This window comes from Rhipicephalus sanguineus, unplaced genomic scaffold, assembly GCF_013339695.2.
Source record: "Rhipicephalus sanguineus isolate Rsan-2018 unplaced genomic scaffold, BIME_Rsan_1.4 Seq612, whole genome shotgun sequence".
Lineage (NCBI taxonomy): Eukaryota > Metazoa > Arthropoda > Arachnida > Ixodida > Ixodidae > Rhipicephalus > Rhipicephalus sanguineus.
Genome location: NW_023615626.1, coordinates 46,508 through 118,596, shown reverse-complemented (window position 1 = coordinate 118,596; position 72,089 = coordinate 46,508). Strand labels below are relative to the sequence as shown.

The window sequence follows — 72,089 nt, the reverse complement described above, 5'->3', positions numbered from 1 at the left end:
TACATAAGAAATAAGCTTTGTATAAAAATCAACTACAGCAGAAGAAAGAACGAGATTACAAAGAGCAGCTGCAAAAGCTTCATTATTTAGTATGCTAACTGTGGTAGCAGTTCATTCCACTCTGAAACTGTTTTGAGCAAAAAAGTGCCTTTGAGAACTCAAAATTAGTGTACAAAATCTGTTTGGGTCATAGAAATGACACACAGTGTTGTCCCTTCTTATTTTGATTCTTTGTGCAACGACTAACGATTTGTTGTTTCCAGCCATTGACAAGTTCAGGTTGGGAAAGGTTCAAAAGGTCATCATCTGAGCCGACACTACGAACGGTATTTACGGATAAATGTGGGGTGATTGTGACAGGAATGTTGCCGAAGGACACAAGATTGGGAAGAGTTTCGTACTGATTTTTGTCTCTGAGTTCGAGGAGCAGATAGATCACCGTTGGCCATTTTTGGGCGCCTTGTAACCTGGGCCTAGTTTTTCAATTAGGCTTTTTGTTACCAGAAATGGTAGGATCGTTCTCGCTTTTTTTAACAGACTGTTCCCTGCGAATAACGAGCTACTTGGGAAAACTCTTGCATCTTGGAAAAGAGTTGGAGTGATGCTTCGGTTTGTAACCTTTTCAGGTTACGATCAGGACAGAGGACACACTTAACATAGCAGGTGTCTCAGATTTCGGCAGCGGTGCCAGCCGCCCACCACGGAGCCTAACAAGGGAGTGGGGCAGGAAATGTCGGACAAATCATGCCAACACCGCTGCTATAACCTAACATGGAGTAACAAAGATTGGGAACCCATACAAGGTTAACTCTTGCCGCCAGGAAATGTGAAAGTAAACGGAAGCGAGAAGACGGGACAGCAAAGATCTAAAGTAAGAGAGAAAGACGAAGATGTGGGAAGAGAGACGGGAAAAGGAGACTGCCAATTTCCCCTGGGTGGGTCAGACCAAGGGTGCAGTCTATGTGAAGCTGGGGCCAAAGGAGTGCCTTGAACGTTGATTGTTCAAATAGCGTTCCATAAACCTTGTAGTGCTTGTTTCGTGCCAAGAAAATGCTTATTTTTAAAGAAAATCACATTTTAGTGGTTTGCATAGCATTAGCGCACTTGCCCAACTTTGCCCACTTTTACTGCTTGCCAGCCAACACTGCAGTTTCTGCTCTGAAGGGCACATTACAAGCCTTGCCCAAATTGCTGTTGATCTCGTAATCCTCTGCACGAAAGTGCAGTGAGCACACACACAGATTTCATGGTTGTTTAGCACATTGTGACAGAGGCACGGCACTAGGCCACATTGGTGTAGGGGTTTATTTGGGGCACCCACTGGAAAGTCACGTCGGTTTCTTTGCTGCAGCTGCTGTTGCAAAAGCGGCGCACACCATTCAGGTACCCGGCAACATTTCGTTAACGCAGTGACTATTCTGTGGTCCAGACCACAGAATAGAGTGCAGCTTTATTCTGTGGACCAGACCACAGAATAGAGTGCAGCTTTATTCTGTGGACCACACAATAAACTTGCACGCTGTGGGCTGTGCAGAAATGTTCTGTAGCCCAAGCAGCCCACCCCTCTTGACGACGGTTGCTGCGCACCAGACCACAGAATAGAGTCCCAATCTATTTTGTGGACCAGGCCACAGGGTAAACTGCAGCTTTGTTCTGTGAACTAGACCGCAAAATAAAGTGCTTTATTTTGTGGACCACACCAAAGAGACTTGTGCTGTGGACCGTGCGCACCAGACATCGCTAGAGCCCAAACAGCCCACTTCTCTTGACGACGGGTTTCTCTCACAAAGTGGTAGGGTTTATTCTGTGGTCTAATTCACAGAATAAGCACTTCGCCCTCCTCTCTAGGCTACAGCTTCTCTCGCGAATCGCAATATTCGCTCACAGCTTTGTGAATAAGTCCTGACTAAGGAGGCCATTTCCGGGCATAGTAGGCGAGATGGAAGACGCTTATGCGTGAAAGGTTCGAAATACAAAGGCGAAGCCCACCTTTGGCATGCTTGCTGGTCTGACATGCCAAAGCAGGTAAACTTGTCGTGAATTGAAGCAGCAAAAAGAAGGCGTATAATAACAAATGACAGCGGTTCTAAAAAATTCTGGACCTGATCTATCGAGTGCGGAACACTTAAGTCACTTTCACCACAGTACATTTGTGTCATGCAAAAAGAAAATGTGCACTAAGATCTGCACGGGAGACTCAAATTTTGAGCGATCCCCCCGATTGTGCGAACACAGCCACAGATCTCCTTAAGAACAGCGTCAACGCCACCGCGAGAAGGGAATCAAGGACAAAGGGCGACACTACTAAAATACTCTGGCCCTGATCTCTCGCGTCGGGACGCACTTCAGTCACTTTTACCGCAGTGCATTAATGTCGTGCAAAAAAGTGCACTGAGATTGGCAAAGGGTTACTTTAGCTGTTTCTGTAAAGTTTTCAGACGTTGACGATCATACAAGTACTTGTAATTATACGGCGCGTGCAAGTGTATCTAATTAAGTGACAAAGTGTGCTGTGTCCAGTGACAACTAGTAGGTTCTCGTCAATCTTATTGCGCTTCTTCTTTTGCTTGACACAGGTGTACTGCGGCGAAAGTGGCTTAAGCGTTGCATACTCGATGGATCAAGGCCAGAAAATTTTATACACGCTGTCATTTGTTATTGTTTTCTTTTCGCGGTGGCGTTAGCGTTCTTTTACGGGTGATTTATGGCCATGCCCATTCAGAAGGATTGCTCAAAATTCGAGTCTCCCATGCAAATGTTAGTGCACTTTTTCACATGACACAAACATACTGTGGTGAAAGTGACTTTAGTGTTCCGCACGCGATATATCAGGTTTACGAAATTTTAGAGCCGCTGTCATTTGTTATCATTATACGCCTTCGTTTTGCTGCTTCCGTTCACAATAACAAGTTTATCTGCGGCTGATATCAATACTGGCATATGTCAAAACATTGGAATCTTTCACGCATACGCGTCTTCAATAGTGATTCACAAAACGGCGAGCACATATTGAGATTCGCGAGAGAAGCTGTCGTCAAGGGAGCTCGAGCGTTGGCAAATTGAAGTCTTCATGGGCTGGGTTCAGTTCCTTCTGAGGGCATTAACAGTGCCTGTTCTATGGACCAGACCACAGAATGAACCCTCGCAATTTGTGACAGAAAATCGTCGTCAAGATAGGTGGGCTGCTTGGTCTACAGAACATTTCTGCACAGCCCACAGCGCGCAAGTTTATTGTGTGGTCCACAGAATAAAGCTGCACTCTATTCTGTGGTCTGGTCCACAGAATAAAGCTTCACTCTATTCTGTGGTCTGGACCACAGAATAGTCACTGCGTTTCGTTAAAGCGAATTTCATGAGTGTGCAAAGCACACGCAACAGTATGCGATAACGAAACTATTACTGAGACGCAACCGCGCGAGCGGAGAGCAGCCCGGCGAAAACGGAACCTTAAAACCACCCGTGCCGTTCTCCTTGGTAATGGCACATTCTTTTTTCCATGAATGAACTAAGCGCACAAGCAGCATTTTATTACGTCTTGCAATGTACAGAATGTTATTTTTTGGTTACAAGTAGTTTAAATACTAGTGATTAATTGTACTCTGGACCCTTGACATCATTGGGCTCATTTCAAAATGTCCCACTGGTGGCGCGTATCGTGTCCTATATTTACCTCAATTTCTCAATTAGTAGAGCACTATTGTTGATAATACTGACGTTTTAGGTGCTCTCAAAGATTCACCTTTCACTCTGACATAAATTGTCATTTGCCTTTAGTGTCCCTTTAAAGGTCTAAGCACCCGGTGTTGGCTCAGCCCGCAGGGTCCCCTTTTCCCTGGACACAGCACAGCCACGCACCCCCCCATTGGCTCAGGTCCGTGGTGACGCCTACAGAAGCAGGCGCCCCTGCTATATTTTGTATATTTATGCTGTGTAAATGGAAATGTGTGGTCGCCAGCAGAGGCGACATAGATTTGTAGCAGATATATTTTGCAGGAAACTAAACTTCGCCCTGACGAGGGCAATTTCAACAACAATTAGCTGCTGTTGGCTGAGCAGACGCTGCACACTTGCCCTTTGCCACTGTGCAGCTACAAAGAGAGTCCTCAGTCACCCAGATCTTCTTAAAGATGCTGCATACAGCATGGAACCCACGAATACATGTACAGTGCACGGGGAACTCAAGGCGGTGCCAAGGGGAGAGTGGAACACCCGTGTTTTTTCTCCACATGCAGCGACAGCACCCGGCACCGCAGCGTCCCTCCACAATGCCATTGCTGTTTATTGCAGGCGGTCTGTCAAGGACTTTTCCCAAGTTGCCGAGCCACTAACTTTTCTTACTAAAGCGGGTGCAGAGGTCAAGTGGGAAACGCCGCAAGTGGAAGCATTACACGAACTGAAGCAATGCTTCCAGTCACCACTAATACTTGCACACTTTGACGAAGACACCGATACAGAAATCCACACCAACACAAGCCGCCTAGGAAGTGGTGACGTGCTTGTGCAAACGACAAACGGACTAGAAAGAGTCATCGCTGACGCAAGCCTGTCACTCTCAAAGTCAGAAACAAATTATTACACAATGGAAAAAAGAGCGTCTAGCCATCATTTGGGCTATGTCAAATTTTTGACCCTACCAATATGGCAGGACCTCTAAGGTTGTAAGTGACCATCACGCCTTGCGGTAGTTTGCAAACTTAAAAGACTCTTCAGGCAGTGTCTCATGCTCAAGTCTCAAATTCCAGAACTCGACATCACCGTTGGTGAACGAGTATTAACGAAAGCACTCTGATGCCAACTGCCTGTCCCGTGCCCCTATTGACCCGCCATGACGAAGTGATATGGATGACGACAGCTTCCCTAGAACTGTGAGCGTGGACGACTCTGCCAAACAGCAATGGACTGACCCATAACTGATTAGCTTGGAAGGCAAAACAACAGTGGTCCCTAAAGGCAAGGAAAGGGTTAGAATAACAGAGAGCTGAGCTAGTTGGTAAGTATTCATTCTAAGAAGACAGGGCGTGCAAACACGGACACAAGAAAGAAGTCAGGACACCGCAAACGCCGACTAACAACTGAATAGATGCACAACAGCGGAAAAGAAAGAAGGCAGGAAAACTTATCTGCACATGCCCATGCAGTAGGCGAACCTTTCAATCCGGCATGCATGGGGGCCTATGCGAAAGATAACTTAAGGCATTTGATTTCATCTTTATGCAGATTAATCGACAGTTGGCTCATGCATGCGCTACCACTATTCTCGATATGCCATGCCTCAATCATCGGACGCGTTTCTTCATTCCTATGTCGGTACAAAACTGCGCATTCATTGAATTTTGGCGTTCACTTACAATTTCAACAATGTAACAATAGATTAGAAGGTGAGCCTCTGGTGAGTGATCTTTGATGTTCCAACAATCTCTGGTTAATGCAGCGGCCCATCTGTCCTATGTAGGAGCGGCTGCAGCTGAAAGGAACCTCATACACCACACTTGTATGGCAATCAGTGAATTTGTTTGTGTGTTTTACAAAACAAATATCGGTTCGCTTTTTGTCTTTTACTCGCTCATTCTTCCTCTGCACAGCGGCACATATCTTACCTAGCTTATTGGCAGCCGTGAAAACAACATTAATGCCGTATCTAGTACAGTAGAACCCCGCTGATACGTTTTTGAAGGGACCGTACGAAATAAACGTAAGAGACGGGAAACGTAAGAGCCGAAAAACAGGAAAAACGGCAAAATATTTAGTGGTACAGAATTTTGTTTCAATTCTTACGTGCAGCACGAAAATTGGCGCGCTCAGCCGCGATCTAGCTCGATGGATAGAAACGCGGAGCTTAGGACGGCCTCATCCACAGAAATGTAATCAACGTATGTGATTTTTTTAACACCAACAGCTGTAGGCATGAAAGAACTAAGCACACGCAATCACGACCGGCGCGGCGAGTCCGACCGCGAACCGCACGCACGACCATGCGAGCTCCAGCCAGCTCGAACTCCTCCCGTTCTCCGACAAATAACGATGATGATGAGTCTACGCCAACGCGATGCCAGAAGTGAATGCCAATCTCGAAGGCCTTGCTTTCGCAAGCAATTACGTCATACACGCCATGTTTGTGCAATACAAATCTCAAAGGCTATGCTTTTGTCAATAGTAAATGCCAATCTCGAAGGCCTTGCTTTCGCGAGCAGTTACGTCATAGACGCCATCTTTGCAATTTGAATCTCGAAGGCCATGCTTTTGTTTGCATCAATTGAAAGATTCTGTTGCTTGCGCCTCTCATGCGGCTAATATTACGGTCAAACGAGGCCAAGCTGCGTGAAAATGCACCGTGGCCGCTCTCTTTGGTAGTCACTCGGTCGGCTCAGAGCGCACTTCGCGACGTATCATACGGGAACGGTCCGACAGTTACGACGTAACAGCGGGGTTCCCAATACATTGTATCCTATGGGAGCTATGCCGGGACCGGCGGAAAACGACGTAACAGCCGGGAAAACGCAGCAGTGAGGAACGTAACAGCGGGGTTCTACTGTACTTCCTACTTTCTTTAGCCTGTGAGATACGCAACGAATGTACGGTATTCCTACGACACGTTTCTTCCTATCGCTTTCTGCAACCATGCTCGGACTTAACATAATGGATTTCTTTAAATGCTCAGCGACGGTGGCCACTGCATCACGGGGATAACTTACATCTAAAAGACCCGTAAGCTGTGCGTTAAAGCTATCACTCATTTTGTGCTCACACGACTTGGTGAGGGCAGACTTAAGGCAAGACATGGACGATACCATTTTTTACAACCTTCGAGTGCTTCGATCAGGCCCGTAGCCGGGGGGGTGCAGCCAGGCACCCCCCCCCCTCCCGAAATTTTAATGACACATGGTGTTTTATCGAAAATAAATCATGAAAATAGCCGTTATTCTCAAACAGTCAAGGCTTTCAGGAAGTGGGGCCACACCCCCCCCCCCCCCTCCCCAAAAAAAAAATTCCTGGCTACGGGCCTGGCTTCGATGAAAAATTTTTCTGCTCCCTCTGCTGAAATTCCTCTGTTTCCCTAACGCTTTCGTTCGTAGTGGTGTGAGTAATACTCAAAGCACAAAGGAAATTCATTATTTCAGATAAGAAGGACAAGTGTACCAGGTTACGCTAACATGAAAACATCTCGTGCAGGGTGTGAATGTCGTGAAAACGGATAGATTGGGCTGCACTCAAAGCCCACTCAACTTCTGCTCGCAAGCACAAGTAGTTTCACCTGTTCAAGACATTCATTCATGCAAAGAAAAATAAGAAAAAACATTAGCCTGCGTGCTATCCCTCCATCAAAATGTTTCCCGGCCGCGGCGGCCACATTTCGATGGGGGCAAAACGCAATGAACAGCTGTGTACTTAGATGTAGGTGCATGTAAAGAACTGCGGGTGGTCGAAATTAGTCAGGAGCCCTCCACTGCGGCATCCCTAATAAATTTTGGTTCTGCAAGTAATTGGTGTGCGTATTTTTCTATTTTCGTGACAACGAAATTCTCACGAGAACGAAAAAATTGTTTCCCCGGCGATTTCGTTATTGAAGGGTTCAACTGTAAGTCGCTCAGTTGTTAGCGTTGGGCCTCATCTGCATCTTTTGCCGTCTGTATCGTTTTCTTGCCCTTATCTGCAAACAACCACCAAGTCAGGGATGACATCACCAGGTGCTGCCAATAGCAGCAGGCCATTAAAAGGAGTTGGTGTCAAGCCTGCTCAGCCTGTTGTGGCATTCCCTTCCACAGCCTCCATGCACACTGTGCTTTTTGGAGGCTATGCTATCACTTGCACAATTGCAGCACCTCGCCTGTAGCCGTGCCATGTGATACTTAAAATGGCTGTAATATGCTATGTGGTTATTTTTAAAGAACTAATATAATACAAATGTAAACTGCATAATATATACCAATGAGCCTGACTATATCAAACTCAGGTAATTCAAACTGTCCTTCATATCGCATACCTGCCAACCTCACAGCATGAAAATTCGGGAGACCGCAGCAAGGGGGGGGGGGGTTCTTTTTGTATAGCGGAAATTACTGAGACTGGAGACTGACATCAGAAAGGAATAAGGATGTTTGTTTTGAGCTGCTTGAACCAAACTTCTTTACTTGTGAAGGCACCAAGGCAGTTCACAGGCGCACGTGGTACAGAATCCGTACTTGTCACCTTTCCGCGAAGTCACAAAGCACAGAAACCCAGCTGTGTACGAGTCCAAAAGCACTTGCAAGTACTTTTATTTTGACGCCGTCATCGACCTTCTAACTGAACTCTGGAAATACGCAACCCTCACGGCAGACGGCGCAGCGTACAAAATGCGGGGGCCAAGATGGAGACGCAAAAGTTCTGGTTAGGCTTAACGGAAACGACTGCCGCAAATGAACTGAACAGTGGCCGGAGCGGCAAGATTGCGACACGCGGCGCTGCTTCTCCCAAGCACGCCGATATCGAGAGTGCAAAGCACCATAGGGGCCGCTTACTTACCGCCGGTCTGCCGGCCACCCCTCCTTTGGAAAATGGAATGTGCTCGACAGTCTCGCTATCAGAGCGCTCGTGCAGCGCCGCGGCTCTGGCCGCCGTGTACTTTTGACTATCTTTTTCTGTTGAGACTGTACCTTTTCCCTCGCCTTTCGGTACGGTGGCGAGCGCTTCTCACGGCCAGCCGGGCAGCCTTCGCCCAAATGCGCAGTGCCTAGAATGTTCTCACTGTTCTCACTCAGTGGTACTTTATGATATGGTTACAATGAAATAGAAGTGTATATAGTGGCGAGTGCTCTTCCGCAGCACCGCCACAGCAGGAAAGGCTGACGTACGCGCATGATTTAAAAAAAAAAAAAGAGAGAAAAACCGGCCTCTGCTGTGGTGGCCACTTTTCGGGAGATTCGAGATGACATTCGTACAATCGGGAGATTAGGTCCAAATTCGGGAGTCTCCTGGACAATTCGGGAGAGTTGGCAGGTATGATATCGGATTATTTTCGATCACGGCAATGTTTTTGAACATGTCCATACACAAGAAAATCTACAGTTACATCAAACAAAAAAAGCTGGAACACTTCATACAAGTACGACAGGAGACGCCCAGGGGCTGTTAGATGGTCGAATAACATCGCGTCGAAGCATGTCGTCGACTTGCTCGTTGATTACGCGGCGTTCTGTGGGAGATACGCGATATGGACGTTGCCGCAGTGGTGGTTGGGCGCCAGTGTCGATGCGATGCGTAACGGTGGACGTGCGGCCGAGAGAAGTTTGAGCAATATCGAAAGAAGCGCGAAATTCTTCCAAGAGGTCTAGAAGCTGGGAACGCTGGTCCGGCGTAAGGTTGTCAGCAATGGAAGAAGCAAATACATCAGCGGGCGATGAACCAGACGTGGTAACAGAACTGAGCGTGCCGGAACTGGGGCAGTGCGTGCCATCTGGTTCGTCCATAACTTGTGCGTCTTCGAGGGGTTCCACGCTGCCGAGACATTCTCCTCGCACCAACGTAACACTGTACGGAGATGGGTTGATAACAAAAATTGACGTGCTGCCCTGAGTGACTAGCACGGTTGCGAAGGGCACCAGCAAGCCTTTCCTGGTGCAAACACGGTCGGATGGCGAGAGGAGGGCGACGGTGTCGGAGAGACTGGCGCAGTAGACGGACACGGCCGTTGACGAGTATGCAGGCAGTTTGGTGTCGTCTTTGACGAGTACCTTGCTCACAGACGATGGACTGTCAGCTGGCGTCAGATCAGAGAATGGTGAGAGCTCTATTTCGGCGGGTGCGCAATGAATCACGGCGTCGTGGTGGGAGAGAAAATCCCATCCTAGGATGACGTCGTGAGAGCATGCTGGAATTATAATCAATTCGACGGCGTACAGAGCATCCTTAATCATGACGCGGGCTGTGCACACCGCTGTAGGGTGAATACTTTGGGCGCTTGCTGTACGGAGGGAGAGCCCGGGAAGTGGCGTCGTCACTTTTCGCAGTAGTCGGCTAAGTTTGGCGTCAATAACGGATACGGCGGCTCCAGTGTCAATAAAGGCAGATGCGCGCACACCGTCCACAAACACGTCTAACACGTTTGATGGGCTTCGCTGAGGGCTTTCGCAGTTCGATAGCGTCGCAGCCCTTGCCTCGTGGACTGCGACGACTAGTTTTCCTGGTCACGTGTGACCGGCCGTGGCCGCATCGGTGACAGTGATCGGCGTCGTGGTGACGGCGAACGGTGGGTAGCAGGAGCTGGGCGAGACGACGGTGACATAGGCGGCGGTGAATCGTAATACGGGCGGCTTGACTGGCTGGGGATGGCTGAGGAGGCTACACGAGGCGGCTGCACGCGATTGCAATAGCGGGCGACATGACCGGCGCAACCACACGCGAAGCAGATCGGGCGGTTGTCAGAAGTGCGCCATCGGTTCGCCGGGGTAGGTCCCATCCATGGAGCAGGACGCGGTGGACGAGCCGTCTGCTGATACGACTGCATGATGGGCTGCATCGGTGGCCTAGGTATGGCGTCGGCAAACGCAGCCGGCCCACTCGCTTCGAAGGCTTGAGGTCTGGCGACGGCTTCGGCGTAAGTAAGTGGGGCAGCCACAGGAATCGCTTGGGGTGGCCTGGCTACAACCTGCGCGTAACTGAGCAGCGCAGGTGCCGGAGGGGGCTGGTGGTATTCCGGCATGACCTCCGCGATTTCCTGCTGAATAGCACGGCGTAAGGGAGCCAGCAGCGTGGTCGACGGCTGTTCAACATGCTGCGGGCAAGGGAAGGCCAGTAGGGAGAACTGGCGGGCAATTTCCTCGCGCACGAATGACTTGATCTCGGCGAGGAAGGCGGACTGATCAGAAATGGCCGACAAGCCTGCGAGATCGGCGTCGCGTGATGGAGGTCGACGGGTCAGCAGTCGCTGCCGGCGCAGCTCCTCGTAGCTTTGGCAGAGCGTAATCACCTCGGCCACAGTACGAGGGTTCTTGGCGAGCAGCATAGTGAAGGCATCGTCGTCGATGCCTTTCAGAACGTGGCGGATCTTGTCAGACTCAGGCATGGCCGCGTCAGCCTTCTTGCACAAGTCCAGGACGTCTTCAATGTAGCTCGTAAAGGACTCACCGGTCTGCTGAGCTCGTTCACGTAAACGTTGTTCGGCTTGCAGTTTACGAACGGCAGGGCGGCCAAACACATCGATGATGGCGGTCTTGAAAGCAGACCACGTGGGGAACTCGGTAGTGTGGTTGTTGTACCACAGGCCCGCCACACCCGCGAGGTAGAAAACCAGGTTGCTGAGTTTGCCTGCCTCGTCCCATTTGTTTGGTACGCTCACACGCTCGTACATCGCAAGCCAGTCCTCAACATCGGTCCCATCCGCGCCGGTGAAGATAGGAGGGTCGCGGATGCGGGGGACACCGGGGCATGCGGTCGTTGTGGAAGGAGACGTTTGCTGAGCAGCGTCTTGAGGCATGGTAGTTGGTAGGGTACGGGATCTCAGCTCCAGGGGCATCGAATAGGAGCACAGCACTCTCCACCAATTTGTTGAGGCGTTTATTGGACGGTAGTCGGCGACGATATGCAATGGCGACAGTCAAGGCACAAACACGGACTCAAGAGCGCGAGCGCGAAGAGCCAAAGGCGACGACCCACTAGAAGGCTATGGAGAGTGCAACCCATTACTCAATAAAGGCTTCGCTACACACTGAACATCGGCCAACGTTAAAAGCTCCAAGAGGTTGGCTTTCTTTCATAACAAGTGGGCTTTTAACGGCGAAGTGGTTTAGCAAATCATTTCTTGCCCGACGAAACAAAAAACTACGATCACCAGAAATGGGTATGTGCATAAACGAGTATGTGCCACCAAAATTGGGTAAATCCCACTATTCACCACTGGTCTACTAAAAGTGAAGAAGGCAACAGTTAGCCCAACAAATGTGCCACAAAAATTGGGTAAATCCCACTACTCCCCAGTGATGAGAAAGCACGCGTCTGTGACATATCCCTCGCTCTAAACTCTTTCTATGACACATTTGAAACACAGGCGGAACTCGTGCATGTTGAAGATTTGTGGCAAACACTTAAAGAAGAAATGCTGGAACTGTGCGAAAAGCATGTGCCATCATGGGTTCTCACTGCTAGGCGCAGCAAAAGTAAACCATGATATTCACGTGACGTGAAATGTAGGGCCAGGCAGCGTGCGCGTTTACTCTGTTTATAAGAAAACCCTTCGGTTACGTATTAGAGATGAACTCAAGCAAAAAACAGTAGATATTGTCACGGGGTCCACTGGTGGCGGCGTTATCCCTCGACAAAGCTGGAACATTCGCGTGCGGCGCGCAATCTTAATGGAATGTTCTAAAACAATCGCGAAGCTTCTTACACATCGCGGCACGGCCTGCGCAGCGCGTTGCCCACAGTCTTTGTGGGTGAAGCTTCAACTCATGAAAAATAAGACACGTGGCAATGCCCCCCTCTGAAAAAGCATCGTCCCGATGCTTAAAAATAGCACATGAGTACATTATTATATGAACTAACAGACAATAAAGCCAAGGAAAGTATAGGGGGTGTTATCTGTAGTATTTAGAATATAAATGTGAAGAAAGTAAAGTGGACGAAAAGATAACTTGCCGCCGGCAGGGACCGAACCTGCGACCTTCGAATAACGCGTCCAATGCTCTACCACTGAGCTACGGCGGCGGTCATCCTCCCGTCCACTTTATGGGGTATATATGTGCATTTAAACCTTGGAGTGTTAGTCAGCGCCAATCGCAGCCATGGCGGCGAGTGTGGAACACTCTTTTTCTGCCTTTCTGGCGTCATGTAGCACGTGATCTTTTTACGAGCTGGCAGCTGACCAATAATCCCTCGCATACTACCTGAAGGCATCAAGTCTGCCAGAACGAGACCCTTGCTATGAATGAAGGAAAGAAGATGACTCTTAAGGGCTCGTTTTCTTTGTTAGACACAATATTAATGAGAACTAACAGACAATAAAGCCAAGGAAAGTATAGGGGGTGTTATCTGTAGTATTTAGAATATAAATGTGAAGAAAGTAAAGTGGACGAAAAGATAACTTGCCGCCGGCAGGGACCGAAGTTATCTTTTCGTCCACTTTACTTTCTTCACATTTATATTCTAAATACTACAGATAACACCCCCTATACTTTCCTTGGCTTTATTGTCTGTTAGTTCTCATTAATATTGTGTCTAACAAAGAAAACGAGCCCTTAAGAGTCATCTTTTTTCCTTCAAACATGAATACATGCAATACTAAAGAAAACTAATAAAGCAAGCAAACATTAGAGTCCTCAGGTGCGTTAACGAGCAAGGTATGGTTTAAGGCGCACCACATGCACAACCTCTGGTCGAGCTCGGCGCCTCCGAGAGTTTGTGATGACGTCGGGGTCAACCTCGTAGTCAAGTGCGCTGAGACGTCAAAGTACCCTGCACGGTCCAAAGAATTGTCGAAGAAGGTTCTCGCTCAGTCTGCGTCGTCGTATCGGCGTCCAGACCCAGACACGGTCACCGGGCTGGTACTCTACGAAGCGTTGTCGAAGATTGTAGCGACGGCTGTCAGTGTGCTGCTGGGTCTTGATGCGCAGGTGGGCGAGCTGTCGAGCTTCTTCGGCACGCTGTAAGTAAGCGGCGGCGTCAAGATTTTCTTCGTCGGTGACGTTGGGTAGCATGGCGTCGAGCGTCGTCGCCGGGCTCCTTCCATAGACCAACTTGTACGGCGTCATCTGCGTCGTTTCTTGGACTGCCGTGTTGTAAGCAAAGGTCATGTACAGAAGGACGGCGTCCCACGTCTTGTGCTCAATGTCAACGTACATGGCCAGCATGTCGGCGATGGTCTTATTTAGACGCTCGGTGAGGCCATTTGTCTGCAGGTGGTAGGCGGTGGTGCGGCGGTGGCTCGTCTCACTGTATTTGAAGATCGCCCGAGTTAGGTCCGCAGTAAAGGCGGTACCTCTGTCTGTGATGCGGACCTCTGGAGCGCCATGACGCAAGACAATGTTCTCCACGAACAGCTTTGCTACCTTGGCAGCACTGCCTTTGGGCAAGGCCTTTGTCTCGGCGTAGTGGGTAAGGTAGTCAGTTGCTACGACGATCCACTTGTTGCCGGAAGTCGACATCGGGAACGGCCCCAGTAGGTCCCTCCCGACTTGCTGGAACGGCCGGTGAGGTGGTTCGATTGGCTGCAGAAGTCCCGCTGGCCTAGTCGGCGGTGTCTTCCGTCGCTGGCAATCTCGGCAAGTCTTAACGTAGTGGGCGACATCGGCAGCAAGGCGTGGCCGGTAGTATTTTTCCTGTATTCTGGCGAGCGTGCATGAAACACCGAGGTGTCCCGCCGTTGGGTCGCCGTGTATTGCCTGGAGGACTTCTGGTCGCAATGATTAGGGCACGACAAGAAGGTAGTCTGTTGGAAGTGGCGAGAAGTTCTTCTTCAGGAGAACGCCGTTCCGTAAGAAAAACGATGGCAGTCCTCACTTGACTACCTTCGGAACAACGGCAGTCTTGCACTCGAGGTACTCCATAAGGCCCCCCAGTTCCGCGTCAGCTCGTTGCCTTTCCGCGAAGTCGTCGGCACTTATAGTTCCGAGGAAGCAGTCATCGTCGTCGTCTTGCGGCGGCACGTCGACGGGGGCACGAGACGGGCAGTCGGCGTCAGAGTGTTTTCGTCCGGACTTGTACACGACGGTAATGTCGAATTCTTGAAGCCTCAGACTCCATCGTGTGAGACAACCTGAAGGGTCCTTCAAGTTAGCTAGCCAACATAAGGCGTGATGGTCACTGACAACTTTGAAGGGCCTGCCATAGAGGTAGGGGCGAAACTTCGACGTAGCCCAGATGATGGTAAGGCATTCCCTTTCTGTTGTGGAATAGTTGGCTTCTGCCTTAGATAGTGACCGGCTAGCATAACTGATAACCCTTTCAAGCCAGTCAGTCTTTTCCACAAGGACGGCACCGAGTCCTAAGCTGCTTGCGTCAGTGTGTATTTCCGTATCGGCGCAATCGTCAAAATGCGCAAGTATGGGTGGCATCTGCAGGCCTCGTTTAAGTTCTTGAAATGCTTGCACTTGCGTCGTTTCCCCCCTGAATTCCACGTTAGTCTTCGTGAGAAGCGTCAGTGGTTCGGCGATCCATGAAAAGTTTTTGACGAAGCGTCTGTAATAGGTGCATAAGCCGAGAAATCGGCACACGGCCTTCTTGTCAGTGGGTGGCACGAAGTTGGCGATGGCAGCTGTTTTCCGCAGGTCTGGGCAAACTCCAGACTTGCTGATTACATGACCCAGGAACAAGAGTTCGTCGTAGGCGAATCGGCACTTTTCTGGCTTCAGGGTCAGTCCAGAGGTCTTGATTGCTTGAAGTACTGCCTCAAGCCGCCGGAGATGCTCGTCGAAGGTCGAGGAAAACACAACAACGTCGTCCAAATACACAAGGCACGTCTGCCACTTCAATCCAGCCAGCACGGTGTCCATGACGCGCTGGAACGTCGCAGGTGCCGACCAAAGACTGAAAGGCATGACCTTGAACTCCAAACAGGCCGTCGGGTGTTCTAAAAGCGGTCTTTTCTCGGTCTCTTTCGTCTACTTCGATCTGCCAATAGCCGGTCTTGAGGTCCATCGACGAAAAGTATGTCACGTTGTGAAGTCGATCCAGGGTGTCGTCTATCCGTGGGAGGGGGTACACGTCCGTCGATCAACTGAAGGCGGTCAAGCGCGTCGGCTTTAATACAGGCGCTATCGAACTTTCCAGCGATATCCCTGGTGACGGCGTTATCTCTCGACAAAGCTGGAACATTCGCGTGCCGTGCGCAATCTTAAAGGGACACTAAAGGCAAATCTTAAGTCGACGTTGATTGTTGAAATAGCGGTCCAGAAACCTCGTAGTGCTACTTTTATGCCAAGGAAGTGCTTATTTTGAAATAAAATCACGTTTTAGTGATCTGCATCGTGTTAGCGCACTTCAAATCACCCACCTGAAATCACTTTCATACGTCACTGCTGCCGTGCCCAACGTTGCCCGCCTTTACTGCGCGGCCGCCGACACTAGTAGCAGCAGAGCGAAAGTAGCGGGACCCACAGCAGCAACAACGGCGATCGAAGCCATCGAAGCTTGCCGCAATCGCCGCAATGGATGTGGACGGAGAACTTGACGACGAGACATTGGCTCTCGACGCTGGGCTCCAGTTCAGCGACTAAGCCACTTCGAGCGTAAGGGTTCATTCCGCGGCACCCAGTGAAAAGACACATCGGTTTCCTTGCTGCAGCACTGGCGCTGTGCACCATTCAGGCATCCGGCAACATCACATGCATGCGGCATTTTGTTGAACTTTCTGTTTCAGAGACTATCACGAGCGTGCAAAACACATGTGGCAGTAAGCGATACTGAAACTACCACTGAAACGCGACCACGTGAGCGAAGCAGGGCACCGGGCGAAGCGCAGTTCGGCGAAAACGGAACCTTTGAACCACACGTGCCATTCCCCATGAATCAAATGGAAACCAACAAAGAGCATTTTATTACATGTTTTGATGCACGGAAGGTTCTTTTTTTAGTGCTGCTAGTCTGATTACTAGTTACTTATTGTAGGCAGACTCTCATACGTCATCGGGATCACTTCGAAAATGTCCCACTCATGGTGCTCATCATGTGATACATTTAGCTTAATTTCTCAGTAAGTAGGGCACTGCTGTTGATAATATTGCCGTTTTAGACGTTGTCATACATTGAGCTTTCACTCTGACATAAACTGTTATTTGCCTAACGGAACATTCTAAAACAATCGCAAAGCTTCTTACACATCGCGGCGCGGCCTGTGCAGCGCGTTGTCCACAGTCTTTGTGGGTGAAGCTTCTACTCATGAAAAATAAGACACGCGGCAATATGAAAGCGACGGAAGGAAGGAACTGTGGAAATTCTTTAAGACAAACAGCAAAGATATCTTATAGATTCCGGCCCTTGACAGCAACGGCACCACCATGCATAATTACCGTAAAAACCCGCGTATAGCCCGGGGTTTTTTTCTAGATTTTAGGGTGCGAAATTTCGGCCCCATACTATATGCGGGTCCCAAGAATTTTCGGCCCAAATTCAGTTTCGGTTTCGGCATAGCGCGGTGCTATCATCATCATCAGCTGTCTGCGCGCTTCTGCGCTAGGTAGTGTTAGCGGCGTTAGTCTTAACTGGTCAGTTGGTCAGTGGCCTTTGCTTCAACTTGGTGCCCATAACGACGGCCTCGATTTTGCTCCTGTGATTTTACGCCATGTCAGGACCGCGCAGGCAGTACTCTGCTGCTTTTAAAAGAAAAGTTATCGCTGCTGCCGAAACCATCGGCAACTGTGCCGCGGAGCGGCAGTACGGAGTCAACGAGCGGAGCATTCGCGGTTGGCGGAAGCAGAAGGAAGCCCTCTTTGCATGCAGCGGCCAGCGAAAAAGTTTCCGCGGACCAAAAAATGGAGCATTTCCTGACGTGGAACGAGAACTCACAGACTTTGTGCGGGAGCAGCGAGCTGCACATCTCGCTGTCAACATCGAGCTGCTACAAGCGAAGGCAAGGGAGATCGCTCGAGACAAAGGCATTCAGCCGGAGGATTTCAAAGCGAGCAAGCATTGGGTGTCTCGCTTCATGCGCCGCGCTGGGTTCTCCCTACGTCGGCGTACGTCGATCTCCCAGAAGCTACCAGAGAGCTACGAAGAGCACACGTGGCTTTTCAAAGGTACATAATTGCGTTGCGAAAGGCAGTCCCCTTTCAGCTGGGCCAGATCGGCAACGCGGATCAGACGCCGGTCTACCTGGATATGCCCTCGGCGCTGACGGTGCATCAAAAAGGCTCCAGGCAAGTTATCGTGCGGTCGACTGGAAACGAAAAAACGCGGGTGACTGTAATGTTATCCTGCACGGCTGACGGTCGCAAGCTGCCACCCTACGTGGTGTTCAAACGAAAGACGCTGCCGAAGGGGGAGAAGTTCCCGAAAAATGTCGTCGTCCGCTGCCAGGACAAGGGGTGGATGGACGAATCGTTAGTCCTTGACTGGATAAAGTCCGTGTGGTGTCGACGGCCCGGAGCACTGCTGGGGCTCCCTTCGATGCTTGTGCTCGACGCGTTTCGGTGTCACCTGGCCGACTCCGTAAAGCGACTGCTGCGCGACTCCCGCACCGAGCTCGTCGTCATCCCGGGAGGGATGACATCACAGCTGCAGCCGCTTGATGTGTGCCTTAATAAGCCATTTAAGGACCATGTCAAGCGCCTGTACGTGGAGTGGATGAGGTCCGGAGAACCAGAAGTGACCCCTGCCGGACGGCTGAAACGGGCCTCGCCAGCGATGCTCTGCTCGTGGATAGTCGAGGCTTGGGCCTGCATTCCAGAGGCGCTCATTTGCCGCGCCTTCAAAAAGTGCTCCATCTCCAACGCGCTTGATGGCACTGAGGATGATGTGCTGTGGGAGAACATTTCCGACAAGGGAGCTTCGGAAGAGAGTGCGTCCGACGACGACGATGAATGAAATGTCAATAAATGCATTTTTTCCATTTTCCTCGGACTATATTCGGGTGAAAACTTTTTTTCTCACGTTTGCTATCCCCGAATTACACCCCGGACTATATGCGGGTCCGAGCTATATGCGGGTTTTTACGGTATGTCAAAAAAGCTGAATGCTTTATCTCATTTTTCAGTTCAATGTACACTCCTCGGGTTAACGTGACTGACACTTTCGTACGGCCCACTAAGGTGGTGGCGGAATAAATGAGCGATATTGTGATTGACCAGCATGGAATAGAGACTATTATCAAATCAATAAATGCCTCTAAAGCCACTGGGCCTGACGGTTTGTCACGTGCATTGCTTTCTTTGTGCCTGCGCCAACTATATAAATACTTGTGCGTCATTTTAAATAAGTCTTTAGAAGAGTCTTCATTACCCAATGACTGGAGACTTGCTAACGTGGTGCCTGTTCACAAGAGTGGACCGCAATGTAATTTTTTAAACTATAGGCCCATTTCACTTACAAATGTTGCATACAAAATACTTGAACATGTTGTATTTACCAATGTTATGACTCATATGAACATGCATTCCTTACTTAATCCTCAGCAACACGGCTTTCGTAGTCGTTTTTCCTGTACAACACAATTACTTGAATTGACACATGACTTATCCTTGCTTAAGATAAGGGTTTCTCTGTTGACTGCTTGTTCCTAGATTTTAAAAGCCTTTGACGTTGTACCCCACTCTTTATTAATCGAAAATGTGCCACAAAAATTGGGTAAATCCCACTACTCGCCACTGGTCCACTAAGAACGAAGAAGGTGACAGTTAGCCCAACAACAAATGGTTGCGGAGCGATGGCAGCGAGCTAAAGATCCCGACTACATACGAGAGAATCCTCGGTAACGGGAAAAGCAATGGAGGCTGCGAGAAGACCCCGAAGCAATGGAAGCCCTAGGCGAACAACGAGGCACCCGTAGATGTAGGGGAGTTTCTCTCTCTAGAGATCGGGCAACCGTGTCGTGTCCGTGACTGTCTGTGGTTTAACTCGAATTTCTCTGCGCTGAGAATCAACGTAGAAACAACCTAGCATCACCTAGCTGATCATGGTCGAAGGCATCATCATCACTGGTCATGTGACACATTCCCGCCAAAAGTGGCGCCACGGGTCATGTGATCTGTCACCGCCAAAACAATCACGTGGTCTGTCGTACCACCTGCCTGTACTCCGCCTCTGATCATGCCACCTCCAGCAGTAGTCAATTGGAGAGCGTCTTGCCACCTCAAGCCAAGTTCAACTTCGCTACACAGCCAAGTTCAAGCCAAGCTCAACCTCGCTACAGCCAAGTTCTGCCTAGATACAGCAATAAATAAGCATGAGACCGATCAGCTTCGCTGTGTATAGAGCTTTGCGCGGCTTAGTGCAAGCTTTTTTTTCTCGCACAAGAAGACTTTCCCTTACATATTTGGGAGCACTTAAGATGGCGCTGTGAGACGCAACTACCACGTGCTTTCTCCCACAGCTCCTTGTCATCGCACCCGTGATGCAGGGGTCGCTTCTCCGCTGCCTTTGTTACACGATGGCTGCCGTAAAACGGACAAGCCTAGAATGCTGGGGATAATCAACACAACCGAGTGTGGAGAAAGGAGTCTGGCACTTCACAGCATTCGAAGAAGCATGCTGTGTACGATACTGAATAACAAGGCCAGTGTTATGGCCAAGGAGGACTAAGCACTTCCAGAGCCAATGAGAACGCACAGCTGTATGAAGATGCTGAGGCACTGTTTACATCGATTGCATATCTTCCTGCATATAACTACAAACTGTGGAAGAATAAAAAAACTAAAGAGAAAAATTCCCACATATTGCTGTGAAGCTGTTTCCCTTGCATTATCATGAATGCCAGAATGAGTGCCAAAATTTGCACTGAAAATGCCGTAAGTTCTTTAACGTCTTTAAAAGCTTTATATTGAATTATACAACATATGGAATTATTTCCTTTTTTTGCATGTTTAATATAAGTGGGTTTGACTGTAATCACTTAATGACGATAGTTGCACTCGGTGATGTCATGATGCAATGCTGCCATCAGTGCAAGGACGCTTGAAGTACACGGGTGCCTTCATTTTGGGACGCACAGGAATCAAACCCACGCCCTAATGCTTTGCAGTGCAACACAATGGCTGCTAGGTATGGAAGTGCCAGTCTTACCCTGTCTGTGTGTATTCCTGCATGATGTAGGCGACCTTCTGCACCAGTTGAGCAGTTGGGATGGGCTCACTGTACATCAGCTCATACTGCTGGGCCAACTTGCGTGCTCGGCGCACCAGCAACCTGCAAAATGGCTGGGGTCACTTTGCAAAGTGCACCACAATGCAGTAAAAGCCACTTATGGCAACACCAGTTCTATTGGATCAACCGCTTACTAGAATGTTCCCATGCCACATTTTCGTTTATAACAATAAAATCTGACTCCTACATGCCTGCACAAGAAAAAAAGAAAGTCACAGTTTTGCTCGAAAGGTGAAACACTGGTAGCGATAGCAATGCATCTCATCATCCTCAGCACTCTGTCCAATGCAGAACACTTAGTATAAGGTGCAGGCTTGAAGAGTACATCGCAGCATGTGCTCACGTTACTTATGTCCGTGACAATGCTAGAGCTCATAAGCAAGGACATGAGTCACGAGTGGGCCTCTGCATGCTACTCCTTTCTCAGGCACGTCAGTATCCAACATGTGCCATTGTGATTAAAGAAAGTTTGTAACCAACAGAGTTGACTCAATGCATAAGTGCTCAGAAAGAACAAAACAAAAAAAAATAAAATGCCATTGGCTAAGGACTAATGTTCACAGTACGAAAGATTACAAGGACCTCTTGTTGGTGTATCTTCACAAACAGCATAAACTGCGCGAACTGAGAACCACATAGGACAGACAAAAGGTCTGCACTTGTCCTTGTATCTGGCGGATGTGGAAGAAACAGCACGAACACAGGACGAAGGAAGGTGACATGAGAATAAGCGCCGACTGCCAACCGAAACTTTTTTTGAAGAACCAGGTATATATAGATACAGGTGCTACTGACGGAGGTGCCGGGGCGGCGTACTGAAGAAGAGCAGAACCGCAATGTAGCAGTCATTCCCTACGTACATGGGGTGTCACATAGGGTCAAGAAGGCGACAGGACGTGTGGTGTTCTCAGTGCCCTTGAAGCTGGGTGGCATGCGCCACCGTGTCAACGAGAAGCGAGGAAGCAGAGCAACCTGTTCAAAGAAACACGCCAAGCCCTTCATCGAATGCGCCACATGTGTTGTGCATGAAATCCCATGTTCCTATGGCAGGGTATACGTGGGATAGAAAAGGCGGTACATCAGCGAGAGGCTTCAGGAACACTCCAATTCATTAAAGGGTGGTGTAGGAAGTAATCTTGCCACGCATTGTGCCAGGCATGGGTGCACCCCCCCCCCCTGTCCGATGTCACCATGTTAAAACGTTATCATTAAAGGCACGCGAGAGAGATTTTTGAGGCCTTTGCTATCTACCAAAGGGGCGAGCAATGTGTAAGCATCCCATTGCTTGATCTGTTCGACAAGGAAATCCGCAATGCGAAGTCACACACGTGATTCAAATTGTAACCTTATCTTTGTTCATGCTTTCCTGTATCTATATATACCTGGTTTCTTCAATAAAACTTTCAGTAGGCAGTAGGCGCCCAGCGTGATCCCCTTCCTTCGTCCTGTGTTCGCAGTTTTTTCCACTTTAAAGTTTCCACTTTAAAACAATAAGCCCTTCTAAACTATATTTGTTCTACTTCGGGTTTTGGTATTTGTTCTACCCCTCCTGTGTGTCTTGTCAAAAATAATAATAATAATAATAATGCACTCGTCCTCGCGTCAAGCTTGTGCAGTGTACACTGTCAGTGGGGCAGAGTTGCTACACTTTCTCTGGCCGTGGCCGCCTTTCGAGATGCATCTTTTGAAAGGAAGCAAGAAAGGAGCTACAACCGCACCAGATATCAAATGCAACTTCCAGCAGCAGTCTGGCAGTCCACCAAAACGACGAGTGACTCGGCCCAGGCTGGTGATAGTGCTAATGTTTGAACTTATGAACAGGCTGTTTCACATTTAGGGGAAAATTCGCACCACTTTGCAACGTGTTCCGTGTTTTCCCCTAAGTGTGAAACAGCCTGTACAGGTGGCCTCTCTTTAATGTGTTAATTAGTGGCGGCCCCATCTAGGTTTGTACGGAGTTGTTTGGGTTCAGGTTGGTCTCCTCAAGCTATGGTTTGGTTACCGCCCGCCGAGCACCAAGAACCAAAGTTGGTTACTGAACTCTGGCAGCGCGGAGTTCGGTTAGCAGCAGCGGCAGAAGCCACCATCCGACGCAGGAATGCGCTCCGAAATTAATAGCCCTACCGCGAAAGCGTACCTGTAGTCGGGCCCCATGCCGCTGTAGACCATGCCGATGTGGTTGGTGATCATCTCGACTTTGTGAATGCTGTGCTCCTCGTAAAGGATGGACTTGTGCTTCTTCTCCGTGGCCAGCACCACGCCATTGGACGCCTTGATGCCCACCGAGGGTGCACCGGCAGCCACAGCAGCCAGCGCGTACTCGATCTGCACCAGCTTTCCCGAGGGGCTGCACATGACGCAGCACAAACCAACCGAGTTGTGCGGTTTAGCCTCCCATCGTCGAGGAGATTACTTACCTGAATGTGGTCAGAGAAAAGCTGTACCGCTCAGACGACATCGCCAGCTATTTCGAAAGCAAGCACTAATTAAAAATGTTTATAAGCACCGCTTAATTCATACGTCAGCCCGCTGCACTTTCTCACGGTCTCCACTCCGCTCCGCCACAGAACACCCATACACTTAGAGAAGGGAAACTGTACCTTTGACAGTGCAACGGAAATAAGGGTAGCGGTGGCGTTGTGAACTAAAGTAGCCGACCAAGAGATGCCGTTGTACAACAGGAAACGATGGGCTCAAAGAACAGCAAACCCTGCCGGGACGCGCATTTACAAAGGCGAGCGGATAAACCCCCCCACAATGCACCGCGCCACGGCGCTCTCTGGGGCTATGCATTTTGGCCAGCCTAATTGTGTCGGGCGGCGGCGAGTCCCCGTATTTTCGTATCAGCGGAAACAGCGACCGCGGCTGTGCCAGCTGTGCTGCTGGTGCGGCTGCGCAGTGCTGGGACGACGCGAGTCCCGCAACCATAGCAAACGCCTTACGATGAATCGGATACTCGTGAAGAGACAGCAAGGGCTTCGCGAGACGCTGTGCGCACACTTCTCGCTACCGAAAGCCGTCTCGTTCAGGACGCATTGAAGCGGACACAGCCTGCAGCGAAGAACAACACGACGGACATTGCTCTACTCCACTCGGTAAGTTTTTGTTGCTGCTCAGCATGAAGCTATAAAAAGCGCGTTTCTGATACTACTGTCAGTATATCTAAGGCTACGAACGTTGCTCGGGCAGCAAGCGCATCTTCCACTAGCTAGCGACGATGCATGCGTGCGACCATAAAAGCCTGCGCGCAAACTTTATCGTGCTGCCGCTTCCAAATTTGCGAAGATAAAAGAAAAGCACGCAGCCCTAAAGCACTGCCTTTAGTGGAATAAATTTAAGAGGACAGAATTGAACTTAATTGGGAGCTCTTCGAGGATATGCTTTTTTTTTTTTTTTTTTTCATGGCTTCACCGCAATACGGCTCTGTGTTCCGCGGTGAAGGCAAGTGAGACTCGCACTTATCCGCACTCGTTTGTGGTTTCACCTTTCTTTCCTCCCGCTGTATATTGTGTGATCAGGAAATATTGTGCAACCCTCCTCTATGAAATTGTCGAGTGCACTCAATAGGCTCTACTCTCCATGATGTCTACACTTTGACGTTTCATCACAATAAAAATACGTATTAGGGCAAGGCTTACTCGAATCACTTCCGCCACTGTAGTAACCACTATACCCATGCAAAATAAAAAAAATACATACGAGATAACAGTTTATTAACATGAAAAGTGTCCCTTGAAGTAAGAACAAGCAAAAAAGATTTTTGGTAATTATTGGTATATCACAAGCATAAACATGTTTATATATATATACACACACACACACACACACACACACACAGATATTAATGCTTGTTGAAGCAAGGTAAATAACTTGTAAATGTGTGCAGAGCAAACATGACAGAAAATTCTGTAGTGCTGTGAAGTTTGGAAGACAACCGGAAAGGCGCGACCGCACTCTGGCAAAGTCTGATAACTGGTGTACGAATATTCGAGTTTCGAATTCGATTTGACTTTCGAATAGCAAGTATTCAACGTTTTGAATAATTCAACACGACGAATATCTAAGACGCTACAAAGGCCAATAGTGCAATTAGATTAGGGTGGGATGGCAAAAAGTAACAATAACGTTGCTAAACTTCATTAAATTTTCACCTGCCGTTAAAACCTTCATCGATATGCTGGTTCAAAAGTGAGCGCATGTTCATTTTAAGAACGATTATACCGTTTCCATGGCTCATGGTCAGGGAACATTCTGTGAGACCCGAATTGCTGGCACTCAAAAATAACCAGCACACTGAGCTCAGATCTTATAGTCAAGAGGTTCACAAATACTTCAATGAGCCCCTAATTGCAGGAAAGGATGATACTTTAGCTGACTGCAAAGAGCACGAAGCTGCACTTTATCAAGGTATCGCCATAATCGATTTGCGATACCTTCCCAACCCTGCTACTGAGGTGCCCAGTAAGTGCACGTTTTCAACTGCAGGAAACACTGTAACATCAGGGCAAGAAAGCCTGAAGCCAGGTCATGTGAAACTGCTTGTGTCATGACAATTCGTAGTCTTTTGGTAGTAGTCACTCACCACGTTATGTGCTCGAAGACATGAGCAGATTTTATTTCGTTGTTCTTTCTTTCAATTTCAAGTAAAGCTTTCTGTATTCGATATTTGACATTTTCAGCCACTATTCGGCACTGTTAGGTTCAAAATGAAATTTCACTATTTGCACACTCCTACTGAAACAAGAGACCTCAGAGAAACTCGTCATCAAGACAAAGGAAGCAGAGAGTACAGCAAAGGGGTGGGAAAGGGAAGTGAGGGAGAGGAGTGATGTGAAGGTGAGGAGGTGGGAGAGGGTACAGCATAGCCGTGTATAGTACAGTGTATAAAGGGGATGGGAAAGGGAAGTGTCGTGTCGCTTGTGTCGTGTTCTCTCTTTGTCTCCGTCAGTGCGTGCTGTCCGGTAACGAGGGAAGTGATGTCGGGGGTGAGAAGGCGGGAAAGGAAAGGGAGAGTTTAGCATAGTTTAGTGAAGGTGAGTGGAGGAGGAAGATGAGTTGGAGGTTGCAGACAAGGCCACCATGTAGCTCCACTGTTTCCGAAGCCATCGCAACACTGATGCGTAGCTGCCCCAATCTTTTTTTTGAAGACACGGGGTAAGGTAAATTTCTTTTATTATTGAAATGTGTTCTTCCTCTTTTTTTTTTTTTGCTTTTGTGAAATAAGGCCGTCCTTAATAATGTCCAGTGCCCCACACATTTTACCGCATTTTGATTGAGCCAAAACCACAATGTTTTCGAGACCAGCTGACGAGCAGCCGCGCCCTCTTAGGTCGTGTAGAAGCTGAGCTTTCTGCCTCAAACGAATTTTTCAAAAACCAAAACTGGGTAGTTTCTCTGAGCTTAGCAGGTTTTAAAAAAATCACTTTAGCTACCTAAAGGCACATGGTGCAGTTTTCTTAACACTCGCAGCATTTACCGAGTCCACTTGCCTTGTGTGTGCGAGACGTGGTTCTGCGCACGTATCTTGAGTTTAGTTGCACCTTTGTTGATTTAGTTGCAGTGGGAAAAGATATGCTCGTGTTGACAAAACCACCGTTTGGAGAGCGTAGTATAATTGGAAATCGACACGGTTCAGCTACTAACAGAATGAGACCGGGAACACTCGTGCAAGTAAGCTAAAAACGGTGTCGCCACAAGGACAAAATGTTACCTGTAGTGACAATGGCTATCCTTTGATTGATGTGGAGCTCATACAAACCGTGATTACGAGTATCTGTGTCTGCACAGAATGCGGAGGAACGATCGCACTCGTAGACAACACAATGGATTATGTTCTTTGGAATGGAAACCCTCAGAATGCCCACCTTTGAAACCATTCTAACTTTGAAAAAGGCCAGCATGGCCTGAGTAAATGTTCTGAAGGCCGTTCACACATCAAGCCGCAACATTGTGATATGGTTGGGTGAGATTGACCACCGTCGATAGTATGTTGCCAAAAGAGACAGAAGATGACAGAACAAGCTAGGGAACCAAGAAAACAAGAAGCAAAAGGTTTATTCATGTGATCACTAATATGGCTCATTGCTATTAAATTGCTAAGTACACATTCATTTTGAAAAATTATGAAATAAACTTGCTTTTTGTCTTTAAGTCTCTGTATCTCAAGAATCAATTGTGTGCCTCATTATCAGAACAACTTTAAAGGACAGAAGGCTGATTTTTTAACAGAATAAAGTGAACACCAGTGCAAAGCTGCTGAGCTAGAATGTTGTACATATGCAAATAGCTTTCATTTTTTGGCAGCTTTATTAAAAAATAACAGAAAAATATTGCCTTGCTTAAAAATTTGCAAAAATGTCAACACTTGAAATGCAATTGTAATTCTAGCTGCATTACAAGAGATGCTCATAAATGAAATTAATCAAATGAATGCTTTACATATACTGTAAAATTCTGAGCAAGCACGGTGAAAGATAATTGGACAATGTGGAGGGGGGTCCTCGTTTGATCGCAGACCAAAATTCGATGTGGTGGTGGAGAAGAACACCCATCTGTGCTTCTAATGAAATGCTTTATTCAATACCCCACAGGGGCGCCTGCGCAAGCAGGCGTTTGGTGAATGGCGTCACTACGGACCCAAGCCAACAGGGGGGTTTCGACCCCCTCCCACGCCTCGCCATGCTTGGCTTTGCTGTGTCCGAGGAAAAGGGGATCCTGGGTGTTGAGCCGACGCAGGGTGATTGGACCTGTAAGGCCCCCCGGCAGAGGCAACACACCCCTTTGGCCCCAGCTTCACGTAGACGGCACCCCTGGGCTGACCCACCCAGAGGAAATCGGCAGTTGTCTTTTCCTATCTCTGTCTCCACATTTTCGTCTTTCTCTCTCACTTTTGATCTTTCCTGTCCTCTTCTCTCTTCAATTTACTTCCGTGTTTCATGGTGGCAAGGGTTAACCTGGTGTGAATATCCAACCATGAGTAGTTAGATGAGGTTATAGTAACAGCGTACGGCTGGCATCGTGCACGCTTGTTGACAAGTCCAGCCGTGTCCCCTTGTTGGGCTCCATGGTGGGCGGTTGGCGCTGTTGCCAAACACTTTCATCTTTTTATGGCTTCTCAAGCATCCACTATTTTTGATCAGTCTCGGAAAAGAGGCCACACCGAGGCAACTTTTCATTTCAACACACAATCCAAAGTATCCTTCCAAAAGTACCATGTCATCCAAAGCGAAGGCACACCAGTACGAAAGCTATCTCCATTTTTGGTGGCCAAGTGCCTGAAAGAAAGAAATTCGACCCAAGTACAAAGTTTCGAAAATGTCAAGCGGTCACCTGCTCCTAGAGCTAGCCGAAAAAGAACAAGTATCAAAGCTCTCCGAACTCGCCCGCATTGGTGACACTACCGTAACAATTTCTGTCCACAGATCCCTTAACACCAGCAGGGGAGGAATATCTGAAGAAGATTTCTTAGGCCTAAGTGACAAGGAGCTCCTCGAGGGGTTTCAGGATCAAGACGTCATAAAGGTACAGAGAATCGTCATCCACCGCAACGATCAGGAAGTCCCCACAAAACACGTCGTACTTTCCTTTGGAACGAGCGAAATGCCCACCTCCCTCGAGGCAGGCTACGTGAAAATAAACATCAGGCCCTATATTCCTAATCCTAGACGGTGTTTTAAATGCCAAAGATTCGGTCACGCATCCCACTCATGCAGGGGAAAAGAAACATGCGCAAAATGCAGTGAAAACGACTACACAGCCATAAACTGCGCATCATTGCCACTTTGTGTGAACTGTAAGGGGGATCACCCAGCATACTCCCGCTCATGCCCATCCTGGAAAAAAGAAAAAGAAGTAATTGCTCTCACCGTCAAAAAAAGATCTCGTTTTATGAAGCGCGGAAACGGTTGTCGTACCTTTTCTGCAAAAGTTACACTGATGTGACGCAGTCGGGGGCACCATCACAGAGGCCTCAGACATCCTCCGGGTCCACACAGAGTGGTCCAGTTGTGACTCCTTCCGCCCCCGTCATGGAAGCAGCGTCTGCTGCTCCATCCACCTCAAAGGGCCCTCAGACTCCGGTCTCCCTGGGCCCTAAAATCACTCGAATGCCAAGGCCCGAGATCCACGTCTCAGCGCCGAACTCTCGATCTTCCAGCGCCTCTGACAGGGCGATGGAGATCGACTGATAGTGTCATCGACACCGAAGGACATGCGCTCCCTGGAGCGCGCCAACTGGACAAGGTCCCAATAACCACGCAAAGCAAGCGATAATCATAATGATTATCGCATTTGTCTGTAGTTTAAGTTCTTAATAATGCTAATAATATGTGTATGTGGTTTGTACGTGTGTGTCAGGTAGCGCAGTTGTCCCTTTTGTCTTAATAATGTCACCTATCATCTTTTAATTTAATCGAACAATCCCCACAGGTATATTTGCTTAATTTTATTCCATCATGGCTTTTATCATACATTGGAACTGTAGAGGATTAATGCATAATTTAGGTGACTCAAAGGACATCATCAATAAGTTCTCACCAGTGGCTTTCTGCCTCCAAGAGACAAACCTAGGTGCAAAACATGCTCAATTTCTCAAGGGCTATACAGTTGCCCGAAAGGGCCGTGAACGCTGTAGCCGTCTGTCAGGAGGAGTAGCTATTGTTTTCCAGGGTGGCACTCCTACCAGAGATGTCCAACTCAGTACATCTTTCGAGGCCATAGCAGTCACCATTTTATCGTACAAAACTATTACCATTGGTACACTTTATATCCCACCCCACACCCATTTTACCACTAAAAACCTAGAAAATGTAGTAGAACAGTTACCAAAGCCATTTGTTTTAGTAGGGGATTTTAATGCTCATTGTACTCTTTGGGGTAGTGACAAAGCCGATCAAAGAGGGCAGGTCGTTGAAGATTTTGTCTTGTCAAACGATATCTGCCTTTAAAACACTGGTGCTTTGACCTACTTTTCAGCAACCTCACGCACTTTTAGTTGTTTAGATCTTGCTTTGTGCTCACCATGTCTTTTTAACGATCTTAAATGGGAGGTCCTCGACACGTCATATGGTAGTGATCACCAACCTGCCATCATCAAACTCATGTCATCCCACCAAACTTTATCTAGCAAGCCACGCTGGTGGAAATTGATGCTCGCGAACTGGCCGCTTTTTACAGAAAATGCAAAGCTTGAAGAAATTTTCTCATCGGAACTTTCTGTTCAGGAAGTTAACAAAAAGTTCATCGAAATTATAATCTCAGCGGCAGAAAAGGCGATACCGCAGTCATCCGGCTTTGTGCACATTAAACTAAATCCTTGGTGGACAAGCGAGTGCACAGAGGCAAAAAACCAACAAAATAAGTCCTGGGGAATGCTATGAAGATACCCCACCTACACCAACATCATAAGCTTCAAACAGGCAAAAGCCAAAGCACGATTTATTCATAGGCAGGCGGAAAAGGATTCGTGGCAGAAATATATATCATCAATTAATAGTTCGGTCACACCAAAATGTATCTGGGACCAGGTGAGGAAGTTTAGAGGAGAAGACTCATCGTACACAATACCACTTCTTACAAGTCCAGACACAAACAGCACTACAAGACCAGGCCAACCTATTAGGCGAACACTTTTACGAGGTATCATCTTCAGGGAATTACACAAACGCTTTCCTCAAATACAAAGAAACGTCTGAAAGACACAGACTGCCGACACAGACTGGGGGCGTGGAACTGGTGCGGATATGACTGCACCGCTTACGCTTACGCTGTTCTTTCTGCAGGTACTGCTCCGATCAACCACAAGCAAACCAGTTTTCGAACTACAGCCTGATGACTTATCAGCTCAGTTTTTGCCGGACGGTGAACCTTTGTTCAACTGCTCGACATGGGAATCAAGCGACATTGACCAAAACGACGGAAATCAACGAGTGTGCCTCGCAGCTGAAATTGGCCGCTGCCGGTCAACCATCCGTGGACTGATCGCACAGACGACTGCAGCCTACAAATAGCACAGATCTTCACTCGGCGCTTGGGGCATGGAACCGGTGCAGATATGACTGCACTGCTAACGCTTACGCTGTTATTTCTGCAGGTTAGTAAGCACTCTTATCGTGGTTACTTAGTATATTCCCTGCCGGTTCCACCCCCAGTGGCATTTTCAAGTGTCTCTAGTCATTCGCTACGCGATGTTCGTCTGTACCGAAAACGACGTCATTTTGTGCTCTTTCGCCGCATTGCATTCTATTTGCTTTTGTTGCTTTTGTGTGGGGACGTAGAATTAAACCCGGGTCCTTCCGACATACTCCTGCAACAGCTCCTAAGTGGTCAGCAGGAGATAAAAGACAAACTTAGTGCCATTGAGAAGTCACAAGCTGAAACCAAATCAGCAATGGCTAGCCTTACTTGCACGCATAACGAAACTAGAATCGACCATAGGTAAGATGGACGAAATAAAAAGTTCAGTTTTACAGTGTAAAAAAACCTGTGAAAATCAGGATACGAGAATGCACTCTCTTGAACAAAAAGTGGATGATATTGAAAACCGTAGCAGGCGGTGTAATTTAATCTTTTTTGGTATTGAGGACACAGACAAGAGTGAATCATATGACATAGTTAAAAAGAAATTGCTAGAGATATGTTCTTCCACTGTGACATGCGATAATATTACAATCGAAAGGGCACATCGCTCAGGCAAGTTCACTGGAAACCGACCTCGACCAGTTAACGCTAGTTTTGCTTTATTCAAAGATAAGCAAGCTGTTTTGTCAAATGCGAAAAAACTAAAGGGCTCCAAGATAAGCATATCGGAAGAGTTTTCTGCTGCTGTTAGGCTAAAAAGAAAGCGTTTACTGGAATACAGTAAGGCAAATAAAAAGGAAAATGATAAAATATGCCTTAAATTCGACTCCCTGTACTTAAACGGTCTCAGGTATATATGTGGGTATTTGTAAGAAGGTTGTGCAGCATGGCACGATGAGCAGGATTTGTTACATAAAACAAGTCAAAAAATACTGTGCGTGTAACACATGTGTGGTGTATTGCATCCCTTTAAGTTGTGACAAGTTTTACGTTGGACAGTCGGGTCGATGTGTCAATGTTAGGTTGAGGGAGCATGAAAATCATCTACCCATAGGTACGGGTGGTAACTTGCCGCTGCACTGCAAGTTGTGTGGTTGTTCGCCTCTGTTTGATAAGGTGACAATTTTAGGTAAAGCTAAGACGCAGCGAGAACGGGAGATTATTGAGGCATTCCATATCTGGAAACTTGGTCCAGACAAATGCGTTAGTGCAGCTTCGGTTTATCTTACCAGGAAGGAATTTTTGTTTCTAGCACAGAGGTGTTCTGCTTAGATTAGCTGTTTGTGCTTTTTGGGTTTGGGTTGATTGGTTTTTGTTTGTCAGTTGCGCATGCGTCGTACGGTCTGGGGGGGGGGAAGGTTTTTCCGAAATAAACGCCAGTTGTTAGTGCCACGTCTCTGCGCTCTGTCTGTGTTTTCTGCCGCTCTGCTTTTTCCGTTTTTCGACGTTTTGTGGCTTCTTTTGTAGTTAACTAAGTATGTACCAACTTGCCCAACAAGCAACTCTCCTGAATATATATTTGATGAATCGCTAGACCAAGTAAGGCGTGCTGACTGACTACGGTCGACAAATAGGTCACTGCTTTCAGTATTGATTGTGAACTGTCGGAGCATTAGGAGTAAAACGGACAAGTTTGCTGCCCTTCTAGACATGACTCAGCCTTCTGTGGTGCTGGGAACAGAATCCTGGCTTGATGGAACCATTAGTGATACGGAAATCTTTCCTGAAAAATATATTTCTTATCGGAGGGATCGTAAATGTCGTGGAGGTGGTGTCTAATAGATGAAGCGATTAACTCTAGGGTACTGTAAATGGAAGTTAGCCACAGCCAGGCTGTCTGGGCTCTGATTAGACTTTCAAACGGCAAAACTGTCTCTCTGTGTTCGTTTTATTGTCCACCAAGTAGTACAGCTAATGTTTTGTATGAACTAATCGATGCGGTTGAAACTGTCAAAACGGACTACGTGATAATAGGAGGCGACTTTAACCTCCCAGAGGTCAATTGGGCTCATCACGGGCCCACATCGAGCGGGCAGAGTGAATTAACCAGAGCGATTATTGAACTATGCGGCACTTATGACTTAACATAGATGGTCTTGCAGCCAACCCGGGGAAACATTATATTAGATCTCATGCTCACAAACACCCCCACAGCTGTGAATTCTTCTCTGGTACTTCCAGGCATTAGTGATCATGCTGTTGTTCACTGCGAGTTAAATTTACAGTATGCAAAAATCGCAAATTGCACTAGACGACGGATCTATAGTTATCAGAAAGCCCGTAAAAGTGATATTGAAAGTTCTTTGGATGCATATTACGATGTTTTTGAAACTTTAGCGGAAACCAAAAATGGGGGAGATGAATTATGGAACATGTTTAAGCTAAAACTTCTCGAATTATGCGACCGATATGTGCCGTCATGGATAATGACGCCACGGCGCAGCAGATCTAAGCCGTGGTGCACAAAGGAATTGCGTAGCTTAGCCAGAAAACAAGCAACCGCTTACACTGCATACAGAAAAACACCTTCATCGCACTTGCGCAAAAGACTTGAGGTAATAACCAAGCACATGAAAAGTGTGTTAAGCATACAGAAAAAGAAGTTCTTCGGGTCTTTTGGAATAGGAATACAAAGAAGTCCTAAAAAAACTCTGGCAGCTAGTCAAACTGAATGGCAAAGATAGTGTCTATTCCTCCACTTGAACTAGACGGAAACTTACTTCATAGTGACATTACAAAAGCCACACATCTTAACCAATATTTTAGCTCTGTCTTTGCTGGCCGCTCAAGCGGCGGTGCCATTTCAGCACAAACCTGTGTGAGTGGAGAGCAAATGGAAGATATTGTTTTTGATCAGCGGAGCATCCAGAAATTGTTAGAGAAATTATGTGCCTCAAAGGCCGCTGGTCCGGACGGCCTACAATCTGTTTACTTTCTATGTGCACACGTTCTGTATCAAAATACTTGTTTGTTATCTTCTCAAAGTCACTGAGTGAAGTGTCTTGCCGGATGATTGGAAACTTGCTTATGTTGTGCTAGTGCACAAGTCTGGCCCGCGCAGCATTGCGTCAAACTACCGGCCGATCTCACTCACTTGCATCAGCTGTAAAATTCTAAAACACATCCACTTTACAAACATTATGAATCGCCTGAAAAAATTACTCCTTATTATCGCCTCAGCAACATGGATTTCGACCTGGGTTTTCTTGTGTTACACAGTTGACTAAATTCACACATGATTTGGCTAGTGCACTGGATAACGGGTATACTGTTGACTGTTTGTACTTGGATTTCCGTAAAGCGTTTGATTTAGTATCTCACTCATTACTGATTCAGAAGCTGTGCTGGTACAACATAAACTCTACTGTTATTGAATGGATCAAAGCATATTTGAACTTCAGATGGCAGATCAGTCAGACTGCGTATTATACAGAGTATTATACAGAGTTTTAAATGGAATGCAGTCCGATCAAGTGGATGTTACTTCAGGTGTGCCGCAAGGGTCAGTGCTGGGGCCGCTTCTTTTTCTTATGTACATGAATGACATCTGTTGTGGTATTTCGTCCAGACTCCGAATGTTCGCAGATGACTGTGTATTATACAGAGTTATTCATACCGTAGATGATCACACTGGGGCCGCGGCGGCTGCATTTTCGATGGAGGCGAAAATGTTTGAGGCCCGTGTACTTAGATTTAGGTGCACATTAAAGAACCCCAGGTGGTCGAAATTTTCGGAGCCCTCCACTACGGCGTCTCTCATAATCATATAGTGGTTTTGGGACGTTAAACCCCAAACGTTATTAGATGATCACACTGTGCTACAGAACGATTTGGATTTGATTAGCACCTGGTGTAATATTTGACATTTGCGACGCACTGTTTTAACACGAAGACACACGAAAAACGACAGGTAGTACACAGACGAGCGCGAATTTAGTACAACCGCTGAAGGGGCGACCAGAACAAAGAAGCCCGATGTACTTGAAATAACAGCTAGAAGGGCCATGGTAGGGGCTAGTTGGTTGTACATATTTGACACTTGCGACGCGCTGTCTTCGTGTTAAAACAGCGCGTCGCAAGTGTCAAATATGTACAATCAACTAGCCCCTACCATGGCCCTTCTAGCTGGTGTAATACCTGGCGCATGGACATAAACGTGAAAAAATCTGTTTATATGTGCTTCACTAGAAAAAAGTGCTGTAATGATTTTAGTTACACTATTAATGCAGAAAAACTGGCAAAAGTGTTCGACCATAACTATCTTGGTGTTTATTTTACAGCAGAATTATCCTGGCGTCGCCATATCGAGTATGTCACGTGCAAGGCTTCAAGTGTTCTAGGTTTTCTTAGAAGAAATGCAAGAAATTTACCTATTGCCGCAAAAGAGCTCTTGTATAAAGCCAATGTTAGACCAATACATGAATACGCTTGTTGCGTTTGGGACCCTTGGCAGCAAGTAGACATTCAAAGGATTGAAAGAATTCAAAATTTAGCTGTGAGATTTGTTCATGCTGATTATACCCGCCACTTTAGCGTGACCAGTGCAAAGGAAAGCCTTGGATGGGAGTCACTGCAGCAGCGTAGGCAATACATAAGGTTAAAATTTTTTCATAGTATATTCCTAACAACACTGGTATTAACCGGGATTTTTACATGCACAATCCTGATTACGTCTAACCCCGTCTTGATCATGCCTACAAGATAAAGGAGATAAGATGTAGGACGAACTATTTCCTGATGGCGTTTTTCCCCAGAACAATTCACGAGTGGAACAAACTGCCTCACGACATTGCCACTGTTATCTCCCCTGAAGTATTTGCTTCCTCTTTACAGAGCTCGTATTGTAAATAGTCCTCGTGATCCCCTGAGGGGTATTTGCTAGGGGTGTGCGAATAGTGAAATTTTACCTCGAATCGAACTGAATCGAATAGTGCCGAATAGTGGCCAAAAATATCGAATACCGAATCGAATATCGAATACTAAAGATTTTATTCAAAATTTAAAGAAAGAACAGAGAAATTAAATTCTGCTCATGTCCTTGAGCACACACAGTGGTCAGTGACTGTTACCGCAAGGCTACAAATTGTCATGCAGAAACACAAGTTGCTCCACATGACCTGGCTTCAGGCTCTCTCGCCGCGATGTCACGGTGTTTCCCGCAGTCGAAAACATGCGCTCACTTGGCACCTCCGTAGCAGGGATGGGTAGGTATCGCAAAGCAATCTTGGCGATTCCTGGATACAGTAAAGCTCCATGCACTTTCCAATATTTCAGAGGGTCATTCTTCCTTGGGATCAGTGGCTAAGTGAAATATTTTTGAACTTCTTGACTATAAGGTGTGAGCTCATTGTGCTGGTTCTTTTCTGACACCAGCTGTTCGACAGTCTCCCAGACTGTTCCCTGGCCTTCTTTGCTTGCGGCATGACTTGTCGATGGCTTCGGATTTTGAAAGTGCTGCGATGGAGAGTTCATGCGAGCGTGTCGAGCAGTAATTTCGGCTACCAGCAGCTCAGCAGCCTGTGACTGACTGCATGAACTTGTGCAGAAAATAGATTTAAACCTCAGATCGCATAGTGTCGCGAGCATCAGTTCCTTTCGTTCTGTATAAAGAGGGAACCGTGATTCCAAGCTCTTCAACAAGTTCTTAGCAAACAAAGCTGCTTCGTTTTCAATGTTACCGTGCCTTTTAAGGACCTGTTCTGTCCCGTAAAGAAATGGCACAATAGATGATATAGTTCCATACTTCTGGCCGCTAAGATCTGTAGTCGCATCTGCAATAGGCTGCAGGATCTGCACTAAGCTTGCAGCAACATTCCACTCACTTGGGGACAGGCAGCTCACACTTGTTTCTGATGTTGCTATTTCGAGTGAGACAGCGTCTCTTAGCTGCACCAAGCGGCTCAGCATTGCGTGTTCACTATTCCAACGCGTGTCCACATCTTGAGTGAGACCTATACTTGGCAGCTCCATGCGCTTCTGGCAGTCCTTGAGCCGGCGAGTTGCCTGAGCGCTGTGTTTATAGTGCCCCACTAACGCTCGTGCCTTCTTGCACAGTGATGAAACCACCGGCGTTTCTTCTTTTGCGTCCTTTATTGCCAGTTGCAACGTGTGTCCCAGGCACTGAAGTGGGATCCATTCCATCTGACGCACGGCGGCACGGATATTCCGACCATTGTCTGTCACCACATACACAGGCACAGTGCCGAGGTCAAGAGACCACTCCTTGACGATTTCGGTCAAGCAGGCTTGAATATTCACAGCTGTGTGGCTTTCTTGCAGGTAACAACACGCCAGGGTGAAGGCCTTGACTGCGAAATCTTGGGTCATATAGTGGCAGGTCAAGGAGATGTATCCTTGATTTGCCCTGGATGTGCACATGTCGGTTGTGAATGCGAGCGACTCTAATCCTTTTGTTATGTCCGACGCGATTTGTGTCTTGAGTGAGTCAACTGTGCGTCGGTACAGCTCAGGAATTACTGTTCTTGAAAACGTAGTTCTGTGCGGGATCTTGTACTGAGGCTGGAGGTGGCGGATCAAGTCCTGAAATCCTTTATTCTCCACGAACTCGTACGGCTGGAGGTCTCGAGCGATCATGCTCGCAATGGAAATCGTCGTTTCCTTTTTCGCGCTTTCGGACAGCGCACCTTTCGCTTTAGTCAGATCCAGCAATGTTTGCTGGCTTTTCTCCTTAGGCTTCGGTTTTTCCTTAGTCAACTTCTGGAGTTCCAAATACTGCATGTGATGCTTGCTCCTCAGATGATTCACGAGCGGGCTTGTAGTGCTTGACGGTGTCCTCAGAGTCGAGCCGCACTTCTTGCAAATAGCAGAGCACGGAGTTGCCTTGTCGAAAAAATTCCAAATGAAACTTCTTTTTTTGCCACGGCAATCCATGTTGCAGAACGCGGCACATAAACGCTTGATGACTAAAGGTGTGCTGCTGACAGCTGCAGTCACAAACGAGCGCTTAACCGCACACAAGCTACTGCCTTCAAACGACAGCGCGTTATCACGACGCCAACGGATTGTCTCGACAGAACGTGCGCACCGAAAAAAAAAACAACAATTACCAAAAGGTGCCGAGAGCACGCCCCCTCACCCTCTCCGCAGCTGAGGAGAAACAAACATTTTATAAGAACAGCAAACTGAGGTTCTCGTGGCTAGAGCCCCTTTTTCAGGGCCCCACTGGCTCGAGCAACTCGCTTGGCCTGGTAGCCGCTGAGACAGCTAACTCCCGCGCAATGTCTGGAAAGATCCAGAAATCAACTCGGCTACCACGGGCGCGTCTGCCCGTCGACGCCGGCCAGACGAATGTGCGAGGAGGTACTCGCCCTTTCCACAAGCCTTCACTGTGCTGTGAGCAGATCGGTCATATTGATTCCTGAACCCAGGTGCAACCCAATATAAGCGCACGGCGACGGTTGTGCAGACAGGGTGTGAAAGAAGATTTAGATTTGTGTCAAAGTGTTTTACGGCGCTTGCGGCATACGCGACCGAACTACGCAAGAAGTCCGTGTCTTCGTTTCGGAAGTGAAGTTCTGAATGGCTTGACAGTTTTCTCATGTTTTTTTTTGACGTGTGGAAATTGCATAATCTCCTTTACTATAAACATGCACTCGCTTTTGAGCCAGGATACCAGCGAAAGTTTTAAACCGAAGGCCTACTGTAACGACGTTAGCATTAGTTTTAGGCACACCACCCTAACCAAGTTGCACCATTTGCCTTTGTCACGTTTTAGATATACGTCCTGTCGAATTATTCGAAACGTCGAATACTAGCTATTCAAAAATCTAATCGAATTATTCGATTAGGTATTATTCGATTCGAATTCGAAACTCGAATATTCGCACACCCCTAGTATTTGCTTGTGTATTTTTAGTACTAAAAATGTTTTGCTTTTCTTTTGTCCATTTGGCTACTTGCTGCTGTACATTTATTCAATTACCTGCTTTTGGTTGGCTATGTTTTTATTGTACTCCCCTCCCACTGTAATGCCGAAAGGCGCTGTGGGTATTGTAATAAATAAATAAATAAATAAATAAATAAATAAATATAAGTGCCTCAAAGGAATTCTATAACCATGATCTCACATTAGAATTGAACAGGGTACTTTCTGCTGGTAAAAAAACAGCAACAGGGCCTGACCATGTGCACTACACAATGCTGGCGCACCTATCCCAGGCATCGGCGGAGGCACTTCTCCAATTTTTCAATAAAATATGGGAATCTGGTTAATGCCTGAAGATTGGAAAAATGCAATAGTTATACCTTTCCTCAAATCTGGTAAACCCCCAACATCCCTGAGTAGCTACAGGCCCATTGCATTAACAAGTCTCGCAAAAACATACAAAAGCATTATATACATAACTTACCTTCATTCTTGAAACAAGACACCTTATAGACTCACACCAGTGTGGATACAAAAAGGGCTGTTCAACAACTGACCATTTCGTGAAACTGGAACACGAAATACGAGATGCATTCTACACAAACAGCACTGTCTCGCGGTATTCTTTGACTTAGAGAAAGCATACGATACAACTTGGCGATGTGGAATTCTCTGAGACCTAGCTGACTTGGGGATTCGCGGAAGAATGTTGAACTGCTTATGTGATTTCCTGTCAAATAGAACATTTCAAGTACGTCTTGGCACAGTACTGTCACGAATATTTGTCCAAGAAAATGGTGTACCACAAGGGTGCATTCTGAGCACAACTCTCTTCATAGTTAAAATGAACTCCATTAACATGGTCATACCACACACAGTTATGCACTCCTTCTACGTTGACGATCTACAAATCGCCTGTTGTGCCTCGAACCAATCATCCTGTGAGAGGCAACTCCACTTTACCATCAATAAGCTGACGTAATGGGCTGACCACAATGGTTTTCGATTTTCCACACATAAAACTACCGCTGTTCTCTTTGCGCAAAAACGAGGACTATTCCCTGACCCTGTTCTTAAACTAAACAACATCGAAATGCCAGTAAAACAATATAAATTTCTAGGAATTACATTCGACCGAAAACTCAACTTTCTGGCAAACATAAACGCATTAAAAACTATCATAATTCATATGGCGTAGCGCACCACGACAGCAACAGAGAAGAGGGACGCACACACACACCGCTAACTTGCAACTAATGGTTTTATTTGCGATCACACATGCCTTTTATACAATAAGAGTGGATCGATAAAATCGAGATAACAGCATGTCAAGATACAGCACAAAGCCTGCACGTGTACCACTAATCACAACAATCTGCACCACCAACGTCAAAGCGATGATTCCAGATACATCTTTTCTTTAGCTGACAAAGCTAAAGATGGCACACTCACACATTTTTCTTTCTTTTTGTTCATTTCGTAGGCTTCAGTTATTTCCCGCGTGGTTCTGCTGCAGGCCCTATCGAGAATACGGGTATATTGAACCATTGGGGCGCAACCACACCTCTGACAGTGAATTCCCAAATGACCAGATAGAGCTTTTTATACATTGTACTGGTGTTCCCTAAGTCTTTGGTTCACACACCTTCCAGTCTGGCCTATGTAATGCGTTCACATGTCAAAGGGATACAAAGCACAATGCCTAGACTGCAATTGACAAATTTTTCCCGGTGCTTGATCATACAATCCCGCTCCCCGCTACTCTCTGCATTTACCTTTTTGCACATCACTTGTAATCGTTCGGGAGCAGAAAAAACCACGTCCGCACCGGCCTTCCTCACTATCCTTTGCAAATTATACGAAATGGCGTGCATTTAGGGCGGCACTACAGCAACCTTGGCTGCCTTAGTAGCGGCTGCCTGCTCCCCGGCGTTTGCCCTTCCCTTCCTGCTCACATTTTCGGTTACGGCGGTCAACAGGCGCATGGGATAACCAGAATCTATTAAACATTTAGCCTGGGCCCACAAGCTTGCATCAAGCTTGTGGTGACACGACTTCATTAGTGAATTTTGAAAACAGAAATTAATCACAGCACGCTTTACCAATTTTGAGTGAGCGGATGTAAATGGAAGAACCGGTTTATTTCCTCACGGTTCATAGCTCCAGCACACTACCGCCGGCGAAAAATACAGACCGAGGTTTAAAAATCTTATTGAAGTTGTCTTTAGCTATTTCATGCACCAGCACTAGGGGAGATAACTCTGTCGCGAACACGGTTAGAGTTTCTGAAACTACCGCATCAAAATTGTTACGTTCATTATTAGCATCAAATAGTCGTCTATGATCCTAAAAACAGCAACAACATCCGTCTGCTTCACACGCTCTTGAAGGCCTGGCTAGGTTAAAGGACAAGGCAAAAAAAGTGGATCTAGACATATTTTTCACGGCGAAAACGCATAAAATTGACTGCCCTTTCCGAGTGATCATTTCAGAGAATGAAAATGGCAAAAGTGCATTGCTTTGTTTCTACATAAGTACTTGAAGTCGACTTCTCTTGACGATCCTTTTTTGATGAAAAAGTCGGAACAGGTGCCAGATTTTTTCACAGGCAAGGAAAAAGCGAATCATTTAGCATTTTCAATCGATTTCAAAGATCTTTATTACACCCTTCCTCAGGTCGATTTGATGGCACGTGTGTCCGAAGGTATCGACAGAGTAGATGCGGTTCAATTCCAAAATGCTGCCACAAAGTGTATACCTAAACGAACTGAACTTAATCAAGCCACTTATCTTACGTTTTGAGGAGTACTGCCGCACATATGTCATCCCTGAAGAGGCACTAAATGTCGCAAAGAAACCACCAAGACTGTCGCCATGGTTCGACTTGGCGCAGCTCTGCGTTTTGTCATAAAGCCATCTAAAGTAAAAATACACCCCATCAGAACACCTAATCCAGGAATTTCGTGCACTTCAGGGTAAATATAGGGATTATGCCGAATTTTACACAGATGGCTCGAAAACAAGAAACCACATGGGTATTGGGATCGTGACTGGAAAAAGTGCCCTTAGTGTGAGAGTACATATTATTTCCATTTTTACAGCCGAAGTTTACGGCTTATATGAAGCAGTTCGGAAAATCATTGCTGGTAACCACAAGAAAGCAATCATATACACAAACTCGTTAAGTGCACTGAAATCCCTGCATGTTAAATCCGAGTGTGAGCCATTAGTTGGCGACATTTTAAACATGGTGTTTTTTAAATAGCGTAGTAATTTCTATCCATTTCTTCTGGGTGCCAAGTCATGTTGGGATACCGGGAAACGAAAAACCAGATGAATGCACCTCTTTGGCAGCACACAAAGCACTCGCAAAAATAAAAATTCCACTGAAAGACAGCCAAAGAACAATTCGTCAAACACTGTTAGCGAAATGGCAGCAACAGTGGGACTCGTGCAAAAATAAGCTCCATGAGGTAAAGCCTGTACTTGGAGAATGGAAGACCTGTCATCACCAAGAATGCTTTGTTGAGGTCATTTTATACAGACTCCGAATTGGGCACACACACCTGACACACAACTTTCTACTCACAAAAGAAGAACAACCAACATGTGAAAAAATGCCAACAACTGTTAACACTCATACACATTCTAATCTCATGCCCCGACGTTGAAACGCAGAGACAAAAATGCTTCAGCAAATTATACAAACAACACATACCTCTACACCCTACTTTTCTTCTAGGAGATCATCCTCTAGTACCATTGTCTGATGTGCTAAACTTTCTTAAAGAATGTGGTTTTTTAAGTAAGCTCTAAAACTGCATCATATCACTGCCCATTATTGAACACCTTGTGACTGGCGCAGCATAGCCTCAGCTGCTTTTGCGCCATAAAAAACGAACTAACCAACTAAGCTTTATTCAATACGCATGCACTTACTATTTTTAATGAACCGGAGGGAACCCTCGTGTGAAATTTTGTACGTTATGACAATGGGGGAAAGATGTTCTTCAAATGTACCAACAATTTGTGACAACTTGCAATGCAACCTTGAGTCAACACACTGTAAAGGTACTAAGAAACTGTGCACATATCTAGAGACTCCCAAAACTAGGGTTCGTAGAATCCACTACTGCAGTAGTGTATAGTTGAGGACAGCTTGGAAAAAAAATGGTGAGGGGTGAGGGGGCTTGCTCATTCTTTGGCGCATATTTCCAGTCTCTCGAAAAGGGGAAGGGTGCGCTTGCTTAGGTAGGGGTGCTTGCTTGGTATTTTACGGTAGTAGTTTCCGAGGAAATTGGTCTTAAATGCACCTTAAGGAGGTATAGGGCCTACTCTGTGCCCTTATGTTTAAAAGCTTGTTATATGGGCCAGGTAGGAAAATTTTAAACACAAATATTTTACTATGTATAACTTGCAACCTACTCATATTCAAATCCTAAACTCATATAAGTTTGCTTCAACTTCGCTTCACACCAAGAAAGAGACATTCCTGGTATAACAGCACAAAAGGACACTGTCAAAAGGAGATGAGACGACACTAGCGCAAGTGATATTCGCACAAGCCTAGTTCTCGTTCGTAAAATTGTTGTGCAAAGTCGTTGGATCATAATAAAAATGCTCGTTTTTCTTTGTAATATGTTATATATTCAGTTCTAACTACTTTACTTCAAATTATTCGACCAAATTGCTTTCCTTAGAACCTCACATTTACTGTTTGCCAATCACTAGACTTGGGAGTTCCTGCTTCTTCTGGCTGGGCTGGACAAGTGTGTGAAGAAGTGGCCGAAAATCCCATGCATGTTTTCTGACAGAGCAGACTGCTGCAGGCCTATGTGTTACATTTAAATGTTGAATGGGAGAACTGAAGGTTACCCAGCATACAAATCGTCAATTTTCGTGCATATTGGGAATTCACTGTGAGCAGGAGTGGACATTTCTAATCGATTTTCTGTATTCTTAGTGCAATGAAGCTATCTGTAATGTTCTGGTAAAATTGTTAAAGTGAAAGACATTTACTTGAGGTGCTGCCTCACATTCTTGAAAGTCCTTGCATTTTGGCCTTCAAAACTTGCATATGCTTTGAAAAACTGAATTACTCATAAGCACTAGTTAAGGTAGAACTGGGTTATCTTCAATATACCTCATCCACCAGAATCTTCTGATGGTCTCGTCAAGCCTCGCCGATGCCCATGGGGTGTGGAAGAAACCAAATAATGCAAACAAAACACAGTTTTTATTTCATTTGTGTATTTATTCACTTATTTATAAATAATAAAATCACCAAAGTTGATTTTTATGGCTTTGGTGCAATAATGACATACATAGCAGTAACAACACACTATTAATGCAAATTGATCTCTTTTTTTGCTTGCAAATGGTGCTTTCATTGCTTATTGAGCCAACTTTGCTGCTTTGCGCGAGTCACTGTCAATCATTGCCACACACCTCCACATGGCAGTCCTGCATGCCCATGCAGCATTAGAAAAATGTGAGCCACGTTAACTGAATAGCGTACGCCCATAGTTGACATGTATCTCCATGTGCAGTGCCCAATAGATGTGCTGCTTGCTGAAAGTATACCTGGATAAGCTTAGTGATAGAAATCTGTGTCATCAAGAGCACAATTTCATTAGCAATGCATAGCGTTGTATGCATTTTTTTCTGGGGTCCTCTCTTCGGTGTGCTGCTTGTGTGCTTCTCTGTGTTTGTATTCAATTTTATGCCTTCTCTTTGACTTGTGTTATGGTGCTGACATATCTGGGATTCCTGATTGTTTCCATTTCCTCATTTTCCTTTGAAAATCTCTGAGAACCTCTAATAAAACGTCACTAGAGAGCAAATCGCGGAACTCAGTACATAAAAACGTTTTGGTATCTCCTCCACTTACAGGCTGACCACCAAAACAGTGTGAATCTGGGTCCTTAGGAGCTTGAATGCCACCAGGTACCAATGCTCTGCTCGTTGTGGACAAGTACTGCGACGAAGACAGCACCTGCCTTTGTGCAATACTTCTGAATGCTTCTTCATTGTGACTAATGCAAAACTGTTGTGCAATTTAACCTTTGTTTACTTCACTCAAATAATAAACGAGCCCAACAATTACAAGAGCAAGCCTGGAAGTGTTGAGACTTCATATTACTACTTTGACTAAAAAATAATAAAAATATAGTTTTTTAATGCAGGAAGTTCTCGCTTTTGTTTATTCCAAAACAAGCCAACTGCATCTCTTAAAGGAGTGTTGACACCTAAAATCGGACTGTAACTTGACATGAAAAGGACTCCAGCATAAGTTTTCAGTGCTTGCAAGGAATGCCATAAGGAATCTTAACCATTTGACACACTATGTACACAATTATGTACACCACTTGATTTTGCTATTTGTATCAACTAGGGGCTAAGAAACATGAAGATATATGGAGCTTCGGATGCATTGAACCTTCTGCGTAATACATTTCTCTTCATTTATCTTCATTTTGCAGTGTACTGTTGCATATTTATTTATTTTTATTTTATTTACCCTCAAGGCCATAGGGCATTATAGAGGGGAGTGGTTACCAAGTAGACAAGAAATAAAATACAGCATGAAAATAAGTTATTCAACAAACAATAAAGTCATCATTATACAATGTTAGCTGCGTAAGGACAAAAGGACAACAAACACAATACAATAGGAGCATGATACATAACAGTACATAACATAATACAATTGCTTATCGCAAAATATTAAGTTTGTCGGAAAAGATGGCTATTAGTAATAGTTACTATGTCTTCAGGTAGGTAGTTCCAATCTACTGATGTAGGAGGTATGAATGATCGATAAAAACACTGGGAGTTACATAATGCGATGCCAACCTTATGACGGTGGTTGATGCGATGAGATATGTACTGAAGATTGGGGTTTAGTTGGTCATGCAGGGTGGGATGATGGAATAACTTGTGAAATGTAGCCAAACGGGATATTTTCCAACGGGATGCAAAAGAAGGAAGGCCTAGACTGGATTTCATTGACGTCGTACTGGCAATGCAATTATAGTTAGAAAGTATGAAACGGACGGAGTTATTCTGTACTACATGAAGTGAAGTAATCAAATTATCGTGGTAAGGATCCCACACAGAAGAGGCATATTGAAGTTTGGAACTTATTCATGTTTTATATAAGAGTAGTTTCAGTGCAGATGGTGCTTTTGAGAAGTTGCGACGTAAGTAGCCTAACATGCGATTGGCATTATTAGTAATGTATTCAATGTGAGGAGCCCAAGATAGGTTCAATGTGATAAGAATACCCAAGTATTTAAACGAGCTGACCGGATTGAGTGCGACATTGTTGAAGTATGTTAGCGGGGTGGTGGCAGATCTTGTTACGTGCAATGCCTTACATTTACCAATGTTTAAATTCATTCGCGATGTGCTGCACCAAGCTGCTACGACGTTAAGATCAGACTAGAGGAATGAACTGTCATTATCACTGGTTATTTAATGAAAAATGACACAATCATCTGCAAAAAAAAGAATGTTAGAAGAAATCGAAGACGTGAGGTCGTTAATATAAATTAGCAACAGAAGTGGACCAAGGACTGATCCTTGTGGTATGCCTGAGTGGACCGCAGCAGATGACGAATAGTTTGAGTCGTTCGATGTGCCGCTGCCTTCAAGCCATGTGGAAAGTATAATTTTTCTTTGCTCGAAATGTACATAACCAGGAATGAATTTGAACAATATTTCTAGCCTAAAATTTCATTCTATTTATGCCGAAAGAGAGCACCAACGTCGTTAGGATAAATACATTTTTAATTACTACTTAATTAGGATTAGTTACTATAACACATAAATTAACATGTTATGACACTATTTTTGTTGCAATAGAATATTGAGTGCCGTCAAATAATGTTGTATCAGTTTGACACGTTTGCATACAGTTCTTCATAGGTGGCGTCTGAAAGGGTTTAAAGAAGGGGTGACATTTATTTATTTTTTTTTTATTTCAAGAAACCCCTGGGAGGGATTACATAGGGGGGTAGCAAAAGAAGAAAAGATACAATAGAAGAAACAGCAAGCATAAAAATTTGCAAAAATACAAGACTTGCTTAAGCATAACGAAAAAGGCAACACAATAACGCAACACATATTGAAAATATTGAAGAAGATATTTAAAAAAGCGAAACACAAAATAACAATAACATAATAATACAGTACAAAATAAGAATCAAATGGGTAATTGAGAATAGAGCAGAACATTAAACTTTAAGGTTATCATTCTTTAAAAGGTCATTAAATTTCTAAATGTTGCTTTCTATTGCAATTTTACGAGGCAGCTGGTCCCATTCAATGATGGTTTTTGGTATGACTGAATTAGCAAAAGATGAAGTACGGCATGTGAAGCATTTGATCTTGAGAGGGTGATCACTGTGTAAAAAGATGGCTAAAGGTGACTGAAAAAAATCGTCATGAAGGAACAATGATAAGTTTTATGAAAAAGAGATAAACGGGCAAGTTTACGATGATGGGAAAGGTTATCAAGACCTGCACAGTCTTTTAAGGCAGTGAAGCTAGTGAAACGAGAGTAGTCAGAGAAAATGAAGCGAGCAGCATGGTTCTGCAAGGATTCTATGTTATCAATGATTTATGCTTGTTCCGGGTCCCGTATAGCTGAAGAGTACTCAATTTTAGGGCGGATTAGGGTAATATACTCAAGTTTTCGCACGTGTGCAGGAGCATGACGCAGATCATGTTTTAACATGCCGAGAGAGCGGTTAGCAGCTGCAAGAATGTAATTGATGTGACAGTTCCAGGATAGGTCGGATTGTAGGTGAAGTCCTAGATATTTGTATGATGTGGCTGACTCTACGGGTGTGTGATTAAGTGCATACGTGGTCAGCAGGCGCCTAGAATTTTGTGTAAAGGAGACAAGTTTAGTCTTGGGGTGATTTAGCTTCATTAGCCATGATGAACAAGAATTGATGGGACTTAAAGCAAACTTTTCAAATCGGTGGGCCCACACGCGGTGAAGAATGAAACGATGTGGGTGCTTTGGGTGTGTCCACTTGAGAAAAAAGAAAATTATTCCTGGTTTAAGCAGCCAGAACCACCTTGAGAGCAGCCCTACAACAGAGCAAGAGGGGGGACAAACAATAGTCGTCGTTGGGTGCTAGTCGTGGTATTGTGTGCGCCCTGCGTATCTTCGATCGACAATACTAGCTCTTCTTGTGGAACGTCATAAGGGACCTCTGTCTACATCGTACTAGTGGCGATGTCAGGAGGTGCTGAAAACCCAGATGAGCATTCACATTTAATTTAAAACCAAATTAAAATATCTTAAAGGGAACATTCGCCACTAATAATCGGTCACAAGTACCCACTTATACAGGACAACCAAACTACACAGAGATCTCAATGTTTCCATTTTGGTGTCAGGGGCCCTTTAAGTAAGCCATGAGCCCAATTACACCACAGTACTGTCTGTCATCAGAGATGAACACAAAGTCGGACACACCTGAACCCTTTGAGTGCTGAGTGTACTTTGCGAAGTGCAACAAATTCAGTTTTTCTTTAATGCATTTGAAATATTTTAAATAAAATGCTATTTGCTGGCAATATCTCAACGTTTAAAATTTTTTTAACATGTACAAGCTGTCAGACATGTAAATAAGTTATTCTAATTGGGGTAACTAGTGTACTTCAGGCAATATGAGCAGCGCTCCTTGTAATCTATCCCTTCTAACCAACGCTGATGTCTCATAAAAAGCAGTTCACAAGTTTTTGAATTTATGAATTCTTAAAAAAAAACATGCAGCCTTTTTGCACCGTGCAGGAACAAGATATGTAAGCTACACTAACGATAAGTTAGCTTTGCCACACCGTGTCTTGCATAAATGTTTTGTATAAGTAACCTCTGAGTTGATGGTACACCCACTCTAATTATGGTTCACATTCATCAGTTATGTTGGCCATTAGTAAGACTACAGCATGGCCCTTCGTATGGTTCAAGGTCCTTTTTCATATTTAGGAGCGGCCATTTGTCACACCATGTAGCACCACATTAACACTGTGCTACATAATACATTCTTCCCATGCGAAGATTTTATAAACTAGTGATGAATGAATACAGTAATTGGCAATCAACATTTGCAATATATCTTTTCTGCAGCATTGCATCAGTATAACACAGCAAGAACACAATTTCAAACTTTGCAGAATTGATGCTTACCATTGCTGACCCATTAAGCTCGATAAGCTACAATTTGCCACTTCTAAAATAATAGCTATATGCATTACAAATAAGTTTTTTGCTCTCTGGGAAGATTTAAATAAAAACAACAAATGCTAGTGTTATTATGACAATTACAAAATGGTCATTAACGACTGGCCATTTCACAATATATGTGCAATTCATGGCACATATGCCTGCGCTACTGCTGCACATCTAAAATAAAAGCCCCCGCTTGTAAAAGGATGCAATCTTCATGGCAGTTTATTACCAAATTTGGGGTGTATCTTAGGCTGCCAAAGTAGGCTACAAGAACATGCAATACCTTCTGACATGCCTTGAGTGGCATACAAAGGTGTTTGCTCAAATTTAGAAAGTAGGTCGATGCTACTACCTCCAAAGCATGCCTCTTGCCACACAATGAGGGACAGTTCTATAAAAATGGTGCAAAGCTGCATCGCCAGGCTTTACACTACCCTCCCTATTTAAGCACAGCTTGCAGTCATTGTAGTCTTTGTAACTTAGGAGAAATCATTACATCAGCAAAGCAGCATATCAATGTCTTTCTCATAATGGAAAGAGTGCCACGATGAAGTCATAAAGCATCCACTGACTGCGTGCTCAGAGGGCCTCATGGCAATGCATTTTACAAATTGCCCGATCTACTTCTCTGTGCAACTATACCTTGCTCCTCTTGGGCCATAGCCCAATGATTCGACCTTGATGGCAAAGTGTTTCATGCATTTAGCACTGTAGTCGTTGCTTGCATTGTTTCATCCATGGTGCTGGCAGCAGTGCTGTCACAGGGGTTTTTTTGGGGGGAGAGGGGAACATGTGCCTAGTACAACACTTGCAACAACCCTGGTTGGCAGTGGAGAACCTTTGTAAAGACCATTCCACATGCCAGTCATGAGCCATATGAACATTGGTACTCGTATAATGCTTCGCTGAATTGGAAGTTCGTTTAAAGAATAAATAACATTTCACAGTTCTGCATCTCTACATCTTCACATTTGTCAAAAGTGATATTTCGGGCTTCTGGATTTATAGATGTCCACATCTCGTAGAGAGACATATAAACTGGCATGCAAGAAGTTGTCAAGCTTCTCACTTACATAACTGTAAACATGCGAAATTTATATGAAGGTATAAGCTACCTTTTATCCTCAATGCCAAAAGACATAAGAAACTGGGTGTGTTATGCTGTGTCATCATAGGTGTTATCATGTGTATTTTCATAGCATTAAAAAGATTTAGCAGAAATGCGTACAGCTGAATAAAACGCATGGCCTCCACATTCCCCAAGCAGCTTCCACTGGCAAGTATTTTTACATTTTCAAGGACACTTGTGGCAGCCTCAATTGGTCTACTCTTGTTCAGAATGCTTCTGCAAAAGCAAAAAAAAATATATTGCTTTCTTTTTTTATAGAACAGCTCATAAATCTTTGAGCCAGTTTTAACATTTCCCGTGATTTTTGCATTACGTACTTGTGGTAAAGCACCAAGATTATAGGCTGAAGAGGTCTGTAGGCATTTGACACAACTTGTGCAAGAAAAGAGCTACCAAGGCTTCTCAGAAAATACACATCGCTGGCATTAAGAGATATTTGCCAGGCTCCCTGTGAAGGCTTGTGCTAAAATTTCCGGAATATACTTGCCTTTGCAGTATTTTCTGTCTGACACATGCTGTGTCGCTAGAGGTAGGTTATTGCTATTTGCTGCATTCAATTTTATATGTTTCTAAAGTGTTTAATATTGAATTGTGAAGTCTGATTTTGTATTATAATCATGCACAAATCATGCAGTCATACGCAAGGTTCATTTGAACAGGCACATGCGTACAAAACTGGCTATCACTTATATAAGGTAGGATGACGTAGGGTGCAAGCAATGATCCCTGTGATACTCCAGGTGGCATTTCACCTGCAATGCATTGGGTTTAAGTAATGCAAAAAATAAAGCAAGGTGTGTTTGTGTATTTGCAAGATCGTGGGCGACTTCCATGGTATGCACTCCTATTTTTACTTCAGTTTCATGTGACGACTATGTGGCACTTGTGGCCAGGTAGGTTTTTTTACTTGCCTTCAAGTAGGCATGACGGCTTGTTGCATGAGGGTGGGTTGCAGAAAGAAAAAAAAAAAAAAGAAACCGGCAGGAGCAGGGCTGTAGGGCACACCAGATAATTTTCGTTTGTGTTTGAACCTTATTTTTTTTCATATGTGATATCCTGGCGGCAGCGTATATTTCTCTTAATGATCGCGCACCATCTTATATATATAATCAAAAATATACGAACGGCTGAAAGCGTGTTTTAAGGAGCACAATGACGTTTCGAAGGTCTTGAATTCCTATTGCATCGCATGTCCCCATTCACAGTGCGTAGCTTAAAATAATTCGAAGCCAGTGCTGGGCCATCAGCTGAAGCTAATCAATGCTGAAGTGACGACCGCGATGTAGGGAATGACATTCTTCGAAACCAGCTTTCTGAGCAGCGTCAAGGCTTGCACAAATCCGTCATGCCGTCGTTTTAACCGCATATGGCTTTGTCAACATCGATACTTACGTCGTTGCAAACAGATCGACGCAACTTTCGGTAGATGAGGGCATTGTCGATAACGGCGCGCGCACTAACGTTGCTTGAAGCATCTACAGTTTCGCGCGTATGCGATCCATCGTAGAGGGCTTTTCTTGATCCCATCGTCCCAGTGCCCACATTTCCTTAGCTTCGCCACATCTGCAATATCGTTGCTGACTCGCAAGAAATCCGTCATCCCGCCGTCGTGTTGTTCTTCACTGCAGGCTGTGTCCGCTTCAATGCGTCCTGAACGAGACGGCTTTCGGCAGCGAGAAGTGTGCGCACAGCGTCTCGCGAAGCACTCGCGTGTATCCGATTCATCGTAGGGCGCTTACTATGGTCGCGTCGTCCCAGCACTTGTGTTTGCACAGCCAAGGAGGCATTGGCACAGCAGTACAGGCGTTCAGCGCGCTCACCGCCGTCGCTGTTCTGATACGAAAGTACGGGAACTGGCAGCCGCCCGACACAATCAGGCTGGCCAAAATGCATAGCCCCAGAGAGCGCCGTGGCGCGGTGCATTGTGGGGGGGTTTATCCGCTCGCCTTTGTAATTTGTAAATGCGCGCCCGGGCCCCCCAGGCCCTTCCCCTGGCTACGGGCCTGGCTTAGCTCGAGCTCGGTTGTAGTCGAGGTGGAAGTGCATTCAACAATTCATTATTTACGTGACGCTACGGCCTCAGTCCCGAAACTTGATTTGGTGCAATTATGTTACTGTTACTGCAGCTTCTGATCGGTGCAGCTATTTTGCTGGAGGGAGGCTTCAATGTAATAGAGTTACTGTTTTGTACTACATGTCCGTGTCGTTCTCTGCCATTTGATATGTCATCATACACTTCACGTGTAGATGGTCGACGCTACCATCTGTCCAATATATTACATGGTTCTCAGTGCAACTGTCTAGCGCTAATTGTACCATTTTTATTACGTACCTCACTTCGCTGCAAGTGTGCTTCTTCACAGCCCTGTGCTTTGTCGCAGCACGGGGCACAGGCACAACAATTGCAGCACGTTTGGTGTAATGCAGTCCTACCATCAATTTGTATAGGCAAGACAACACATAGGACAGTGCACATTGGAACTTTGTGCAAAGGTTAGGTATTCCCTGTGACCTTGGGCGCTGCTGACAAATGTCCCATTTGTCTGGTTTGCGTAGAATGCTAAAATAATTTGCTGCATCAGCCAAGGCAAAGCAGAAAATTAAGCTGGAAATGGCCGTTTCTCTGCATTACAAGCTCTGTGGAGTGGTGCTGTAAATTCTGCATTGCCAGATATTGTTGCGTTAGAATCTGACTACCTGCAAAATTTTGACTGGCACAAGCACCCAGTTGCTGTATTTCTGGTAGACCAGCTGCACTATTATTACAGCTGTAGTTTCCCTTGATTTTGTCCTAGCAAAGACGCCACCTGGTTCAAACAGCTCACGTACAACTGTGAATAACATGCACACATACACACTTTAATCGCTATGGTTTACCTTTAGATGCAACAGATTTCAAAGAACACTGACTGCAACGGTTGATATCACTTCCTTTAGAAACTTGCTCAAAGCACATATCATTCTGATGTAAAGCAGCTTGCACAGTTGTAAGAAAGCGGGCAGTTACTATTACAATTTGCAGTGTTCCACTACTTCATTCTTTGAGGGGCTCCTGAACCACTTTTCCAAGTAATCATTGAATGACCTCAGTATTGGGCCTCACGAATCGATTGCCGCAAAAATTTCTTGAATTCGTCAAGAATGAATAGAGTTACAGGGATTTGTCACACGCTTTCATTGCTTCCCCTCTTCTCTCAGCTTGCTTGAAGGTACGCGGAGGGATGGCATAGAGGAAAGAATTCACGTCATGAGCTTGAGCATGCATGATGAAACACGATTGCTCTCTGTTCTCATTATTCCTGTGCATGAGTGTGGCTACTATAGAGCACAGGGCCAGCGTGTGGCAGCACCTTGGCGACAAGAAACGCATCTTATCCAAATGCCGCTCTTTATTTATGTGGGATATTGGCCTGCCATGTGTTGTTCAATGTCAAACAGCAGGTGCCGACAGCTGCAAAGAGAGTGAGCACAGCCCCCTGTATGAAAAGAGGGTGCCTGTGAAAATGGCAACTTCACGCTCTACTTCTAATCTCTCCTTGTTGCGCATGACTGCAAGGCTCGGCTGAGCTTTTCATAGTGGTGTCTGCTTTCCACAGGATGTGGTTTCTGAGCAAAGAAACAACTGCTTGCAGCGCGAACTCAACACAAGGACAAAAGAAGACGCGGTGCTTGTTCGTGCCTTTTGTTTTTGTGTCAAGTTCACACTGCAACCAGTTGTTTCTAATCATCTACCAACTTTCCAACTCTCGTTGACTATGTTTACTCACCAAGACTACATTTTTCACCAAGCCTGACGGGTGGTTCATGACCTCTTATAACAACTTTTTCATGAGCAGAGTATCCTTTAAAGCTTCATGCAACATTAAAAAAAAAATCATAGAATCAGCCCACATTAGTAAACACAAAAACAGTGAAAAATTACATTTATTGAAATTCTACATCTGTCTTTCCACTACTTTCTTTTTCTATGTGCGATTTTAAACTTTAGAAGGCATCTGATTATTATTTGAGAATACCTCACAGGCCCCGTAAGAGGCATAGGGTGAGGGGGGCATACAGTACAATTCAATACATTGTATGGTTGTATACACACTCTATTTATTTATTTATTTATTTAAAGTACCTGCAGCGCCCGAAGGCATTATTGCAGGGGGGAATACACAGGGTAACATATTTCAGAATTCTAAATGTGCATGGTGTGGCTGCACTATAACATGCATAAAATATACAGCTGTATCCTTACCAGGAAATGGCTATATTTTCACATTAAGCTGAGGCATCTGCATATTTAAATAAGTGTTGCAATACTTTATTGGATGGCTGTGCATTTGGGCACATGTGGCTGGCGGTTATCACAATCTTTGTATACAGGGCAATCTTGAGCGGTCATGCTTTATATCCTATAGATCAGGGGCGTAGCCAGAAATTTTTTTCGGTGGGGGGTTCAACCATACTTTAGGTATGTTCGTGCGTGTGTTTGTATGTGTGCGTGTATGTATACACATGCAAAATTCAAAATTTTCGGGGGGGGTTTGAACCCCCCCCCCCCTTGGCTACGCCCCTGCTATAGATCTTCGACTAAGATTTTCTTGCTTGTCACTTTTATCAGTATCGAAACTTTGCAGTATTCATGCACCTTACAGTAGCTTTTTTTTTTTTTTTGGCGGACACAAGAAAGAAGTCAAGACACCACAAATGCCAACTATCAACTGCAAAGGCACACAATGGCGGGAAAAAAAGAAGACATGAAAACTTATCTGCACATGCTGATGCAATAGACAAACTTATCAATCCAGCACGCGTAGGGGTATACGTGAAAGATAACTGTTAAGGCAGTTGATTTATTGTTTATGCAAGTTAATAGACGGTTAGCTCACGCATGCGCATGAGCTAATAGTGCGCATGCATGCGCACTATTATCGATATGCCATGGCTCGATTATTAGACGAGTTTCATTCATATGCCTGTAAAAAACTGCGTATTTATCGAATTTTGGCGTGGACTTACACTCTCGACAATGTAAAGATAGATTAGAAGGTGAGCCTCCGCTTCACAGTATTTTATGTTCCAATAATCTCTGGTTAACACAGCGGCTCATCTGTCCTATGTAGAAGCAACCGTAGCTAAAGGGAATCTTATAAACCACACCTGTACAGCAATCAGTGAATTTGTTGGCATGTTTTATGAAACAAATGTTATTCCGCATCTTGTCTACTATTACTCGCTCATTCTTTCTCTGCACAGTGCACAAATCTTACCTAGATAATTGGCAGCCGTAAGACAGCATTAACGCTGTATCTACTTCCCACTTTCTTTAGCCTGTGAGACATGCAATGAATGTAAGGAATACCTACGACATGTTTTTTTCTCATTGCTTTCTGCAACCATGCTTGGACTTAGCATAACGGACTTCTTTAAACCATTCCGCGATAGTGGCCGCCCTGTCTTTGCACGCCCTGTCCTTAGAATGAATACTTACCAGCTAGCTCAGCTCTCTGTTATTCTAAACATGGTTTTATTCCACAGCCCTGGGGAATGTCTTGGAATGCTTGTTCTGATTACAGACTGAAATGTTGCTAATCTTGTGGGTCCTTATTTCTTCTTGGGCACCTTGTGCACTTTGTTTCAGTACATGTGCTAGGTCAATACAAATTTAAGTGAGTCAGGATATGCACTTTACATGATGTCTTCAAGTAAACAACAAAAGCGAGCTTTCCACATTGTAACTGTTATTGGCATTTCAGAAGCAACACAGCAAGATGACCAAAGGATGTACCACTTCAAGATGGAAATGGCTATGTTCAAAGATATTTTAGCGATGTACAACAAGGAAGATATTGGGATCCTCGTTGCATCGATATATGTGATCTGCAATAGCAATGTCCAAAGCTTAACGGGCACTTTCACGTAGAGAGCCTTCCTTATTACAGCACTTATTCGCAAAATTCTTGCAGCAACATGTTCACATCGTACAAGGTGCGCATTTATCTCTCCATCAGAAATTTTGGACCGCAAGGTTGTTTACTGCCACTTGAAGAAACACCGAAGCATGAAAGCCTCCAACCCGATAAACAGTAAACAAGAGTAAGGTAGCCAACATAAGAAGGTGCAATATGGAGAGAATTGAACATGCTCTAAAGAACAGAAGAAGCCTAAAAGCAGTGAAGAGAAAATTGGGCACAAGCAAAAACCATATTTATGCACTAAGAGAAAGGCAAGGCAGTTTCACTACTAATATGTATAAGGTTGTCAAAGCAGCTATGATTTTCTATAGAGATCAGCTAGGACAACAATGGTAGTAATAATAGTAGTAGTAGTAGTCCAGACAAATCTCACCAGCAATGGCAGGTGAAGGAATGAAAACTTCTTGTTAGAAGAATTGGTATCTGTTCATCTTAAAACCGCTTCATGCACAAAAAATACACCCCTAGAGAAGATTCTGCCAGAAGCAAAGACACAAAAGCAAGAGAATTAATGGAAGCTTTTTACATAAGAAAGCAAGAAAGTTTGTGTGTTAGTGATACATAAGTAGTTTTATATAAGACTGAGAAACAGTTTATTGAGTGTGTGTTATTGTATTACCCCTGATGTTCAAATGGATGTTTGTTGCGCAGGCGCGAATTGATGGTACATGTGTGTGTGTGGTTTCTGGGAATTAAAGCAGCTGTGAGTGGCGCCCTGTCCAGTCATCTTCTCTCGTGGTGTGCGTCTTCTTTTTTTTTTGTGTCTAAAGCAGCTTTAACATGAAGGAAAGAAAGCCTTAGAGGGAAGCAGCCGGTTATGATCAGGGGTGTTGCTGTGCAGTGATGCTATTAGTTTTCTTGTGCCCTTTGCCGCCATCTGCCACTGGTCAAAAAACGCAGCCCAGGAATTTTTCAGCAGTGCCAGACTGCTATGGCGAGGAAAAGCATTAAAAAAAGTAACAGCATTGCTCTGCGATAACACGCCAGGTAACAGCAGATCTGTTTAAAGACGGGGGCACACTGTTCTTGAAAAACTGGCCAGTTTGTATATGCAATGCCTCTTTACTGTGAGCGTACTGAAATCTTTGAAGAATGTGAACATTGCCCTAATTAATTATGTATGACATTACTATACAGTTTTATGTACTTATAAGCTTTGTTTATCAATGTCTTGTATTAATGTATTTTTTTTGTTTTCGGTACAGTTAACTTATGTACCTATTTGTAATTTGTATCCAATAATCATGTGCAGGGGGTCATCGTATGGTCTCATAACCGAGGGACCCTTTTCTGTATGTCCCTTTTTGTTGTAATCATGCTTTGCAAAATAAATGTTTGAATGAAAAGGGGCATCAAGAAATTGAAAAATTAGAAGCCGATCAGCTTACTCATAACTGCTAACAAGGCATTTGCAAAAGTAATAGCTAGTAGAATTAGGACCACCTTAGAATCCAATCAACCAAATGAGTAAGCAGGATTTCATACAGGCTACTCAACAATAGACCTTATTAGCACTGTTGATGTTATGGATAAATGCATGGAATATAACCAACCCCTATATATAACCTTCACAAATCACGAGAAAGCATTTTAGTCAGTTGAAACCTCACCAGTCATGCAGGCATTGCAGAAATGGTGTGTACACAAATTGTATACAAAATACTGGCTAAACTCTAGCTTGCTGAGCCGTAGGAGTACATATGTAAATTTTATTACATTGTTATAAAACGGACAGTCAACGCTGCCACGCCAACTGTTAGACAACCGTTGATTAAAACATTTATTCACGATCTACACGGTGTGGCTGCAGCATGGTGGTCATTGCAGCACATTTGCTACAGTAAAATCACCAACTATAAATGGTATGTCTTTCTCTTGTCTAACCCACACAAGATGTCTTATAAAACTTCCAGTGTCTATTTTCCATGTTCCTGGGATGATATAGACCAGGGGTCTTAAACACGCGGGCTGGACCTTTCGTAGCGGCATACCCACGAATAACTGTCTTTGTCCCGCACTTTTTTTTCTTAATAGTCTTTTAGCAAGCTACGGAAATATGGTACAGAAATACAGTAAGGCAGTACCGTAGTGCTCCTCCTTTCCTGCTCGTTGTGCTTAAGCCGCTCCCAGTTCAGGTGACAGTTCAGGAAACTGTGCATCCTCAAACGACAGGTTCCTCGTTAACAATGTGTAGGCTGACAGGCAACAATGATGCGTGGCAACCGCACAACGAGCAGGAAAGGAGGAGCGCTACCATACAGCCTTACCGTATTTGCGTACTATATTTCCGTAACTTGCTAAAAGACTCTAATAAGTATGTTTTGAGCTACAGAGACGCGACTGGTTTTAAGCATTTTTTTTCATGTGGCACCCCCATGTGAGGTTGCAGTGCGGTGAAACATAACCATGGAACAAAGCTGTATATTTCAGAATCAACGTCCAGATTTCAGTCATTATGGAGATCTCCCGAGTCCTGCTGTCAAATCCCTCGAGAAATTACCCACATATGACATTTTGTTCAAGCTAATGTTGAAACTAACTATATGGCAGATACAAGAATGAAGCATCAAATTGCCGATTGCAAGTACGCAACATAGTGTTTAACTGCATACACAATAAACTGTCAGTGCGTGGATGTTGTCAAGGCTTTTCAAAGGTAATTTAAACTTTAGGCAAATTGACATCTATGGTGACTTGTGCGTGCTGTCGGGAAGAGCCTTTTTTTTCTTATAATTATTATTAATCAAGTGGTGTCGTATCTACAGTTATCAGTCTCGTCAGTGAGCAATTTCCAGCTGCTTCTTTTTCATAATTCAAAACATTCTTTGGATGGCACTAAAACAAACAAGAGCCTTCTTTTTTAAAATGATTCCTATTGCTCCCTCTCCATTATATCTACAGGAGGCCTGCACTGAGCTCACTGCACTAAGCACACCGAGCCTGCACCAAGCGCATTGAGCTCGGCCTGCCAGGCGGCGCTAGCAAGTGCCTACATCTGGTCACTGTAGCCGTAGTTGTACAGCGATCAGGCGTACAAGTCTGATGTCACGCGAAAAAATATCGAAACAATACGCACGACCAACAACCTTGGTTGTAGTCCTAGAATGAGGACCACGTGGATGACCACGGCTATGGCAGTTGCCGCCCTAGTGTTTTCTTTGCTCATGACATCATGTGATTACCTCCTATAGCATCAGAGCTTTCATAAGCCAAAGCTTAAGACGGCAGACTACGCAACTGCTGTTAGAAGCAGAAGCAGTCTACGAGGCAAAACATGTGGTATTGTGCAACGTGGAGGTGAACAAATATCACATAGCAACGTTCGCTGGACTAGTTCTCCAAACAACGCCGGCAGACAAAGACATGCATGGGCTAGGAATCGCAGAAACTGAGAAGTTACTGCAGCAACGAGCTTGCAGCTACAAAGCAGGGTAAAAACAAGGTGTAGAGACTGCAATAGAAATTTTTAACGTGCAAAAGTCTATGGCAAGTTTTCCAGCAATTTCGGTGCCAATATTGTGTCTATAACGCAAAAGGTGTGGCACTTTTCCAACACAAATACATATGGCTTTGTAGAAAACAAATGGATTTGGGACAGGTCAACTTAATTGAAATTAGCTTGAGTGCATCAACCTAATTTTGGGGGTGATATGGAGGTAAACATATGGGCCACCTTGAGGAAGAAAAGCATCATTAGCTGGGCAGCGTTCACAGGCGAGTCTCGGTGAGTGCTTCCTGCTCCTTACCGAACATCGCAGCCCCACGTCAAAGCAGAAATCTTCCTTGCGGAAGTGCTAGCCAATAGCTGTTTACAATTTCTAAGTTCTGCATTTGCAGATTCATGCACCTTCTTACCCTGCGGACACATGTGAAAGCTGGCAGCAGGCTCCATAGCGTACGCCCTGCATTGAGCACTGGCCTACCATACAAAACTCCTCCAAAGACAGTGGCTACATAATGTAGTAATTTCTTCCAAGTGTTGTCGAGCGCACAGCAACAGCAGGAAAACCTCCCCAGTCACTCAGAATTTCAGCGCAGGTGGCATTCTAAAGTTTTGTTTTCAGCTCGCTCTGGTGCTCCCAAAGTAGACTAAGCAGCCACTATGACCACATGAGCCTGTCTAGCACGTTGCACCAAAGGTGGCGTCTGCTCTTCCAGTGGTATGCCTTACGCCCAATACCATTTACGGAAGTGGCCATGAGGGCACCCAGATAAGGGCAGCTAGAAGATAGATGGCGTAGATAATAAGATAAGGAAATAATTTTAAATGCCTCAAGTTAAAGGCACGCTGAAAGCATAGACAGCTCTGTACAAATGCACAATGTTGGTAGGTCCTTATGGTAACAGGTTGTCTAAACCATGTTACTTAGTAGGCTTTAAATAGTTTCATATATGAAGACTGCACTTACACCTATGTCTTCGGTCACCTTCGCTTGGCGGGGAATGCCATTGGGGCTCTTCGATTTTCCATTTTCTGGCAGCCCGCTGGCTGCCAGAAACCAGCCAGCGGGTTCCGGTTCTGACAGGAAATGACGTCATATCACGTGCCTAAAAACTTCTGGCAACCAGAAAGTGGCCGGGAGAAGTAAAATCGAATTTTGGGCTCGCGGCTGGGCGGCTCACAACTGCGTCATCTGCTCCAACATGCTAGTACAAATTTTGTTAGCTACGATCGCTGGGCTGGTGGCCTTGCTGCGCGCTCGCAGGCTCCGCAGGCGTCACCAAACCGTTGTGTGCGAGGATGAAATTGTCGAAGATCTCGTCGTGTGTCTGCTGATAAGCAGACTGCAACGAGAAGAACGGCATAGAGTTCCGCTGTATGTTGAGAACGTCGTTATCCCGACTGTCTAGAATTACTTGTGCAGCCATGGTTGAGGAGCTTGAAGCTTCGGCATTTTATCCTCAAGGCCTCCGAGAACGACCGAAGATTTCGGCCGAAAAGACGCTTCTTGTCGCACTGGCCGAGAGCCGCCGAGGGTCCCGAAGTACGGGACCGTACCCGAAGCCTTTGCATTCCGCGGAGACCACGCAAAGATGGTCGCGAGCGCCCATCGTCCCTTTTGGCGTCTGCTAGCCAGAAAACGGCCAGAGAGCCGCCAGACCAAAATCGTCCTGGCGAGTTCTGGCGACCCGCGGGTCGTCAGATGCAGCCAGAGAGCGAAAAACGAATGCCCACCGGAAGTGCGCGCGCGGTGGGCGGAGCAACCAGAGAAAAAACGAATGCGTTCTGGCTGTCTCTGGCAGCCCGCGGGTAGCCAGATGTAGCCAGAAGTGGTAAATCGAATAGGCCCATTCATGCAAACAGTGCGATTGGTTCCCAATGTGGTGATGATGTAAATAGATGAGCCATGCCGCCCTATTTAACGCCTTGTTTGTTTGCATGCACGAATCGTATTTTATGTACGTGTAAAAATAAAACAATTTCAATGTACGCAGCTTGCAGCATTCAATGTAAGCATCGTAGACAGTCTGCCACATCTGTATCGGCGCACTCGCGCTAGGAGTGGAACGGATTTAAAGGCTGGGATAGTAGCTGCAGCAGCCCGTGGAGGGTCCCCTGTAGCGCCAAACACGTGACTGGCTTCTTGCGATGCAGAAAATAACCTAGCCCTTTCAGACTTCAGGAAGCATGTCAATTTCTTTTTGACGGATTTTATGCCTTCACGGGCCCCTTCGATGGCGTGGTATTGACTATCTTCTTTTGCGAACAAGGCAAAGGCAACATTCTGCACGTTGCGTCAGTTGACGAACGAATGCGACCTCGTTTCAAAGTCCGGTGAAAAGGGCAGAATATAAACACAAAGAACGACAGAAAGTTTCTAGAGGTAGGAATCAGTCTTTAATGGGACGAAAAGCGTCAAAAGCCGACACATGAGAAGACACGATGTCTGGTTCTCTAGTGTCTGTATTGGCGCGGCTCACTTTCTTCTACGATAAACATGGGAGGAATCGATCCCGCCTACGTCGTGCCAAGATGCAAGGACAGCGGTCGCCGTAAAGACGATACATATTTGCTTCAATACGCAGACAGCAGGAACGTCGTGCAGCATGCAGTGGTGTTTTGCTTACCTTCTAGTGGCAAAGCGCAAGTGTCGCACATCAGATTTCGATGCTTGATATCCCGGATGGTGCCTAATATAACCATAACGTACACAGGCGCATATATATTCCACAATATCGAGTACAACAGTGCAAGGAAAGGTTTCAATCGCTTGGAGTTTCAAAAGTTAAACAGGAAGTCTCCATGACACCAGTTGCAGGAAGCAGGTGGCGCTTCGCGCAGTCAAAAACCGAAACCGAAAGCTATCCTTGAGCGCCTCCCGTCATTTACGGCCGCCGACCCACTCACTTCAATGAAAAGAAATCGAGAGAACTTTGCTCCACGGGAGATATGGGGATTTTTGCTGTATTTTAAAACACTTATGCGCCATTTGGCTAAAATAAAGGTGTCGAATAGTGGTTTCTGCATCGAATTCTTTCAATCAGCAGCAATATTTACCCTTGAAGAAGACAAGACTGCTTGTCGAAACGCTGACACCAGCGACACTCCGTGTCCAAGAATTTTTCACCTTTTCAAGCCTCCATCTTCCCCTGAACTTCTGCCGTTTTTGGATTATCATACTGGCAGGGTTTTGCAGCGCGCGAACATAGGAAAAAAGGACAGAGTAAACAGAAAGAGTTCTCAATTTGCTGGCTAGAGAAGCTCCAGAAATTAATCCGATGCCATATTATGCAGACTTCCCTTTAGTTATCACTTTTGATAGAAATTATGTTGAGGCATAAAGAAAGACATTGTGCCACCGGGGTGTAACAGGCTAACAGTGAACAGCTAAAACTTTTGATTGTGAAATGCTGGCATGGTACAACGCTTTGACTAGGGTGTCACTGGAGCCAACATTTCGACAAGACTTGTCTCAAAGTTGCAGCCACGAAGACGACAAGTACGCTTGTCAAAACAGCTCCAGCATCACCCCGTGTACAATAATTTTTCATATCAGCAAAATCGGTGTTCTTTTGTCCAAAGAATTAGTTAATGCTGTTTATTCTGACATGGCACTTGCTTAATCCATTGCGCTCCAGACAACATAAGCATTTTAAGTCGACTCATTTTCATTAGTAATGTTGCATGGAATGCGTTATACTGCGCTTCCAAAAGTAAATGCAAAATTTCAACAAATGTTGTTGATCATAACCTTTATTGTAGCAATTTCAACCATTATCCTGGCCACTTGGCATAGGAAGAGCAATGGAATTGATGACTTTGTCCAAAAACCTGCACGCAAAAGGCACAATAAGTACAAGGTGTCTCCATCGAGCAGGCATGTATCACCATTCACAACAACAAAAATCGGAAGGCTGACTTGGCAAACGCACAGGCACAGCAGCAATACTTTGTCGTTTGGTCAAAAGACAACAGACGATGCAGCACAGGGTGACAGAGGTTTAGGGAAAAATTCAGCCTAGTTGGCAACATACTAAGAATTTTTTGCACATAAGCAACACGAGGAGAAAAATAGAGAGACACAACACATGCGCTAACTTTAAACAAAATCGTTTATTGCACACGAGGCAAACATTTATACAGTGTTGGTGCCCTCACACTGCACCAAGAAGCCATGCACAGAGATTTGTATTTTTCCGCTTCATTTTTACAAGACGTACGTAACACTAATCAACTAACGAACTATTGCACAATCAAGAAAGCAGATTCTTTATCCGACAAGGACAGGGACACAGTGCTAACACGATTGGTACCCAATTTTTGCAATTCCTGCAGCTAATAGTATTATAAATCTCGTTAGTTCAGCTCTGTTGGTTGACAAAACCTTTGTGTTCTGCAAGAAAGGTTCACACATTACAATGCTATCTTAACCCATCATTCATGCAGCTGCTTGTTTGCCCAGCATACTGCTTACTGCAGAAAAGAGGTATCAGATAAGCAACAGCTTGTCTACATTCCGCAAACCACATCCTATATCGTTTTCTTACAAACAGTTTTCTTCCGTGCTTGACTGCAAATTCTGCAAATTGATTTCAGCTTTCATAGAGCTGGAAAACTATTTGCACATTTGTATGTGACACATACCTTATTATGTAATGCTAATTTTGTGCAAGTATGGCACATCAGCTATTCTTTTCTGAGCGACATCACTGTTGGAACAGCCAACTAGAGCAATGGAGCGGTACTTCCTAATTTAAGCCTTTTACGACTTACACTTCTGTTTGTGCGACGCGTTGTGTGTGAACCTTTCCCATGTGCTGTGTGTCCTGTTGAGTTGTTACGCTATCCAACTACAGTTATGGAAAGGATGGCATCACGTGCTAATGTACAAGTAGTTTTTCAGCTCCATGCAAGCTGAAATCGATTTGCAGAATTAGTAGTTAAGCACCAAAGAAGACAATTTCTTGCACAAAACGGCATAGGACATGCCGAGAAGCTGTCGTTTATCAGATACCTCTTTCATGTGGTAAGTGGTATGTCAGGAAATGGGCCACTGCATGAATGATAGGTTAAGAGAGCACTGTAATCTTGTGAACAAATGCAACGATGGATGGCTGGCGTCACAGTGTAGGGCATGAGAGTATGAAGCTTTCTTTCAGGACACAAAGGTTTCATCAGCTAATAGAGTTGAACTAACGAGACTGATGATAGAAGCTGCAAAAATTGTAAAAGTGGGTACCAATTGTGTTAGCACTCCGCAACTATCCTTCTCGAATAAAGAATTGACTGTATTGATTGTGTAGTAGTTCGCGAAGTGATTATAGTGTGCCATATATTTTGTCAAAATAAAACAGAAAACGACATACCTCTCTGCATGGCATCTTGGTGAAGTGCTAGGGCACCACCACTGTGTCTATTAGTGCCTTGTGTGCAATAAACTATTTTGTTGAAAGTTAGTGCAGACGTCCCTCCCTTTTCATCCTTGTGTTGCTTATGTGCTAAAGATTCTTACCAAGTGAGTTGAGGTTACTTATGAGTACAGACAGGAAAAAAGATATGTTAAAGGAGTACTGACATGAATTTTAAAAATTTTCGGATTGATGCTCTAAATAAAAAATACTGGTGTCGAAAAACCTAAAACGAGTATTGTGGTGCCTGGGAATGCATCGTATATATTTTATTTATCGCTACCTTAAAAAGACACTTTTGGTTTTGATATCGAGGGGGCGGCTTCTCGGTGATGTTTCATAGCAGTGTGATCTCACGGGGATACACAAACTCGCGACATACTAGCGGCAAATCCATCATCTGCCCGTGGTGCACAAAAACAACGATAAGTTATGGCAAATTCCACTGGTCGAGCCAGAGCAAGTTTTCTTGCTCTGCGTTCGATAATCTGCGTTCCACTGGTCGATCGGAGCAAGTTCGCGTTTTCCACTGGCAGATTCGGAGCAACCCACTCCGCGACGGAGCGTTCCGAGTTGCTCCGTCTTGCAGAGGTGGATTTCGCCAGAACTCCGGCAACGCGGTGACGTCATTTCCGGTACAGTCGGGCAGCTCGGTTGTCTTCAGCATGTTTAAGGCGGGGTCTGATCACCCTGTGCACTTGTTTACATTCCTAAAATGGTGTTGTGTGACTCTGCTGGGCGAGCTTCTGGTTTGCTTCTTGCTCTGAGCGATAGCGAGAGCACGAGTCCTGACAGTAGTAGCAGCATCGATTACGACGAACCGTCGTAAGCTCTACGAAATGATGTTTAAAGAAATGTTCCCTGACCCACTGTGCGCACGCCCGAAGATTATCGGCTACATCGAAGAAGAGATTTCCATGCGCTCGCCCATATTTGTCAGCGCAACACGAGAAAATGGCACGCCTGCTTTAAGCCACTGCGGGGTCGGAATGCGCGCTTTGCAGCGGTGACCCATGGAAACACACAGAGCGGAAGCAGAAATAGTTCCCGGAGCCAATTTGCGTGACGTATGCATGAACAACTTCCGGAGCGACCTCACGCAGTGCATTCACGTGTTCCACTGGCAGATTTGGCTTGGTGCAATCAGAGTGCTCGCTCCAGGATTTCGGCGGCCGCTCCGGATCTCCCAGTGGAATTCGCCATTAATTGTCGTCCAGTGACCCTGACAGTGATTTCTACGATATAGGCTGCATGCAGGATGCAGAACTTGCAAACTCGGGGGAACTGTCTTGACTCGTCAGGATAATGTCCATTGCACTGTGGCTGGCTTGCAGATGCTCAGCGACGAAAACTTCAAAGTCAAATTAAAATATTTGATACGTGTTCTCTGACTCTGGTGTGTGGAAATCGTTGACACTGCATACCAAGGAAACCAAAAATGTCCCTTTTGCGATGTCTCAAAATCGTGTCAGTACTCCTTTAAAATTAAAGCAATTTCAACCACAAAATACACGTAAGCGCAGCAGCGAAACATTGGTAAACAGCACTAAACTTGTAACAGCCAAAAGCAGGTGCAACTGAACAGTTGATGTTGTCCCACACAGTGCAATCAAATTTAGGTGTTTTATGGAATCCCGGGTAGGCAAAATCAACGAGTTCCTCCACAACAGTATGTCTCACAATTGTGACCTGGTTATGAAATTACCAGAATGCTAATTTCGTCCTGCATGCAAAACGCACAATGAAGTCAGTCAAACATATGCATGCAGCAGCTTATCCTATGTTTCAGAAATTACGACAAATCGGAACATTTTCCAAGCATGTTTTTGACACTTTCTGCGATGCCGCAATGGTTATTTATACCACCTGCACAAATCCTTATAAGTGAAACACAAGGTGTCTTTAGAAACGTTCACGCATCCGAGGGCAAGCTTGTGAAGTATTTGCGCGTTTTCAAAACCTTTAGTACCGATAAAGTGCCATCTGCATTATACGTTTCGTAGCAAGCCCACTTTTGTAGCTGCCGAGCCATTTGTTCAAGAAAGTGTACATCGTTATCAGTGCCACGGTGCAGTTAATAGGTCCCCAACTGCTGCAAGTTCATAGGTAGAAGGTAGGGGTGTGCGAATATCAAATTTTTCGAATACGAATCGAATACGAATATCCACCTTCGAATATCGAATCGAATATCGAATATCAAAGGGAAAATGCCTCCACAGTAACAATATTTTATTTAACATGTAGCTATTTGAAAAAAAAGAAGCATTAACAGCCTGACTGGCAACACAACATACACTGCTATCTCCAGAACACAATGTCCAGGCTAGCACAATGCACATCACAGCACAAGCAAATATCACGGCACAATGAAAGTGATGACTACATGTTATCATGAAGAAATATGAGTTGCTGCACATGATCAGGCAGCAGGCGCTCCCTTGTAACAGAGACCCCCCCCCCCTGCCACTGAAAAGGCACGCTCGCTTGGAACAGAAGTGGCTGGTATAGGGAGTTACATGGGGCAAAGCTTTGCCAGACTGGGGTATCTGAAGGTGCCTACAGTCCGCCACCAGTCACGTGGGTCACTGTCTTTCTTCAGAAGTGGTCCCGCATAGTGAACGAGTGGTAGTGCGGCACGTTACGGCCGCATAATATTGAAAATGCACGGTTACATGATCGCCAACAGCGCTGCACGTTGGAGATGCACCAGCAATAAGTCATACGTATTGGGGCGCTCGTCGCAGGCAGATATCGTGCCTCCGTGTACTTACGATGTTTATCGCTCCTCTCGGCAACCTTTTTAGCGATACGAACGCAGCAGAAATGTGGAAGACGAGTTATATTATGCATGATAATCGAATCGCACATTCGAATTTTTCGAATATTCGAAGTTATCGAATATTCGAAACTTTTCGAATACACGATTTTCGAATCGAATACGAATATTTCGAATGTAATATTCGACGAATATTCGAAACTTTCGAATATTCGCACACCCCTAGTAGAAGGGTACGGCACACCAGCAGGGGTTTCTTGTGTGAGGCGGTACCGGACATAATACACCTATCAGGGGCGTAGCCGGGGGGGGGGGGGGGGGTTCAACCCCCCCCCCCCCCCGAAATTTTTCAATTTTGCTTGCGTATACAGGCACACACACATACAAACACACGCACAAACATGCATAAAGTATGGTTGAACCCCCCCCCCCCCCCCCCCCCCGAAAAAAATTTCTGGCTACGCCCCTGACACCTATGCTATTTAAAACTCGGCATGGCTTAGTTGGTTACTTGTTTGTACTGAGCGCACTACGACAGTATGTACTTACAAATGCACATTATCATTTTCATAACCACTGCTGTGTTTGTTAGAGCAAGCTTACTCTCTCTTTGCACTTTGAAAGCTTGACACCTTGGCAGACATCGCTTGGTGTTTAGTCAATGAACTTTTTTCCAGACATGCAGCACTGCACTTTCCCCTGATGTTGGACTTTGGCAAGAGGATGCGCCAGCCAGCAAATGTCCACTGGAATGTGAATGCACCATGCAGAATTTGCACATTTTCTCCAAACTTGTTGACTATCTTCTGTCCTGATCGGTTGGGACATGTTAGTGTGCACACCGTTGAACCTTCGGCAAACATTTCACAAGGATTTAATTGGCTTCAGCCCGTGGCAGGAGCACCAGAAAGATGGTAGACAAGTCTGCTATCTGAAAGGCTATGCCTTACCACCCTGCAACTGCCAAATTATGCATAGCACACAAACTCGGTGCACCGATTCCAGACAAGGTAATGAGCAGCCTTTCCCTATACAAATAAACTAGTTAACAACATGAAAAGTAATACCGAAGGATTCCAACAAAAATATGCAGATCTTATGCGAATTCTTTTTTTTTTTCGAACGTCGATGAATTTGCATGGAGGTAAAGCATCACCTTCGAGATTGGAGTCCAGGAACTCACTTTCCAGTTTTTTTCTTCCTTCAGAAACTAGGCAACTAACAACGCCAAATGCTACTTTGAAAGATGGTGACGATAATACTGAAACTTTCTGCAGTATTTGAGCACATATGGATCTGCGGTATGTACAAAATCTATCTCATACAGAAACGTACCCATCCCTACAACATGCTTTCAATAACAAACAACGGAAGAAACTGTTGATGTACTTGATGTCTTGAGCCTCTAATTCATGATAGAATATCGCATGCAATGGAAGAATTTAGGAAGCTTGTACATTAACTGCTGACCTAAAACAGCCAGAAAATATTCCGGTATGTCGGTGTTTGTCATAAGAGCCATGCTAATACATGGCAATAACAGATTGTAATGAAACTGGCATGCTTTCATCCGGGCTCTTTGGCTCGCTCTCGCTAGTAATCTTAGCACTGTTAACGATTACAAGAATCTAAAAAGGAAATTTCCTTTTCCTGGAGGGCTACTGAAGACTGAATGACACAGTTATGCCCTGCCTTCTGTATTTTGCGGGCCTCGAAGATTTCGCGTGTCAACTGGTCGTGGTGGCGGAAAAGAATCCTCATTCTAGAAAATTCTGTGGTGTACCCGCAATGTTGGCAGTGCGTTGCCAAGTGCGTAGAGCAAACATTACCTCTCAAGGAATTTTGATGCTCCCTCAGTTGCGAGTTTACACGTCGCCCCGATTGCCCAATGTAAACACTTCCACACGTGAAGGGTATGCTGTACACAATGCCAATGGCACAAAAACATTCGTGTGCTTAATGGAATATGAATCCTTCACCACTGGGCCTTTTTCCGCACTGCTGTGCAGGTATCACCAACTTTATTCTTGGCTGCGAACACCACTTCAATGCCATGACGTCGTCATGAGTTTCTTGCCTTGTAAGAGCATGCGCAGTAAGAGTATATTATGATGTTTCTTCAAAAAACTTTTCAGTTGAAAGTCAGCACTCGTGTCGTGTCTACTCGTCCTTGGTTTCTGTTATTTCGCACTGTTTTGCCTCTACCAGCTATGAATTGTTACCAACTCGCCCAATTTTCAATCATACTAACCTGTAAACTTCGGCCTAGATTTCTTTTACTTTGAGCGGTAGTCCTGCCCACGGTTTTTGAACCACGAGAGCCCTATTGTATGTGTTAGCCTCCTGTAAAGCTTCGAACAACGGCTTGAAAATAAAATTTTGAATCACAGCGCAAGTTGTCCTCATTCAAGCCAGACCGATGCAAAGCTGTGTCCCCTTGAACTTCAATGTCTGGCTTCCTGGCAGAGCAGTGGCTGTGCCCATTAAGCTAATGGGAAAAAGCCCATGAGCAGTGAAGTGGGGACACTACGGCTCATTAGTTTTATTAAATGCTTTTTGTTTAACGTTGGCAGATCAATTTTGTGCACTGATTAGTACACCACTTCTGACATATTTCGCAATGGTCAAACGAATAATATGCACGCACAAAGTTTACTTACATACAGCTCTACAGCTCCAACTTTCTCCATGGGCTCGGATCCAACGACAAAGCGTTACGACTGCACTCGCAACATGGGGCACCTGCGCAAATAAAAGCTTTTTTGCACACTAATGTACAAGCGAAGACCTAGCTTATTGCATTCGTTCTCATAAACGTGTGTCACAAACCTTTAACTAGTTCAACTCTAGGGCAAGAAAGTACTACAAGTGGTATTCAAACCGTTTCCATACAATAGCGTGAGACGGAAGCTATAAGTTTCTGTCGCACAAATTGAACGGTGTTCCCAGGCTACAAGAAGATACAAAAACTGTCACGATGAAAATAGTTCTAAGTGAGATGCGTACTGCGTGGAGAAATTTCATCGTCGCGCGTAGAAAACATCGCAGAACAAGGAATGCAAGAACTTACCTTGACGTGAGTTGACACCGGCGCGAAGCGCTTTTAGGGACAAGTGGAGCTAGGGGCGTTCTCCTCCTCAGTACCTAGGCCAGCGGCCGTCTTCAGGGAGAAAAAGCACTGGTAGGTCTCTTCAGGTCTCTTCGATTTGGCTTGCACTGCCTGCACTAGTTCTGAAAAGTGCCGTGGCGGTGCGAAGCGGTGCTGCGCCGGTTCAGCAAGTGCAGGTGCAGCCGGTGCAGCCACGACACTGGCGACACTACCACGCGGCGGCTACCACCGAAGATGCAAGAGCAGGCCGTGTTGGTCGAACAGCCGACGCGGCGTGTATCGCTGGTGTTGTTTACCAAAACACTGCCGCGGTGGCACTCTTCGTAGCTGCCGTATGGAACTGCTCGACTCTGCAGCGAGGACGAATCGGACAATGGCGATCCTCACAGCGACTCCGAGGAGGAGTTTGACTAGGGACCATAGTTTGACGGTGTATGTGTTTTGTCGCCTGCATGTTGGTACGTGAAGATGTAACTCCTGTTCCCGGGTACGAGAACGTCGTCGGCAGATTCCATGAGTGTAATTTCAAGAGACTGTTCAGACTATTTAGAGGCGTTTTACTGGTTCAGCGGAAAATTGCGCTGGTTTCGGCCTTCTATGAAAGCGTGTGCGAGGCCATACAACAATAAAAAACGAAAGTATCTGAGGCCCTTTGACCGACGCTAAGACGACTTGACGCGAATGTTCAGCTATCTTGGAAAGTGTATGCTCGCAAATTTGTGTTCAAAGGGTTTTACTGGCGTCGCCACGTCACGCTAGACTATAGGGAACGAATGTGACAATTCTTGTAAACCATTAAGACACATGTATACGCACGCTCACCTGATGAATACATTTCTAAACTCAAAAGTATTTCTAGAAGACTTCCTATCGCATCAGCTTCACGATTTCGCAAAGGCGAACTGAGAGAGCAGCATCGCGAATCGCGCCACATCTTTATTACTTTTTTTTGTATCATTCATATTGCCGTCATGTACGGTGAATTTTTCTGCTCACGAGACATGTAAAAGGTCCCGCCTTAATAGCTGCCGAAAAGACGTGGCTAAAATTACCCGTCAGAGTCAGCAGTTTAACTTGCTTTTGCACGCCCTGAACAACAACACGCAGCGTCGTCTGCTCCAAGCTTGGGAGGAGGAAGGGCGCCATGCTGCACTTCTTTGCACCTCCTTTTGAGCGAGTGCAGGCCGGCAGAGAACTCGTGCAGCACTACGCTTGCACCTTGACAAAACGAGGGAACCGGTGCAGCGGGCGCGCGCGGCACCAGCAAAACGAGGACGACGGTGCTGCA

At 45.4% G+C, this 72,089-nt stretch overlaps 1 protein-coding gene and 1 long non-coding RNA gene across 2 annotated transcripts; one reads left to right on the top strand and one right to left on the bottom strand.

The window, feature by feature from the left end:
* Positions 1-20,667: 20,667 nt before the first annotated feature.
* Positions 20,668-23,325, bottom strand: LOC119377913 (proteasome subunit alpha type-2). Its single transcript, XM_037647204.2, has 3 exons — positions 23,181-23,325; positions 22,901-23,110; positions 20,668-20,805 (listed from the first exon to the last, which is right to left on the bottom strand). Exons 1-3 carry the CDS (start codon positions 23,219-23,221, stop codon positions 20,679-20,681), a joined length of 378 nt encoding a protein of 125 aa, XP_037503132.1. The 5' UTR covers positions 23,222-23,325; the 3' UTR covers positions 20,668-20,678.
* Positions 23,326-23,623: 298 nt separating this feature from the next.
* On the top strand, positions 23,624-45,145 carry LOC125756748 (uncharacterized). The gene is made up of 4 exons (XR_007414719.1): positions 23,624-23,858; positions 27,354-28,284; positions 30,543-30,853; positions 44,618-45,145. It is a non-coding gene; the product is annotated as an uncharacterized LOC125756748 (long non-coding RNA).
* Positions 45,146-72,089: the final 26,944 nt, after the last annotated feature.

Excerpts from the sequence above, each read along its gene's own strand:
- LOC119377913 (XM_037647204.2), bottom strand. The coding sequence starts at position 23,221 with ATGTCGTCTGAGCGGTACAGCTTTTCTCTGACCACATTCAG. Across the intron at positions 23,111-23,180 it reads TTTTCTCTGACCACATTCAG|CCCCTCGGGAAAGCTGGTGC; the intron begins GTAAGTAATCTC and ends CGTCATGTGCAG. Across the intron at positions 20,806-22,900 it reads GGCATGGGGCCCGACTACAG|GTTGCTGGTGCGCCGAGCAC; the intron begins GTACGCTTTCGC and ends GCCATTTTGCAG.